The sequence below is a fragment of the Nerophis ophidion genome, linkage group LG27 (genome assembly GCF_033978795.1).
Source record: "Nerophis ophidion isolate RoL-2023_Sa linkage group LG27, RoL_Noph_v1.0, whole genome shotgun sequence".
Taxonomy (NCBI): Eukaryota; Metazoa; Chordata; class Actinopteri; order Syngnathiformes; family Syngnathidae; genus Nerophis; species Nerophis ophidion.
In genome coordinates, this window is record NC_084637.1 from 9,454,334 (window position 1) to 9,526,422 (window position 72,089).

At 40.1% G+C, this 72,089-nt stretch overlaps 3 protein-coding genes across 3 annotated transcripts; 1 reads left to right on the forward strand and 2 right to left on the reverse strand.

Annotated features, from left to right (window-relative positions):
• Window positions 1-2,359: 2,359 nt before the first annotated feature.
• On the reverse strand, window positions 2,360-12,820 carry LOC133544112 (cyclin-Y-like protein 1). Its single transcript, XM_061889176.1, has 10 exons — window positions 12,155-12,820; window positions 9,353-9,427; window positions 9,239-9,273; window positions 8,349-8,449; window positions 6,712-6,747; window positions 6,391-6,442; window positions 6,189-6,308; window positions 4,330-4,496; window positions 4,098-4,260; window positions 2,360-4,025 (listed from the first exon to the last, which is right to left on the reverse strand). The coding sequence occupies exons 1-10, from the start codon at window positions 12,309-12,311 to the stop codon at window positions 3,909-3,911; spliced, it is 1,023 nt and encodes a 340-aa protein (XP_061745160.1). The 5' UTR covers window positions 12,312-12,820; the 3' UTR covers window positions 2,360-3,908.
• A 1,634-nt stretch (window positions 12,821-14,454) lies between these two features.
• Window positions 14,455-20,919, forward strand: mettl21a (methyltransferase 21A, HSPA lysine). Its single transcript, XM_061889662.1, has 3 exons — window positions 14,455-14,717; window positions 14,800-14,911; window positions 18,105-20,919. The coding sequence occupies exons 1-3, from the start codon at window positions 14,571-14,573 to the stop codon at window positions 18,500-18,502; spliced, it is 657 nt and encodes a 218-aa protein (XP_061745646.1). The 5' UTR covers window positions 14,455-14,570; the 3' UTR covers window positions 18,503-20,919.
• On the reverse strand, window positions 18,537-40,259 carry LOC133544391 (cyclic AMP-responsive element-binding protein 1-like). The gene is made up of 8 exons (XM_061889661.1): window positions 40,079-40,259; window positions 35,565-35,652; window positions 35,343-35,489; window positions 35,170-35,270; window positions 25,932-26,071; window positions 25,663-25,845; window positions 25,426-25,579; window positions 18,537-20,054 (listed from the first exon to the last, which is right to left on the reverse strand). Exons 2-8 carry the CDS (start codon window positions 35,643-35,645, stop codon window positions 19,910-19,912), a joined length of 951 nt encoding a protein of 316 aa, XP_061745645.1. The 5' UTR covers window positions 35,646-35,652; window positions 40,079-40,259; the 3' UTR covers window positions 18,537-19,909.
• Between the last annotated feature and the right edge of the window lie 31,830 nt (window positions 40,260-72,089).

Genomic DNA, 72,089 nt, shown 5'->3' on the forward strand with positions numbered 1-72,089 from the left:
TATATATTTTGGTACTTAACACATGCTAACTGTTAATATGACAACTTTATTGTTTTATAAGAAGTTTGCATAGGATCAGATAGTTTCATGTCGGTACAGATTGACTGCTACAAGGTCAACTAAAAGGATTTACCCCAAGAAAGCATTACAAGTATGTTGTGTTCATTAAAAAAAAAAAAAAACAGTTTTCTCCGTGTCAGAGTAATGTTTAAGTTTATTAGCATTGCAGGTATGGCAGGCAAAATCAGCCACTGCTTGAAAAAGCGATCTCTCGAGGAGGAAAGTCAAGAGTCCAGGTGAAACAGAGCAGAGAAATTAACGTAACAGGCAGTTAAATTGTAATAATTCATGGCGGTGGCAACGTGGACATTTTTGGCCACAGAACAGGGGTAGGTAAGAAGTTATTTAGTTATTATTGGTTAGTGTGGGGCTTGCCCTCCTGGGGGTTCTTCAGACCCCCAAGCACCGACAGGAGAGCCTTTTTCAGGGTTGCAATATTGTTTTATTTTTCAATAAGTCTCTCAGTTGTTTTCCAGCAATTGTATTTCCAGCCCCAACCCAGTCTCTCCTCCTGGCTGCTGCTTATAACAGAGCGACAAGTGATTAGATAAAAAGGCCCAGGTGGGCCTTCTACGCACCTGTCGCTGCAGGCCTACAGGCCACGCCCCCTCCACAGTTAGCTTCAGAAAACAATGTTATTACAAAGAATAAGAGACCTATTATACTCTAGAAATGTTGGTCTTACTTAAAAATGCACGCGTTTAGTTGTGTTCAGTGTTAAAAAAAATATTATATGGCTCTTACGGAAATACATTTTAAAATATTTGGCTTTTCGGCTCTCTCAGCCAAAAAGGTTCCCGACCCCTGACATAGAACGTGAAGACTGTTTCAAAATCATCTATGAGTGTCTGAAGCAAAAGTGGCCCCACCAAACAAGCTATGAGCCCATCATTCTCTTATGCAAGCGCTTAGGGCCACAGGTGTCAAACTCAAGGCCCAGGGGGCAGATCCATCATTTTATCTGGCCCGCAAACGGCTGGAAATGATACGTCAATAAAGTACTCAATATTTTCTAACTAAATGTAATGGTTTTTTTTTTCATTTTGACAGAAAAAAATATACAGTATGTACTGCTTGAAATTGCATGCCTTTTAAACTTTAATAGTATCCATTATTGCAACAAATATCACAGTATATTATCATACTTTCCAAACGTTGTCTGAATGAAAATAAATACTTAAATAGCTGCTTGACTTAAGATTTTACAGCAATCTACCCATCAAATTAATAAAAATTACAATACATTTTACGGTGTTCTTTACAACATCCATCCATCCATCATCTTCCGCTTATCCGAGGTCGGGTCACGGGGGCAGCAGCCTAAGCAGGGAAGCCCAGACTTCCCTATCTCCAGCCACTTCGTCTAGCTCTTCCCAGGGGATCCCGAGGCGTTCCCAGGCCAGCCGGGAGACATAGTCTTCCCAACGTGTCCTGGGTCTTCCCCGTGGCCTCCTACTAGCTGGACGTGCCCTAAACACATCCCTAGGGAGGCGTTCGGGTGGCATCCTGACCAGATGCCCGAACCACCTCATCTGGCTCCTCTCGATGTGGAGGAGCAGCGGCTTTACTTTGAGTTCCTCCCGGATGGCAGAGCTTCTCACCCTATCTCTAAGGGAGAGCCCCGCCACCCGGCGGAGGAAACTCATTTTGGCCGCTTGTACCCGTGATCTTATCCTTTCGGTCATGACCCAAAGCTCATGACCATAGGTGAGGATGGGAACGTAGATCGACCGGTAAATTGAGAGCTTTGCCTTCCGGCTCAGCTCCTTCTTCACCACAACGGATCGATACAACGTCCGCATTACTGAAGACGCCGCACCGATCCGCCTGTCGATCTCACGATCCACTCTTCCCCCACTCGTGAACAAGACTCCTAGGTACTTGAACTCCTCCACTTGGGGCAGGGTCTCCTCCCCAACCCGGAGATGGCACTCCACCCTTTTCCGGGCGAGAACCATGGACTCGGACTTGGAGGTGCTGATTCTCATTCCGGTCGCTTTACAACATGTTACTGTATATTGAAAAAAAAAATTCTTTTTTTGCGTTAAAATTCTGGGGCATGGTCAGGATTGTACCACATCTGCCTCAATTTGAGCCAGGAAATACCCTGATATATTTCTGCTTTGTATTTTATTTACTTACACTTTAGTAAAAATAAGTGACCTATTATTGTCTGTTTATTTACAAGAAGTCAATGTAAAAATATACTGAACCACTCCTCTATACATCATCAGCCTGATCTGTATAAACTACCCAGAACTGTGAAATGCGATGGAAACACAAACCACACACTTCTAGAGAAACTTATAGTTTGAGGAACTAAAGGTTCCTGGACCTTAATGATTCTGAACTTTGATGGAAAAAGGCCTCATTTATGGCAACTTACCAGATACCAAAGAGGAAACCGTGAGTTTCTCTATACCATTTTTTCTTGAAAATGTCAATGCGAAAGTGTTTTTTTTAGGATGAATAGTAGGGATGTAACGGTACGTGTATTTGTATTGAACCGTTTCGATACGGGGGTTTCGGTTTGGCACGCGGGCGTACCGAACGAGTTTGTAAGCAAAAGTCTTCACAAGCTGCTCTGCTTTCTGCCTCTGTCTCAGCAGCAAGGATTGTACCACCCACGCAACCATCTGATTGGTTACATAAAAAGCCAATCAGCAGTGCGTATTCAGAGCGCATGTAGTCAATGCTTCAGCGTCGAGCAGATATTCGTTTAGCAGGGGAGCAGCGGACAGCGTACTCTCCCCAAATTATAATAAACACCTCCCAGTCACAACTATTACAAGCATCACTATGAGCCCGTTGACCTTCTAGAAACTTAAACTGCAGCTCAGCTCACTCGCAGTTCTGGCTTGAGGTGAAGGCTAGTTAGCTTTTAGCGTGACGTTAGCTCATTTTGCTGTGTGTGTGTGTGTGTGTTAGGGGCAGCAAAGCACTGTCTGTTATTTCATTGAACACCATGGTGTTCAGGGATTAATAGTCTCTCCTTTTGCTATTGTACAATTTTTTCAGCTATAGTTACATTAATCATTAGTAATGTAGCAGCCTAGTTTTGAATGGCAGGGTCCCTGCTATCACATGTTGATAAAAATATAACATTTACATAATAAAAGTCAACTACAGGCTTCCCAAATGCTGTGATAAATTAAGCATGAGGAGTTGACTTGAAACTGTTTAATGTTGCACTTTTTATATGTAGAAGAAAAGTTTTTTTCATTCTATTTAATCAAAGCAACAACTTGAGGCAGTTTAATGTGGATTAACATGGGCAGAATTATAATAGTGTTCCCAATGTTAAAAGGATTGTTTACAAATTTGGTGAATAAATAACCAAAAAATGTATATATTTTTGTTTTCTTACTGTACCCAAAATGAACCGAACCGTGACCTCTAAACCGAGGTACGTACCGAACCGAAATTTTTGTGTACCGTTACACCCCTAATAAATAGTGTATCTAAAACAGGAAGATGTTTTGTTTTTTGTGAGCTAATGACCTACACCACTGCTAATCTCTTCTAGTCACATCTGTGACATTTGTTTTTTGAACAAATCACAGTTTGACGCCTGGTTCTCCAATGTTCATTCATTTGATACATTTTACAGCCATTATTGCCTACACGGTAAGCAAGGCAGAGTTCACTTGTGTTCCAAACTAAGGAACACCATCACTGTTGCATCTGACAGTTTGTGAAGACTAAAAGAAAAGTCAGCAAATCATCAACTTATGTGGCTTCATGCTGGTTGCCTTCACCACTTTACCATAATTTTAAAACAATTCCTACTTTAAACGTCCATGATGGTGCTTCACTACCTTATGGGATCCAACACGGTTGCTGTACAATTAGGACAGTACTGCCTTTGAGATCTTAGTCCCAAATAAATTGTCTGCACTGAGAGACCTCTTCAAAGTGGATTTGTTCAGATACTTATACCGGTCCTCACAAAGCCTGGAGATCGCCTGAAGACAATATTGAAAGTCAATGTCACAACCTGAGCTATAAGGAAAGAGACATGAGTCCGATCTACTCACCTCTAGTTTTTGGGCCCTCTTGTTGCTTAGTGGCTCCAAGGGGAAGCCAAGGTTGTTGTCATCGGCGAGTGAACGCAGGTCAAAGTAATACTTGGCATAGACACTGGCCGGGACGTTGATGTTGAACTGGAGCAACTCGAGGAACTGTCGCTCCATATCGTTCCTGGAAAACCGAAAAGCTGCCATCAGAGATCGTGTCAGGCCTCGACAGATGAGTACAAGCAACACGTACATGTCATCCACAGCGATGTCTTTGAGGATCTGGCAGTAGTCCACATTCCATACTGCCTGGTCGTCCCACACCTTAGAAGCCAGCAGGATTGCACCTAGAACGATCCGTTTCCAGTTGCAAGGGCAAATGTCAATCTCTGCATAAGTTAGCAGCCGCTCCAAGTACACCTGCAAGAGAAGATGAATGTCTGAATGTGCTTTAAGTCAAACTTTGGCTGTCTCAAACAAAAAATGCACAGTGGTCGTACATCTCACAGTGAAACAAGAGCCAGGATGAAAGATAAAAAGCTATTTTCACACTGCAAATCAAATCTGATTTTTTGTGTCCATATGTGACAGGTATCCGATTTTTTCCATGTTAGTGTGAACAGTACAATTCAGGTTTTTTTTTTTCCAAATCCGACCCAGGCCTCTTTTGTGTGTGGTCATAAATCTGACTCCTCAACCGCTGAAGTCCTGCAAGTTCCACTGCAAACACCATAACAATAACCTAAGGTCAGTGTTCACTGATATTTGCTTCTTTGGCGCCACCACTCAGTATATTATGTTCAATTGCATAGTGTAAGTATTCAGGAATGTAAAGATTTATCCATTTCAGATTGTGTGGCGTAAGGGCCCCCAAACTACGGCCCGCGGGCCACATTGGGTCCACCAGCGTCCACAATCCAGTAGTCCTGGGCCAAGGGTTGGCAACCCGCGGCTCCGGAGCCACATGCGGCTCTTCGGCCACTCTGATGTGGCTCAGCTGCATAATCGCCGACCCCCCAAATTGTTACGGGCGGATTCCGGATTTCGGTGCCTCCCCCGGGTGATTTTCACTCTGACTACGATATTGAGGGCGTGCCGTGATGGCTTTAATTTTAACGTGCTCTACAACATGTCATCGCCCCCGCCTTTACGCAATGCTTTCTGCGTGCCGACCGTTCCATGTATTTCGCTGCTTCTATCGTCACATGTACGAGATTGCCAGGAATACTGGGTGATACAGGTTACACTGAAGGTTGTGATACAAACAACTTTAACACTCTTACTAATATGCGCCACACTGTGAACCCACACCAAACAAGAATGACAAACACATATCGGGAAAACATCCTCACAGTAACACATTATAAACGCAACATAACAATTTCCCCACAATCTCACGCATCCATGACTCTTCTTGGCTATATTATACACCCCCGTAAAACTTGAATGGTCTTCGTGAAGGTGTGAGACGGGCATCATCATTGGCAGTGTTCAAATTTAGGCTGAAACCCTTATTTAATTGCACATATGACAACTGAAAGTACTTTATCTACATTTTTTGATTGATTCTAATTTTAATTAAGTCTGATAGTTTTTATGATTGTATTGTCTGATTTTAAATTTGAAATATTTTCATTTTTGCTTCTTTTAATTAACTGTAAAAGACTTTGAATTGCCTTGTGTACAAATTGTGCTGTGTAAATAAACTTGAATATTCTCAAACAAAATTCTAATAATTGCCCATCATCAAAAATTATAACTGCACTACTAACGTGTGCATTTATACATTTTTTAAAACTCTCCCATTTTTCCGCCACACAGACCATTGCCCTCTTGCAGAAACCATGTTCATTTACTTTAAGTCCCAGGTTCCTTATACTATCCAGATTTGATTAACTTTATTAGTTACACTCCAACAATTCATGGAAACAACAGATTCGAAATTAAAGATTTTTTTCAAATTAATATAAATAATTGCTGCAGGCTTAATCGTAATATCGTAGCATTGCACAATATCAAGGCGGCATTAGGGGGTAATTTGGGGTCCATGGCCTGGAAAACGTTGACGACCAACTGCAATCCAGGTGTTTACGTGTAGCAAAAAACACTAACCAATGTCACAATGGCGCACTCTGCGGTGAGCTGAGCCGAGCCAAAAAGAGTGCGTATGAAGCGGTATATCAGCCTGTGCTCGGGGTCCACCACAGAGTAGTCATCTGCAACTTTGTCGCGCTAACGGAGAGATAAAAATGACATAGATCAGTCATGACCCAACGCAGAGGAACTATTAAAAATCTCAAGCATTTTAACTCACCGACAGTGGATGTTTCTTTTCATCAAATATTTCCAGTGAGCGATTTGAATCTCTGTAGCAGACAAGAATGTGTATCAATGTGATTATTTTTAACAGGTACAAATTTACCTAAACATTTAAACTTTACTACCTCTTCAGCAGAAATTTACTATTTCACTACATCTTGTGCGGAGCCTACTTCACATTAGTTTGCTTTCTGATTGACCAACAAATTACATCAACCAAAAATAAACATAACTGCAGTTAAATTTAACAAAACAAAACTTTTCTCGTGTATTGCCTTAAGCAGTGTCACTAAGCAAATAAGCAAAGTAGCCTTACCTGTTTTTTATGTGGTAATATATTGCCAAGGCAACACTGAAACAGAAAAAAAAAAACATTAGTTTTGGCATCCGTCCATTCATTGTCTACCGCTTGTCCCGTGAAGTACTGGAGCCTATCTCAGCTGCATTCGGGCGGAAGGCGCCGTACACCCTGGACAAGTCGCCACCTCATCGCAGGGCCAACACAGATAGACAACATTCGCACACCAGGGCCAATTTAGTGTTGCCAATCATCCTATCCCCAAGTGCTATGTATATATGTATATATATATATATATATATATATATATATAAAACAACAGACACTTCAATACAATCCCCTGAAGAGCAGAGGAACCTGTAAAAAAGGCTTGTAGGGATCAAATAGCCTCTGTGTCTTTTCCTGACCTAACGCATATATATATTCATATATATATATATATATATATTAGAGATGCACGGATAGGCAATTATATCATCCGCAACCGCATCACCAAGGTCGTCATCCACCCGAACCAACATTTTATCAGAACCTCATCCGCCCGCTGAAATACATCAGAGGTCGGCCACCTTTACCACTTACAGAGCTATTTAAACTCGTTTCACAGAGTAATGAAGACGATTGGAGCCGCTAACGTTCTCGCGAATATCCAATTGGCGTTCATCCTGATGACAAGAATATAGGCGTGCTGTGAAACAATTGCCTTTGACACCTTCAACAACATGTACAAACCGATTGTTAGCCTGGCAACATGTTGTGTGCAGCTTCCGCGATCACACATACGAGATTGAAAGGCATACTGGGTGACACAGAGTACACTGATGGTTGTGATATAAACAACTTTAACACTTGCTAATATGCACCACGCTGTGAAGCCACACCAAACAAGATTGACAAACACATTTCCAGAGAACATCCTCACAGTAACACAACATAAACGCAACACAACAAATACCCAGAATCATTTGTATCCGTGACATTTCCTGAATATATTTTACACCCCCGCGCCCCCAACCCCGCCCACCTTACCGACGCACGGGGTGTATAAAATAGTCAGGAAGTGTCATGGATACAAAGGAGTCTGGGTATTTGTTGTGTTGCGTTTATGTTGTGTTACTGGGAGGATGTTCTCCCGAAATGTGTTTTTCAATCTTGTTTGGTGTGGCTTCACAGCGTGGCGCATATTATTAATGGTGTTAAAATTGTTTATATCACAACCATTAGTGTACTCTGTGTCACCCAGTATGCCTTGCAGTCGTGTGCGTGTTGCCGGAGAAACCTCACACAACATGATGCTGGACTGACAATCAATTCGCACATGCTGTAGAAGGCGTCAAAGGCAATGGCTTCATAACACGCCCTAATGCTCATTAACTGGGTGACTGCCGGCAGTCATACTAGAGAATATTAGCGTCTCCTATTGTCTTCTTCGCTTTGTGACACGGGTCTTAAATGGCTCTTTGAACGGCAAAGGATACCGATCCCAGAACCATGTTTATCAAATATTTCCAGATGGTTCAACCGCCACCCGCCGGAATCTAATTAAAATCAATTTTTTCGTCAAGACAATTGGAACTCACATCTGGAGGGCCTCTTGAGTCTGTTGCTGAAATGTTGGTTAATTTAGGGATTACTGTATGTGCCAAGCAAAGTACCATTTGATGTTGTTCTTGAGGTTTGGCTGGCTGACTGTGCTGTCGTCCAGGAAGATTGTGGAGCAGGAGCTGTACTTCTTTGTCAGGAGGGCAGGGGATATCTGCCGGAAACGATAAGGTTTATGGTCAGGGATTACTGTAGTGATCGCACACTGTGAGATTTCTGTAGTACAGTGGTACCTCAAATTACGAGGTCAAAGCGTTCCACAATCGAGCTCGGAACTCGGAACACTTGTATCTCAAAATAGTTCTGCCCCTGCCTATTGAGATTAATTTAATTTGTGCTCCCAAAACATAAAAATGTTGACATGTAATATGCCTTTTTAAAACTTTTAGATGAACAATATAGTTTGAAAAACGCTCTCAATTTACCGGTCGATCTACGTTCCCATTCTCACCTACGGTCATGAGCTTTGGGTTATGACCGAAAGGACAAGATCACGGGTACAAGCGGCCGGAACAAGTTTCCTCCGCCGGGTGGCGGGGTTCTCCCTTAGAGATAGGGTGAGAAGCTCTGCCATCCGGGGGGAGCTCAAAGTAAAGCTGCTGCCCCCCCACATTGAGAGGAGCCAGATAAGGTGGTTCGGGCATCTGGTCAGGATGCCACCCGAACGCCTCCCTAGTAGGTGTTTAGGACACGTACGACTGGTAGGAGGCCTTGGGGAAGACCCAGGGCACGTTGGGAAGACTATGTCCACCGGCTGGCCTGGGAACGCCTCGGGCTTAGGCTGCTGCTCCGCGACTTGACCTCGGATAAGCGAAAGACGATGGATGGATGATGGAGCTATGTCAAGTAAAAAACAGAGCGACAGCTCGTATCTCAAAATACTCGTCAGTTAAGGTACCACTGTACAGTACTTGTACTGCATGCCAGGAATTGGCAGACTTACATGGTTCGTGTAGGCGCTTTTTCTTTTCTCTCGTACTAAATTGGAAGACGAAACATAACAATAAGGTGTGCTTCGAGTGAATGAAGGAAAACAAAAAAGCAGCAAAAGACTGACCGTCTGTTTGAGACTTGTTGAGGAAAAGGGTGCTGGCTTTGGCGTGGTCGGATGGGTTGGCTTCTTGGGCCAGTTCTGAAAAAGAGGAAAGTCATCTTTATTTATTTATTTTACAAACCCCGTTTCCATATGAGTTGGGAAATTGTGTTAGATGTAAATATAAACGGAATACAGTGATTTGCAAATCATTTTCAACCCATATTCAGTTGAATATGCTACAAAGACAACATATGATGTTCAAACTGATAACCATTTTTTCGTTTACAAATAATCATTAACTTTAGAATTCAATGCCAGCAACATGTGACAAAGAAGTTGGGAAAGGTGGCAATAAATACTGATAAAGTTGAGAAATGCTCATCAAACACTTATTTGGAACATCCCACAGGTGTGCAGGCTAATTGGAAATAGGTGGGTGCCATGATTGGGTATAAAAGCAGCTTCCATTAAATGCTAAGTAATGCACAAACAAGGATGAGGCGAGGGTCACCAATTTGTAAGCAAATTGTTGAACAGTTTTGGAACAACATTTCTCAATGAGCTATTGCAAGGAATTTAGGGAATTTACCATCTACGGTCCGTAAAATCATCAAAAGGTTCAAAGAATCTGGGGAAATCACTGCTCGTAAGCGATGATATTACGGACCTTTGATGCCTCAGGCGGTACTGCATCAAAAACTGACACCAGTGTGTAAAGGATATCACCACATAGGCTCAGGAACACTGCATAAAACCACTGTCAGTAACTACAGTTGGTCGCTACATCTGTAAGTGCAAGTTAAAACTCTGCTATGCAAAGCGAAACCCAGTTATCTACAACACCAAGCTGGCTTCGCTGGGCCCGAGCTCACCTAAGATGGACTGACACAAAGTGGAAAAGTGTTCTATGGTCTGACGAGTCCACATTTCAAATTATATTTGGAAACTGTGGTTGTGGTGTCCTCCGGAACAAAGAGGAAAATAACCATCCGGATTGTTATAGGCGCAAAGTTCAAAAGCCAGCATCTGTGATGGTATGGGGGTGTATTAGTGCCCAAGGCATGGGTAACTTACACATCTGTGAAGGCACCATTAATGCTGAAAGGTCCATACAGGTTTTGGAGCAACATATGTTGTCATTCAAGCAACGTTATCATGGACGCCCCTGCTTATTTCAGCAAGACAATGCCTAGCCACGTTTTACAACAGCGTGGTTTCGTAGTAAAAGAGTGCGGGTACTTTCCTGGCCCTCCTGAAGTCCAGACCTGTCTCCCATTGAAAATGTGTGGCGAATTATGAAGCGTAAAATATTACAGCTGAGACCCTGGACTGTTGAACGACTGAAGCTCTACTTTAGGGGTCTCAAACTCAATTTACCTGGGGGCTACTGAATGCAGACACTGGGTGAGACTGGGCCGCAAGAAAAGATTCCTTGAAAAAATCTAACATGCACTTTTTAATGAATTCACCTTATTTGAATAGCTTTCCCGCCCTTAACAACATACTTGCCAACTCTCGCGATTTTTCCGGGAAGCACCCAAATATCAGAGTACCTCGCGACAATCTCCCGGGGCAACCATTTTCCCGGTTTTCACCCTGATAACAATACTAAGGGCGTGTCACATATTGTATGAGGCTTCTACAGACCCACGGAAGTGACTGCCAGACATACTTGTTCAACAGCCATACAGGTCACACTGAGGGGTAGTCGTATAAGCAACTTTATCACTGTTACAAATATGTGCCACACTGTGAACCCACACCAAACAAGATTGACAAACACATTTTGGGAGAACCTCGCACACCGTAACACAACAGAACAATTACCCAGAATCCAATGCAGCCCTTACTCTTCCGGGCTACAATAGGGGGCGGAGTTGGCGGGGGGTGTACATAGTAGCCCGGAAGAGTTAGAGCCGCATGGGTTTCTGGGTATTTGTTCTGTTGTGTTTATGTTGTGTTACAGTGCGGATGTTCTCCCAAAATGTGTTTGTCAATTTTGTTTGGTGTGGGTTCACAGTGTGGCACATATTTGTAACAGTGTTAAAGTTGTTTATACGGCCACCCTCAGTGTGACCTGTGTGGCAGTTGATTAACTATGTCTTGCAGTCGCTCACTGCTTCTACAGAAGCCAAATACAACATGTGACTATGCTCGCAAGCTATTTGTACATATTGTAGAGGACGCGAAAGGCAATGCCTCCACGTCGCCCCCTTAATATTGTTGTTTGGGTAAATTTCGGGAGGATGATTACCCCTGGAGGGGCACTGAAAACTGTGTGTCTCCCGGAAAAATCGAGGGTATACAAGAATGACGCTGTAAAGCGCCATTTATATAAAACTCGCGGGCCGCACCAACATTAAATTTTCACATTAAGGTGGGGGCCACAAAATAACGTCTGGCGGGCCGCAATTGGCCCGCATGTTTGAGACCTCTGCTCTACATAAAACAAGAATGGGAAAGAATTCCACTTTCAGAGCTTCAACAATTAGTTTTCTCAGTTCCCAAATATTTATTGAGTGTTGTTTAAAGAAAAGGTGATGTAACACAGTGGTGAGCATGCCCTTTCCTAACTTCTTTGGTACGTGTTGCAGCCATGAAATTCCAAGTTAGTCATTATTTGCAATAAAAAAATAGAGTTTATGAGTTTGAACATCAAATATCTTGTCTTTGGAGTTCATACAACTGAATATGGGTTGCAAATGATTTGAGAATCATTGTATTCCCTTTATATTTACCACAATTTCCCAACTCATATGGAAATGGGGTTTGTATAACAATAAATGTTGTGTTGTTATGCAAATAATTGCACTCCTCTCTCACCATCAGGGAGCTCCCTGTCACTGATGTGCTGCAGGTACGTGCCAGTGTCCTCACTCACATCCTCTGCAGTGAAAGGACATTCCTCCAACTCCACGTCTCTCCTGCGGATCTTGGGACTCTCTCCCGGGGAAATGCAGCAGGACACAGAGCCTCCCATAGCTTACTCCTCCATACAACCCAAAACAAATCTAAAAGAGGCTGCAGGGTGTCTGCAACCTTGCAGGTTTCCAGTGGCCCACACTGTACTTAAGGTGCAGCCTGCATAATAGACAGCATTTTCCTTATTTTTTGCAAGAGGTCTGAAGGTTAGGGAACGATCCAACTATTGACCCTTTGCGTGTGCAAAATGTAGATAAAGCCAACACTCCGCGGAGATGAATAAAGAGTCCCTGTCTTCGCCCATGTTGGCTAGCTGCTGCCGGGCTAGCTTCCTCATCCCAGTCGCTGGAGCTAAAAAGTTTGCCCCAATTGGAAGACTCTGTAGCATGTAGGTTCACCGGTGACAACAAACAACCAAAAAACAACAACTCAGGTACACAGAAAAGAAGAGGTAGAGAAGAGAGTTGGACAGTTGATATAAAAACAACCATTAGCTGTCATCGTTTGGCATACTATGAGACAACTGAGTGCCTGACAAATCTTTGAAGCTACGTCATATCCGGTCAAATATTTTCAAAGTAATCTTTCTAATTGATTTGGTTATAGTTATTTTATGTATACTCGATAAGAGTACGCTGTTGTCATTCAACCAGCATAATTCACAATAAAAAAATAAATAAGTTCGGGTCACCAGGTCGCCTGTAAGGACCAGATGCTGGCCTGTTCTAAAAATAGCTCAAATAGCAGCACTTACCAGTGAGCTGCCTCTATTTTTTTTTTTTTACTAGCAAGCTGGTCTCGCTTTGCTGGACATTTTTAATTCTAGGAGAGACAAACTCAAATATATTTTGAAAATCCCCAAAAATATTTTAAAACTTGGTTTTCACTTGTTTTAATAAATTCATTAATGGTTTTTTACTTTGCATCTTATAACTTTCAGAAAGACAATTTTAGAGAAAAAATACAACCTTAAAAATGATTTTAGGATTTTTTTTTAACACATAACCCTTTTAAATTTCTTCCTCTTCTTTCCTGACAATTTATATCAATGTTCAAGTACATTTATTTTTCTTCTTGTAAAGAATAATAAATACATTTTAATTTAATTCTTCATTTTAGCTTCTGTTTCTTTGACGAAGAATATTTGTGAAATATTTATTCAAACTCATTATGATTAAAATTCCCCAAAAATTATTCTGGCAAATCTAGAAAATCTGTAGAATCAAATTTAAATCTTATTTCAAAGTCTTTTGAATGAATCTTAAAATTTTTGTTCTGGAAAATCTACAAGAAATAATGATTTGTCTTTGTTAGAAATATAGCTCGGTCCAATTTGTTATATATTCTAACAAAGTGCAGATTGGATTTTAACCTATTTAAAACATGTCATCAAAATTCTAAAAATAATCTTAATTAGGAAAAATTACAATTAATAAATTGTTTTTTACATTTTTTGAAAAATATTTGAATTAGCTAGTTTTTTCTCTTCTTTTTTTCGGTTGAATTTTGAATATTAGAGAGTCGAAATTGAAGATAAACTATGTTTTAAAATGTAATTTTCATTTTTTTTCCTCAAGTTTTCTCCTCTTTTAAACCGTTCAATAAAATGTTTTTTTCATCATTTATTCTCTACAAAAAACATTCCGCAGAAGGAAAAAAAAATGTACGACGGAATGACAGACAGAAATACCCATTTTTGTTGTTGATATTTATCTGTTTCCATATATATTTATTGTGAGAAATCATTAAGTTGATCAGTGTTTCCACAAAGCTAAATATCATTAATTACTAACAATAATATAGAGTTAAAGGTAAATTGAGCAAATGGGCTATTTCTAGCAATTTATTTAAGTGTGTATCAAACTGGTAACCCTTCGCATTAATCAGTACCCAAGAAGTAGCTCTTGGTTTCAAAAAGGTTGGTGATCCCTGGATTGGAAGACGCATTTGACATTTATTTTGAAAACCAAAACGGTTCCGCCCCCTGAACTTTGTCATTGGTCAACATAGCTGCCATTTAATTGGCTTGAATTCGTTGCCATATGTCCTCAATTGCAGACTTGCGGTATTTGTCATGAACACAATGCGGTTGTCAAAATAATGATGGACGATTTTTTGTTTTGTTTGAATTACGCACACGTCGTCCAACATTTAGCAGAGCAAGAAAAAAAAAAAAAAAGCGCAGCGCAGTACATAATTTCCACCAGCAGGGTGCAGCATTGCAAACAAAGCCAGGTTGCTTTCGGCGGAAGTACATAGTGTTAAGACTCGAAGAAAAAAAACTATTCTTTAATATTTGTATGTTTTAATTTATAACATGGCGCTGGTTCCTTATGTAGAGAACGCGTTACCTGCGCTTGCCAAACTTCAGAATTCATCCGCGCGTTTTCATTTCGCCAACCGTGACATTTGCCTGGCCCAAGACTGGAGGAAGCTTGGAGTTGCAGCAGTTGTATGGGACGCGGTGAGTCCCTCTGTATCGACCTTTAATCGTCGAAAAAGGCCGATATTCAACCTTGGTGTGTTTTTTTTTCTCCCCCCACCAGGCAGTTGTCATGTGTGTGTACTTAGAGCTGAGCCAGGTGGAGCTCCGGGGGAAGGTGGCCATTGAGCTGGGAGCTGGAACCGGACTGGTGGGCATCGTTGCAGCCTTGCTGGGTAAATATCACTGATGATCGGTCGACCGTATGGTTGAGAAATAGCGACGATACAGATATTGACACTAAAACCGTGGTGGGGTGTACAAAAAAACCGAGGTACTGCTGATCTTGTAAATTGTTTACAAACTCAAAAAAATAAGTCCTTGAACAAATACTGTTTTTAAAGTTAAAGGCCTACTGAAATGAGATTTTCTTATTTAAACTGGGATAGCAGGTCAATTCTATGTGTCGTACTTGATCATTTCGCGATATTGCCATATTTTTGCTGAAAGGATTTAGTAGAGAACATCGACGATAAAGTTCGCAACTTTTGGTTGCTAATAAAAAAGCCTTGCCTGTACCGGAAGTAGCAGACGATGTGCGCGTGATGTCACGGGTTGTAGAGCTCCTCACATTGTTTGTAATCATAGCCACCAGCAGCAAGAGCGATCCGGACCGAGAAAGCGACGATTTCCCCATTAATTTGAGTGAGGATGAAAGATTCGTGGATGAGGAAAGTTAGAGTGAAGCACTAGAAAAAAAAAAGGCGAGTGCAGTGGGAGCGATTCAGATGTTATTAGACACATTTACTAGGATAATTCTGGAAAAGCCCATATCTGCTTATTGTGCTAATAGTGTTTTAGTGAGATTATAAAATCATACCTGAAAGTCGGAGGGCTGCGGGAACCGCCAGTGTCTCTGAGAGAAGCCAATGGAGGAGCCAAGATGACAGCTGCTGCAGGAGGACGCTAACTCCACACAAGTCTCCGGTAAGAGCCGACTTAATATCACAATGTTCTCATCCAAAAACTTGCTGGTTGACATGTGGTAGAGAAACATGTTAGCTAAAGCTTCACAACAAACAAAGAAACATCGGCTGTGTTTCGGTTGCTAAAGGCAGCTGCAATCCACCAACAGCATTCTTCTTTATAGTCTCCATTATTAATTGAACAAATTGCAAAAGATTCAGCAACACAGATGTCCAAAATACTGTGCAATTATGCGATGAAAAGAGACGACTTTTTAGCCGTAAGTGGTGCTGGGCTAAAACATCCGCTCAACCAATAACGTCACAAACACGCGTCATCAGTCCGCGACGTTTTCAACAAGAAACTCTGCGGGGAATTTAAAATTGTAATTTAGTAAACTAAAAAGGCCGTAAGTACCACTGATAGTGTTCAGTGTGTAAAAACCCATCCATTTTCTACTGCTTGTCCCTTACAAACATTTACTAAAATTAAAAAGTTAAAGTGCCAATGATTGTCACATTCACACTAGGTATGGTGAAGTTATCATTATCATTTGACTTATCCCCTTGTTCCACCCCCTGGAAGGTGAGGGGAGCAGTGAGCAGCAGCAGGGGCCACGCTCAGGGAATCATTTTAGGGATTTAACCGCCGATTCCAACCTTTGTGTCTAAATTAATTTAAATATGTTGAAAAAAACCCCAGAAGTACCTTAATTTACAAGCTTGCGGTATTTTTCGGACCATAGGGCACACCAACTTAGCAAGTCTGTTTTCATATAAAGCGCATACAAGGTATGACATTATGATTTTCCCCCCCAAATTTAAAAATACCATCTTTAAGCCGCTTTCTGATCATCTTGTAACGATGTGCCATTTTGTGGGCGGTCTCATTTACGTGGCTTCACTTCGACAGCGTCTTCTCCCCGCCATTTTTAGCGCTTCCGTAGCAAGTCTACTTTCAGATATACATTACAACTGTACACTATTTCAGAAATGGCAACAGTGAGAATTGGAAAAAAAAAAGCTTATTGACTAGGGCACGGAATACAATGCCGGAAAAGTACAATTTTTGCAAATCCCAAATACACATCAGCATGTACCAACAGGTAAAACATTTTGTAATGGAATAATATTGCAAAAAAAAATGTCGGATAATGTCTCCTAATAGGTTCTATTTGGGTCCTTTACACACACCATATTAAAACAAGTATGTTGAAGCACAGTAAGTCTGACTATGGTAGGCGTAATGCGACAAGTTTCAAGCGGTGCGGCTTGGTAGTTTGCCAAAGTTTTATTAAGAAAAATGTTGGTAGATTTTGAGCACTGTGGATATTCTATATTTTCAATGAAACTAAATTTTTGTGTCGCTTGCTTACCAGTACTTGCTGGCGTCATTTATTGAACTGGCGTCAACCTGCAGTTCACGCGTGCCTCTTGAGTGACTGCCATCTGCTGGTCAAACTTATCTCTACCATGTACAAAATAATATTGCTTTTTAATTTCAAGTGCACCTTATAGTCTGTAAAAAAAATAGCATTTGGTGCTGTGATGGTACTCTTAACTCGAAACATTTGCATCCTAAATCAACGTGCCTTATGAAAAGAAAGATTAATTTATCAAAAACAATAGATTCAAATACACTACAAAATACTACAGTAGTTCTATTAAGTAATATAATAAAAATATAGAGGAATTCTATGGTATCTCCATCCAGCTGCTTCTCCCGTCAAACACACCATCACCAGTTTGTACATATTTTCGTCGACAAATGTCCGCCGTTTAGATATTATTTGAACAATTATTGGACTCATTCTGCCTCAGTATGGTACAAACTTGCAGTGCTATGCTCAAATTGCTTTGCCAAGTCATGTTTTTGATTATAATTAATTTATCAAAAACAATAGATTCAAATACACTACAAAATACTACAGTAGTTTTATTAAGTAATATAATAAAAATATATAGAGGAATTCTATGGTATCTCCATCCAGCTGCTTCTCCCGTCAAACACACCATCAGCAGTTTGTGCATATTTTCGTCGACAAATGTCCGCCGTTTAGATATTATTTGAACAATTATTGGACTCATTCTGCCTCAGTATGGTACAAACTAGCAGTGCTATGCTCAAATTGCTTCGCCAAGTCATGTTTTTGATTGTACCACCTGTTTCTTCTTCACAGCGCTGTCCGTCACACTCACTTTATTCCTTCATTGGAAAAACAAAGTTATGTCAGTTCTTATGCAAAGAATCAATGAAATATTCCAACACAGTGCTACTGTTCAAACTGTGTAATGTTACAGCGGCCAATTATATTATTTACCTGTTTAATTAAACCTGCCTTGTTTTTAGTCAATACTTAAGCCTACTACGCTAGTGTATTTTAATGTTGGTTTTTGTGGCGGTACTTGGAAAGCCAAGTTTTTTCTGAGGTGGCACTGGGTGAAAACATTCTGGTCTTCACAGGTGCCAAGGTGACAATCACCGACAGGAAGCCCGCCCTGGACTTCCTGTCTGCCAACGTAAAAGGCAACCTTCCTCCTGACCTCCAAGAGTCCGCGGTGGTCTCTGAGCTGTCTTGGGGGGACAACCTTGACCGCTACCCAGCAGAGGGATACGACCTGGTGCTCGGAGCCGACATAGTTTACCTGGAGGACACCTTTGTGCCACTGATGGAGACACTGCAGCACCTGTGCGCGGACACCACCGTCGTGCTGCTGGCATGCAAGATCCGCTACGAGCGAGATACCAACTTCTTGAGCATGCTGAGGCAACGCTTCACCGTCACGGAGGTCTACTACGACAAAGAAAGGGATATTCATATATATAAAGCCGGGAAACAAACATCCAGGAGCGGTTTGTGATTCCCTGGCTACATAACATGTTTTGAATTCAATATTAGCAGAAACACATTTATTACCAGCTGGTAAAATGTAACAGCTGTAACAATGTTTCATATAGCTTGGCGCTGACATACATTTTCTCACTGGAAATGAATAAAAAGCCACATAACATAAAAATAAGGACTTTACACAATACCTAAAAATACAATATGGCATCCCATCATCAAGTCTCCTTGCTTTGGCTGCACTTTACAATCCATTTGCAAAAATGCCACAATTGTGAAAAAGCAAAAGCATTCCCAAACATGTAATAATCAGCTGCTGCCTGAGACTTAGCTCGTAAATAACGTGAAATGTATCTGGATTGTTTCAGCAAGGAAAAGTGCACAATCACCTCATCTTATTAGAACGTTACAAACTTTGCGAAAAAGTCTTAAAAGTTGAAATACGTCACAACAGGCGGTCTGTCAGCGTGTATTTCTTCTATTGCATAACAAGTTGTAAGCAGGGCTCATTATTTTTGGTTTTAATTTGTAAAAATAAGGGCATCAGCAGTGATGGATTGGATTAAAAGCCACAATACAAAAGTTTTTTTATTCCTCACAATATACTTGGATCTCACACACGCTAGCCACTTTGTGGCTGTTCATTTTTCTCACGTTATTTCCTATCTCTTCACTCCTAGGGCCAAGACAGGACCTCGTTTATTGCGAATGTGTGTGCAGTTCCCGTTTTTCAGTTATTTTTATTTAATTTTTTTTAAATTGGTGATGACTAGAAAAACAAAACAAAAAATAATGGCCCTGCGGTAATAAGGTTGGAGACGCTGCGCCAGTTAAAAAAGATAGCTTGTGTTTTCTGTTGCGTTAAAGAAACCCAAATTTAAAAGGTTAACCATTTTGTTGATGCAGAGATAGTGAACAGGTGAAATGGCATTTGAGGAACACAAACACAGTTTAAAGATAAAAAGTTCCAGAATGCATTGTCGACACCCTGTGACGCAGCTTGTGTTAAAGCCAAGTTTGGATGACATGAAATCTCCAAGTGTGCCGTGCGCCTCGACGGCGGGGGTGAGAGGGGGGGTTTGGTCGGGTGGTAACTGTTTACTCGTTAGCTCCGTGACATCTTCATCCGCAGCTTTAAGTTCAAACCACAATCGGTGACAGAATGCTTCCCTTTGGGTCACGCCACCACATCATTCATGTGTGTGTTGATGCGTGCTCCTTGGAGGACAAATCTCCAAGTTGCCACGGGAACAGAACGCTAACTTAAGAGCGGGAGGTTGGTTTTTTTCCTAATGGGTCACATGATTACTTTCAGTTTTTTTTAAAAACAGAAAGCAAAACAAGTAGAAAAGGGAGACCAGCAACCATATGCATGGCTCTTTACGGAGTCTCTGTACATGGGGGCTGTTGGGCGATGAGTGCTTTACTCAGATTTGTGGCAGTACAAGTCTTTTAGGGCTTTAAGTTCCTCAATGAGGGTTTTGTTCTGGTTCTCCAGCACTGCCACACGGTTCTCCAAACACTTCACATACTCCTTCTTCTTCCTGCGACACTCACGGGCAGCCTCTCTGCGGGGGGAAAAAAAAAATGCCTATTAGGTTTTTAGAAGTTGGGGATTACAGTGGTACCCCAATTTAAGAATGTTTTGTGTCACCCCAGATCACACCTCACTCCTACTTACTTCTCCAAAGTGGGCTGGTTCAGGGTGGAGGACAGAGCTAAACAACTTGCACTGAGCCTAGTCTATAAAATCCGCTACACCTCCCTGATACCGAAGTACACGTCAAACTACTTCCATAACGTAAATGAACGCTATAACCACAACACCAGGGGGAGCTCCACAAACCACGTTAAACCCAGATTCCGATCGAACAAAGGTCTTAACTCTCCTTCTATGCCACATCAATATGGAATGCACTCCCAACGGGTGTAAAAGAAAGTGCATCTCTATCCTCCTTCAAAACCGCACTAAAAGAACAGCTCCGGGCAATTTCAACCCTTGACTAATACCATCCGGATTGTAAATAATCAAATGTATATACTTGTTCTTATGCTTTCTGAACTCACTATGTTCACTGCTCGCTGTAAATATCCTACCAAGTCAGACCTACACTGTTTGAATGTCCATTTCTCTGACGATGCAATTGCTGATGACTGAAGTGCTGATATCAACCAAATTTAACCCCCCCACCATATCCCACCCCCCGGATTGTAAATGATGTAAATAATTCAATGTATATACTCTGATGATTAACTTGTGTGATGACTGTATTATGCTGATAGTATATATTTGTACCATGAATTGCATTACGTGGACCCCGACTTAAACAAGTTGAAAAACTAATTCGGGTGTTACCATTTAGTGGTCAATTGTACGGAATATGTACTGTACTGTGCAATCTACTAATAAAAGTTTCAATCAATCAATCAAAACTAATTCTAATGCTTTAAATTGCAAGCAACATTTTGAGTTACAAGCATCCCCGCAATTAGTTGGTATAGCAAATGTCAAAGTGATGTCAAAGCATTAGCATATAGTTGGAAAGAGTCATATGTTTCTTTTCCAACCATGGGAAAGAAGAAAGTGAGTTTGAAGGGCAGTGCTAAGAAGAATTCATCCTTCCTTTTTATACTGGTTGTCTTCATTGAACTAAAAAAAATCATCAAAAACATGACTTGGCAAAGCAAAAGGAGTGTATCAATGCTATTCTCCACCATATTTAATACCATCCAAGGAAATTAAAATAATGTCTAAACGGACATTTATCCATGAAAACATGGAAAAGCAGCTGATAATGTGATTGACTGACATTGTGTGTACCACTAGATCAGGGGTGTCGAACTCATTTTAGCTCATGGGCCAGGTGGAGGAAAATCTGTGCCGGACTATTGAAATCATGGCATTAAAACTAAAAAATAAAGACAACTTCAGATTGTTTCCTTTTTCTTACTTTTGGCCATTAATAGAAAAAAAAGATTCTGAAACTAGTACAATAAAAATATAGAGAACAATCCCGTCAGCGGTAAAGTTTAGATCCATGAAGGAAAGAAGAAAGTGAATGAATGTTTATAACTGAATAAATGTACATATGCATAACAATTGGTGTTATTTTGTATTATTTTTTTTAAACGAATTAAGTAACATTTATGACAAACTTTTTCCAAAACACAATATAGAATGTGAGATATAACAGGATAATGCATATATGTATCATCTTTTTTCAAAAGGGTTACAAAAAATTAAAAAATTTAAAATTTCTAGTACTACACTGATGGGGTACGGTGCGTGCAAAACAGCAGCAGGTGGCCGTAGCCTGCGGGCCGGTTCTCATACTAATCAAATATCATCCATAGAGAATTAATCCGCAGGTTGGATCTGGCACGCGGTCCTTGACTTTGACACATAGGCACTAGATAGACCCCGAATCACTGCTGTACATGATTATTACATTTAATTAACTATAGGTACTTTACCAAAGAAGAAATAGAATTACGAATGGAATTACTCTTTAGTAAATGCAGGGTTTCCCTTTGATGTAACTGAATGTGGCGTGCCGCCACTGCATTTTTGCACACACCTTGAAAATAAGGTTGTTGTTTTTTTAATTGAAAAAAAAATTAAATTAGTAGCCCCAAACAGGAATCACAAAGTCCAAAGCTTTTCTTAACTTTTATTACCAATCTTATGGTTACAAACAACGGCACAATTCCAGACACAACAACACTTCCTAATTTTCCGCCAATCACCTATCAGGCACGGACAGTGTGTTTGCACTAATTGTGTTCACTCTGGTTTATAAAGAGATTGAATGTGCTTCATATATTCTGGTCCACAAACAGGATATTGTTGTTTTTTTTCAAGCTGAAGTCTGTCACTTTCAATTATTGATTTGTTCCCTTGTAGTTACTAGTAGTGTGTAATCGTACGTGTGTTTGTTGTCTGCTGTGTGTGATGTTGCATCTTTTTATTTGATATAAAAGGTAATTTTCCTGTTCAGTGCTGACTGTTGCTTGAATTAGTAAAAGGATATTTCCTGCATTGAACTTGCCGTGCTTCTGACGCTGACATGTTTACATAAAACAACAACAAAAGTAGTGTATAGCTAACAGTGTTGTAACTTACGTAAAAGTAATTAATTCCATAATTAACGCCATTGTTACAAAAACATTGATCATCATCCATGCCTGGTGTAAATGATTCCACCAAGGAAGATGCTTTTAGCGAGGTAATCTTGTTCGCCTCATAAGACAGTTGCCTATCCCGCACCTGACTGGGGGCTTCAATTTCAGATGCTGGAAAAAGTTTGTTGTGCTGTTGCCTTTTTTAAGTAAACTTTGCTGCATGCAGTCATTTGTTTCATGCCTGCTGCCGCAAATCCAAAGTACAGTATTGGACAATACATTTCTTTTGGAACAAATGTCTCGCTCTGGTTAGCATTAGCTATGCTTTGCTAGGTGTGCCGCAAAGGAAGTAAGGGGGGCGGTGGAAGCTACAGAAGCTCCAGGGGGCAAAAAGTATGCCGGAGCAAGAAGAGGACAAACATTTTTTTTTTTAATCATCTGCAACAAAAAACTCAAATGTGTCAATAAAATCGATATATCGCCCATAAAATTTGCTTTATAAAATACCCCAATATTTGGATACAAATGCAATTTTGTAGTCAGACTGTCATACGGGAATGTTTTTTAAAAAAGTTTTACTAAACTGCAAGTTGTTGACTTGCTCAAAACTTGGTGAGAGTAAGTATAGAAAAAATAAGTGCACATTTGGAAAGTCTTTGCAATAATATAGCAATCAAGATTCAGGTGCTAATAGATAATGTAGTAAAAACACTCAAACACCATAGTGCGCCATTTGTTAGTTAAAGCAGTTGTTTAAACAAACAAGCTTATTTATCCTTTTTAGATGACAGTGTTGATCACTTGTTTGGTAAAATGCAATCCCAGCTCATTGTGATAAGCAAAATAAATTCACATTCACCCAGTAGTTGCAACATGATGCTCTTACTGGTGTAGTGCAGTTTGCTTATCCTTGTTGTTACTGTGCCTCTCCAAAGTATTGTACGACAGATAATCTGTGGTGATATAAATAACATCTTCTTGAAGGACTTGATGTTAAACGGCCTACATGTGGTCACTGTCCATTTCGGAAAATCATTTTTTAATTTATCTGTTCTCCTGTTTATTGTTGATATAGCATACTTGCTAGTGGCATTCTCGAGAATCTGTTTTGCTTTAAGACGGTATTTTAAACTTAAATTTGTGGCGATGACAAAGTTTGTCGCTGCAATATCATCAATCAATCAATATCAGTATTTTCTTAAAGTACCAGTAGAGGGGAAAAACAGGTTTACTTTTTAAGCTTATTTATTATGTCCATTCAACCATATCCAATTGTATTTAAAATGCGCAAAGTACGTGAAAATACTTTCTAAATATCACAAAAGGCCACAGAGTCAGTTAGCCATTTTGAATATTCCACACCGCACGTCTTCAAAAATTTCCGTAGATTGACATCACTGGAGCAACACTTCTGCTCTCCAACCATAGTATCAGATCAACCATACTGGAAGTATGCATAAATTAGAGAGAGGTGTGCCGTTTATCATTCAAAATATACATATCGTGAGCTGAAAATTAACCAAATGTTATCGGTGTCGTTATAAGCGCTAACTTTGCTCATTTTATCTCTCGTGTGCGACCTGATCACAGACGCGTAACAGTACGCACATCTTCTGGATTAAGTCTTACCCCAGATGTGATTATTCCTTAATTATTTATGATAAAAAATTTTTTTTTTTAAATAAATCACATGTAACATTGACAGCACTAGCTAATATTAATTACCGGTAATAACACATATAGCTGGACTGGACTGTTAACACGGACCACCAGTACAAGAAAGGACAGAACAGGCTGTACTTCCTCAGGAGATTGCACTCCTTCAACATTTGTAGAAAACTCCTGTGGATGTACTACCAGTCTGTGGTTGCCAGTGTTCTGTTCTACATGGTAGTGTGCTGGGGGGGCAGTACATCTAAGGACAGCTCCAGACTTGAGAAACTGATCAGGCGGGCCGGTTCTACAATCAGAATGAAACTGGACTCACTGGTGACGGTGGCAGAGAAGAGGACTGTTGACAAACTAGTGAGCATCCTGGATGATGCCAGTCACCCTCTGCATAGCGTTATCAGTAGCCAGAGGAGCCTGTTCAGTGCTAGACGGCTGCATCCCAAGTGCAGGACTAATAGACTCAAAAACTCTTTTGTCCCACGCGCTATTAGACTGTACAACTCATCTCTGGGGTGGAAGTACAAGGATGACAGGGGATGCAAAACAATAACAGTGCAATACGTTTTCATAACATGGTCACTACTGCCTACTTTGTCTTGTTATATTATTGTTTTACTTTTATATTTTTATTCCCATTGTTGCTTTTTATTATTCATTCTTATTGTAATATTTTTGTATTTTGTTTCCATTTAAACCCACATTATTATTTTTTTTTTAAAATTGATCTCAACTCTGTACACTGCTGCTGGAATTTTAATTTTCCTGAAGGAATCAATAAAGTACTAACTAACTAACTAACCAACTAACTAACTAACTAACTATCTATCTGTTTTTATATGTATGTAAAAATATATTTCGCTTTTTTAAAGAAAATCATTTTATTTTCAAATTATACAATGTCATTGGCAATCTAGGGGAAACCCTGATGTAAATTCTGATGTATTTCTTTTCATGCAATATTTCTAATCTAATTATTTTTTAAATTTTAGTTTTTAAGGCATGTTGCTTGTTAAAATTGTGATGTTGATGGGGCAAGCACCAATTATATAGATTTCAATGCGTTTCAATAAATGTTGATTAGAGGTACAAGTGTTTTTAATTTAAGAGCTAGTACTGTATTGTGATGTTTGAAGGGAATATCTTTACCTGTTTTTCATGAGGCGCACTTCCCTTTTACGCGTGACTTCCTCGGTGCCTGTCCCGGTGCCCAATGCAGGCGAGGTTGCCATGACAACCCCTGAGGTGATGGCGCTGGTTGGCGTTGTGCGGATCTGATAGGCCTGGACATCTCCAGAGGCCGCTGAATGGAGGGGGAAACTTTTTAATTGAGGAGAAAAAATTCCAAGCAACTGTGCTAACTTCCAACGTACATGCTCCCCTTACCTTGTACAACCACCTGGTTGCTAGGTAACAAGATCTGCTGGCCATCACTGGTCTGGGCGTACTGCAGGATGGTGGCGCCAGGTTGCGCTCCGGCAGCGTTGGCCATGGTGAGCGTTTGCAGGCCCTGAATGCCATCTGTGCCGTTATTGGCCAACTGAATCGCACCTCCTTGGGTGATGGCGACTGCAGGAGGGAGATTATAATGGGAAGTATGCTTTACGATCTCTCGAAATCCACATTGCAATAACGGCAGTGGGCGCCATTCGTACTGTACTGGCCGCTGCTGGTCTGGTAGATTGGCGTAGGCATGGTGACTGTGGTGATGGCCGGGGCTGTGTCGTCTTCCGATTTTTCTTCTTCGATACACGGAACGGCTGGAGCGTCAGACGATAAGTCGTTTAGGATTTTCCTGCAATGAAAAGCGCACAAAAATTAGCTACAAAAACAAAAGATCAATTTGAAAAAGTGATGCATCTCGGTTTTTGTTGATCATCCCTTCCAAAAGGTCTGACGAAGATCCAAATTGTATGACGACCTTTCATAGAGAATAATTATTTACATGCAGAATCCATATAACAACATTTAATGTCACTTTTACCTTTTTTAAATGGCAATGAGCAGAGATGGAGGAGAGCCATGCAGATGCCATTTTCATAATTTAATATGAGTTCTTGAATTTAACCCTGAAGGGAAACAAGGCTGACTTTTTTTTTTGTCCTTTCCGTACATTTTAGCTGTGATTGCCATTTGTTGGGATATAACGGTATAAGAAATGTACATCACTGTTATTGTGACCAAAATTACCACGGTTTTCATTATCAGCACGATAGTGTTGAATGTATTCAAAAAGTACTTACAGCATATACACACACACTGAAATCTTTTAAACAAGTTTTGTTTTTAAATGTGAATCCGTCTTGTTTTTTTGTCTTTTTTCTCTGTGTTTTACAATGTTTATGAATATTCCTCTTGCATAGTTTGCTTTTAGTACCTTTTAGTTGTTTTTGTGTTGTGCTTATTTAGATTTTACCATATTGATTGGTTTGTTTAGCTGCGTTTTATATATTGAAGGTTCTGTACTTATTGTGATTTGTGTTATCATTATTATTACTATTATTTTTTTGTAAATCTTTTGGCTTTGTTTTTATTTTGTACAACACATTGTGGCAGTGGTGGCTGTTTTAAATTGTACAATAAAATAAATAAACCCAGACTTATTTCTGATCACATCTAAACTCGCTAGCTGCTTCTATTGGAAATGTGGCTGTATCACCTTGAGTTTTCAAAGTGTTGTAATCATTCACTGTTTTAGGATATTTAAAACAGCAATACTAAACGTCAGAAATGTTATCAAAATTGTTACATCTCTATTCCAGTACACATATTTCTTTTTATGTCAAATTTTTAAATGTTAATGTCCATTTTTTTACAGGTGTACGATACACTGGCAGTTATTTCACAGTACCCCAAAGCTGATAAGGATATAAAAGCCCTTTATTTTTCAAACTGCAAAAAAAAATGTTGTACTTGTTTTGCTCAAATCTCTCAATTGACTTGTTAAATGTTAAAAACGTTACCGGAAAATGTTTGATATTTTTGTTCAGAACTTAAATTTATTCAGCAAAAAAATAATAATCTAAAATGTTCTACACTCTTTAAAAACCTGAAAGGGCTGTTTGCAACCTTTACACAGCTCCCCGGACTACGCTCACTTTCCAATGTATTTTAAGCCTTATATCCCACCCACTTGCGCCTTTTATGACATAATGACGCACACTACAAGAAACGTGCATGCTCATTAGCTTTGTTTGTTGTTAGCTAATGACAACAATTTGGATAGCCAATGAAAGGTATTGTTTCTTTTTTTTATTGTAACACAACAAATGGTTCCTTCTCCTGGACTGCTATAGTGACAAGCTGGCCAAACACCAAATTCCTCAGGTCGACGTTTGTATTCAGTATAATTAGTATTTGTGAAAAATATAGACATTTGAAAATACATACATAATCTGTTATACGTACATAATCTGTTCAATCACTAACAGTAACATAAGCTAGACCAAATCTATTATTTCTTGGTTTTCAAACATTGTAACTGTGAGCCAGTTGCAAACAGCCTCCTTAAGCACTTTTTAAATTCTATGTCCCCAGATGGGTTAATAATGTTCCTCACCTTCTTTATCAAAGTGCTGGCACATGCAACTTTCTTTGGACTCTGGTGTCTCATTTTGCAGTTTTACTCAATTATATATATAAAAAAAACAAAAAAACAACAACATGTGGTATTCTTTGTTCGGGCACTCGATTTGGCATAACGGACTAGTTTGTTTAATGTAATGTTTGGCTGTATAACCGAGACCGTAAACAACAACCAACGCAGATATATTTGGCGATGGATGAATCATTTGAAAAGTAGTGCGAACGAAAAACAAAAACTGAAGTACTACTGCACTTCCAAAGTCTTCAAAGGATTCAAAGATTTCAAACATTCTTTATTGTCAAGTGTTTCATGCATGCAAGAGACGTACGTATCATTAACAACCAGTGTTGCCAACTCAGTGACTTTCTCACCAAATCTGCTGACTTTTTAACTCCTCTCAGCTACATTTCTTTCTCAAAAGCGCCTAGCGACAAATCTAATTACTTTTTCCGGGCGTTTTTAGAGACATGAAAGCATATATCACTCTGCAGTGAATGTCTTCATTGAGTTGACAGCCGCCGCTTGGTTTACAGAGCATGATGTAAAATAAACAAATGAACATTTTCTTGACCGTCTTGTCATGCTAAAATAAATCACTGTTCATGTTAATGAGCAAGTCAATAGATCCGGTTTGTTCGTGAATAAAACCCTCTTTTCTTTAGATCAGATTTGATACTTTAGCAAAGTGATTCTCAAATTCTAGTACGTGTCCCATTTCTGGTACACAGGCTCCTTCTAAAGAAGAATCACTTACGGTAAATATTGCAATGATGTGACTCAAGCAGTTATCCAAAGGTTTATCAATATTTAATGGCAGTCGTAACCATCTGACTACTGTTGGTCGTAGTCGACGCCAAAGTAAACTATACACAAACAGAACCTTCATTTGCATCACTCAAAACACGTAGGAACTGAATGTTCTCCACGTTCTCTGCTTATGTCTGCCCTTTCCCAGCCTATCAACACACAACAATGGCAATAACTACATTTACGCACAGCCTGTTTTGATTCATTTTCAAGTACAAGTGGAGTATATGTTTTACTTATCATTCAAGTACAGAACAATTTTATTTGACTTTTAAGGACATTTTCATTTAATCTTGAAAAAACGTATTTTTATATTTATTTCAGTACCAAGGTTTCTCTAGAGCAGGGGTCGGGAACCTTTTTGGCTGAGAGAGAGCCATGAAAGCCAAATATTTTAAAATGTATTTCCGTGAAAGCCATATAATATTTTTTAACACTGAATACAACTAAATGCATGCATTTTTAAGTAAGACCAACATTTTTAGAGTATAATAAATGTATATTTATTTCTAATAACATTGTTATTCTAATGCTTACCAAAAATAAATAAAATACTCCTTACCATTAATGTGACTTCTTCAACAGATGCGGTAGAAAACGGAAGGATGGATTAAAATGTTTTATATATTGAACGTTATTTTTCACACTGTGATTACCAGCGGATTTACTCATTACTTATCGTGTTAAGCAACGCCAGCTAAGATTTATCTGAGAGCCAGATGCAGTCCTCAAAAGAGCCACATCTGGCTCGAGAGCCATAGGTTCCCTACCCCTTCTCTAGAGGATGTGATTTTAACTTAATGAAAAATACTGAAAATAAGCTGATTGAACATGCAAACATTTGCAAAAATAGCACCATTTAAAGATGTTTTAATGTTTAAAGAACTGAAAAATGATTAACAGAGTTTATATAAATACATATGAACCACAATGTCTGTTTCAGTCGCTATGTCATTTAGTCACTAAAGTAATTACAACTTGTGTTCACATCCACACGAACCACATGGTTTAGCCTAGTCTATACAGTATTTACAACCTTACTAGTGTTCACTTCACAGCCACAGACGGTTCATCTAGTTATTTACATTATTTATATAATACTTTGCTGCGATGAGGTGGCGACTTGTCCAGGGTGTACCCCGCCTACCACCCGAATGCAGCTGAGATAGGCTTATTTACATATTATTTTGGTTCATTCACACATTATTTTGGCATTTTTGCTTTGATGGCTCTGACATGAGCCTTCCTGGCAAATTTCTGAGCAGCTTGCATTTTCCTTTATGTTTCTGCTTTAGTGGATTCTGCCTTGGATTATGTTGCAAATTTCTGTCTTTTCGACTCCCTCGCCATTTCTAACGGCTCCAAATGCAAACATCAGAAAGAGTTCAATGTTTAAATGTATCCCTTTCAATGTTTTGAAAAATAAAAATAAAAAATAAAACATGGAATAATAAATGAACATCATACTAGGAATGGAAATGATACATGTGTTTAAAATGGATGACAGATTTAAACATTTTAGAAAAACACATGTCATGGAATGATATTTAGAAAAAATGCCAATAAGCCCTTTAGATGCATTAAAAGTATTTTAACATATTGAATAGATTGTATTTCACACTCTCAAAGTTGTTTAAAATGGGTACAGTGGATAGATAGTAAGTTAAATATAAAGTAAACAAAAGGAACTATTTACTCATTTACTTTGGGAAGGTCAGCGAATACGAGTTGTGGTCTGTTGTGAGAATTGCCTTGTTTCAAACAATTTAGTGTTAATCTGCGGCCTCTTTCCAGTGTTTATTCTTTTTCCCATTTTGGGCTTTTGGAGTTTCCCCTTAACTATATGTGGGTTCAGCTTAGAAGATGTTGTGGTTTGTGCAGCCCTTTGAGGCACTTTTGATTAAGGTCTTTCTATATAAACTTTGTTTGATAAAATATATGAGTTTGTCCCCTGGCCCCTTGTATTGGAAAAGTTGGGCACAGGGCTGTACAGTGCAAGCATTTGCGACTATAAATAGGCCGTGCCAGCATTGGAAAAAAAAAAAAGTAGTACATACGCAAATATAGATATACTCTTTAATAAGTGTATTGCTCCTAAAATAAATCCATCCAAATTTGATTAAACTAGAGTAAATTTTTTCGCCCATCTGTATGATGTTTGAAATAAACTTAAACCATAACCAAATGGACAAGTTATCGGTGCGGAAGTGTAACTGATGTGTTCCTCTTCTTCTTCCTCCATGCACAGGGGGGGTCAGGGTTTTAGCAATACCAGGGCTGTGTGTGAACTCCAAAACACGAAAAAACCACATCTTAGTTGGAGGAACTGGTCAGTACAAGACAATGTTTTTTTCACCACCTTAAAACTTGACACAAACTGAACTGCGTGCTAGTAAATACAACTGAAGTGCCAAACTTGCCATCAAAACAATACCCAATTTGTTGACAAGAATATACAGCCACGGAAGCAGATTCAATCTATTTATTAAGCAGAGGTAGTAACACAAACCAGTGAACGACTCCAAAAGAGCTGCCGTCAAAGCAACAAACTGCCGATTGCTAGCCTGCGGAACTATCAAAAACAGCTCAAGCCATGCCTGTGAGACTCAGATTGAGCATGGACTCACTGATTCAGCATGGACTCGGCAACAGGCACTGCCTTTAAAAAAGACATGCAGACGCATACACAAACTTATCTCAACTGCATTATGCCAGATACTGTAAACTTTTTTAAAGTAACGCATTAATTACTTCATCAAGTAATTAATTACAATTATTAAATAGTAATTGTTTGTAATTCAATTACAATTTTGGTAAAGTACACAGTAACTATAATGAATTACTCTTTTACAGTAATTTTCAGAACATAGCATGTCACACAGCAGTTGGCAGGTTGGTGTTCCTGGCAAAAATACTTGTGTGTATGTCCTATAATGTTTACCTATAAAACATCACTGTTGAAGGTCAATGGTTCCATGCTGCTGCTGACGTTTAAACATGTCCTCTTAAACCAGGGCACTTTATTTCACATTTTATTCTTTTGTGTTTTTGTTAGCTGAAGAAATGGGCATGACTACATACATTTATTTAAAGAAGATTGGAAATTACATTGGACTTTTCTTATATTCATTAAAGGAGTTTTCTTTTTTCTTACATCAAAGCCCCTCTTAAATTGGGATCCTATTATGCAAAACCTATTATTTTGTTATGTCAACAGGTATTTCTATTTATGGATTAGTTTATGGGTCAAATTATATTGGGATAGGAGTTTTGATCCATATTGCTCGGCCCTACACTCATGTTAGCGACAGTGCGAGCACAGTTAAGGGATGTTCTCAGTGTTTGATTGAGCGTTATAGTAGCACGTGTCTGTAGCGACTTCTAGGACAGCCAGTAGCTTGCAACCTTGTAGCTTCTATACTTTGAAAGCTGAAGAAATGGGCATGGCTACATTTTTTTTTTTTTAAAGATTGGAAATTACATTTGACTTTTCTTAAATTCATTTAAGGCATTTTCTTTTTTCTTACATCAAAGCACCTCTTAAGTTGGGATCCTATTATGCACAACCTATTTATTTAGTTATGTCAACAGGTATTTCTATTTATGGGTTAGTTTATGGGCCAAACTGTATTGGGATAGAAGTTTTGATCTATATTGCCCAGCCCTACACTCATGTTAGCGACAGTGCGAGCACAGTTTAGGGATGTTCTGTTTGATTGTGCATTATAGTAGCACATGTGCCTGCAGAGTATAAATAATGACATTTTAATAAATAAGACATTTCATATTGCTCCCAATTTTTTACTGTGCTACCATTTTTTTCTCATTTAAAAGCACTGGTGCTACTAGTGAAAAAGATAAACGTACGTGGGGCACCGCAGTGAAAAAGGTTAAAAATCCCTGGTCAAGCGACTTCTAAGACAGCCAGTAGCTTGTATCCTTGAAGCTGCTATTCTTTGAAAGCTGAAGAAATGGGCATGGCTACATATTTTTTTAAAGAATATTGGGAATTACATTTGACTTTTCTTAAATAAATTTAAGGCATTTTCTTTTTTCTTACATCAAAGCACCTCTTGAATTGGGATCCTATTATGCACAACCCATTTATTTAGTTATGTCAACAGGTATTTCTATCTATGGGTTAGTTTGTGGGCCAAATTATATTGGGATAGGAGTTTTGAACCATATTGCCCAGCCCTACACTCATGTTAGCGACAGTGCGAGCACAGTTTAGGGATGTTCTCGATGTTTGATTGAGTGTTATAGTAGCACATGTGTATGTAGAGTGTAAATTATTTAATTGTAATAATTAAGACATTTCACAATGCTCCCAATTTTTTTCTGTGCTATTTTTATTCATTTAATAGCACTGGTGCTACTAGTGAAAAAGATAAGCGTACGTGGGGCACCGCGGTGAACATTTTAAAAAATCCTTCTTCTAGCGACTTCTAGGACAGCCAGTAGCTTGTATCTTCTATCCTTTGTAAGCTGAAGAAATGGGCAAGGCTACATATTTTGGTTTAAAGAAGATTGGAAATTACATTTGACTTTTCTTATAACAATTTAAGGCGTTTTCTTTTTTCTTACATCAAAGCACCTCTTAAAGGCCTACTGAAACCCACTACCGGCCACGCAGTCTGATAGTTTATATATCAATGATGAAATATTAACATTGCAACACATGCCAATACGGCCGGTTTAGATAGATAGATAGATAGATAGATAGTACTTTATTGATTCCTTCAGGAGAGTTCCTTTAGGAAAATTAAAATTCCAGCAGCAGTGTACAGAGTTGAGATCAATTTAAATAAAAGTAAAAAGTAAATAATGGGGGTTTAAATGGAAACAAAATAGAGAAATATTACAATAAGAATAAAAACTAAAAAGCAACAATGGGAATAACAATATAACAGTAAAATAAGAATATAGTAAGACAAAGTAGGCAGTAGTGACCATGTTATGAAAACGTATTGCACTGTTATTGTTTTGCATCCCCTGTCACCCTAGTACCCTCCGCTCCCCGCCCCCCGCCCCAGAGAGGAGTTGTACAGTAAAATGGCGTGTGGGACAAAGGAGTTTTTGAGTCTATTAGTCCTGCACTTTAGTTTAGTTTAGTTTACTAAATTACAATTTTAAATTTCCCGCGAAGTTTCCTGTTGAAAACGTTGCGGAATGATGATGCGTATGACGCGTGTTTGTGACGTTATTGGTTGGAGGGGACGTATTAGCGCAGCACCACTTACGGCTAAAAGTCATCTCTTTTCATCGTGCAATTACACAGTATTTTGGACATCTGTGTAGCGGAATCTTTTGCAATTTGTTCAATTAATAATGGAGAAGTCAAAGTAGAAAGATGGAGGTGAGACGCTTTAGCCTTTAGCTACACAAACACACAGTGTTTCCTTGTTTAAAATTCCCGGAGGTGAAGCTTTACTATGGATCAGAGCGGTCAAGCGAACATGGTTCCCGACCACTTGTCAACCGGCAGGTTTTGGTGAGAAAATTGTGGTAAAAAGTCGCCTCTTACCGGAGACCAGCGGCGCATGTGCCGTCCATGCAGCTGCCGTGACTTCCCTCAGAGACTGGCGTCAACACACCCGTGGACACACAACTCCGACTATCAGGTACTATTTAACTCACTAAAACACTAGCAACACAATAGAAAGATAAGGGATTTCCCAGAATTATCCTAGTAAATATGTCTAAAAACATCTGAATCGCTCCCAATGCAATCGCCTTTTTTTTTTTTTTTAGTCCTATCAATATCTTCATCCACAAATCTTTCATCCTCGCTCAAATTAATGGGGAGATTGTCGTTTTCTCGGTCCAAATAGCTCTTACTGCTGGAGGCTCACATTATAAACAGTGTTAGGAGCCCTCACACCGGTGACGTCATCGTCTGCTACTTCCGGTAAAGGCAAGGCTTTTCTATCAGCGACCAAAAGTTGCAAACTTTATCGTGGATGTTCTCTACTAAATCCTTTCAGCAAAAATATGGCAACATCGCGAAATGATCAAGTATGACACAGAATGGACCTGCTATCCCCGTTTAAATAAAATCTCATTTCAGTAGGCTTTTAAGTTGGGATCCTGTTATGCAAAACCTACTTATTTAGTGACGTCAACAGGTATTTCTATTTACGGGACAAACTATATTGGGATAGGAATTTTGATCCATATTGCCCAGCCCTACACTCATGTTAGCGACAGTGCGAGCACAGTTTAGGGATATTCTTTGTGTTTGATTGAGCGTTATAGTAGCACATGTGTATGTAGAGTGTAAATAATGAAATTGCAATAATTAAGACATTTCATATTGTTCATATTCTTCTGTGCTACTATTTTTGTTCATTTAATAGCACTGGTGCTACTAGTGAAAAAGATAAGCGTTCGTGGTGCACCGCGGTGAAAAAGGTTAAAAATCCCTGGTCTAGCGACTTCTAGGACAGCCAGTAGCTACTATTCTTGTCGAGGAGTTGGCAACACTGATAACAACAGACCTGTATGATGGTCGTCTGGACAGGATCTCTCTCCTCTTCTGAGAATCTGTGACGCTGTCGACAGACTCCTGGGAGTCCTCGCTCTCACCGACTGTTGTGATCTTTGCATGGAATACAAGTTGAATTTACTTGTATTCCAGGAACATAACGTGGCACGTGTGTCCGGTGCACACCTGAACCGCTTGGACCTGAGGGGGTTGGATGACCGAGGGTTGGGCTGCTTGGATCACTCCGTGCACTTGAACCGTCTGGCCGTTGGGCAGCTGCACCAGGGCTACTGTGGGACTGCTGGATGACACTTGACCTGCTGCTATGGTGGCCTGCAAACAATATAACCCCCATTTATGCATGTCCTAAACATTAGGAAATGTTCACCCATCATGGCCGTGCTTTACCTGGGCCAAGGTAATCTCCGACTCCTGCTTCACACCAGTTTCACCACTTTGCTGTGTATCAGCACAAGCTTCCATTGTCATTTAAATTCTGCACAATGAAAGCAAGTGAACGCATATGCATGATAATAATTCATTTGTGAGTCAATGTCAAAGAGGAGATGCTTCATCTCGGCAACTTTTTGGCCGTGGCTTTCCTTAACACGCATGCTCGTAGTTCAGGGGTCGGCAACCTAAAATGTTGAAAGAGCCATATTGGTCCAAAAATACAAAAACAAATCTGTCTGGAGTCGCCAAAAATTAAAAGCCATATTACATACAGATAGTGTGTCATAAGATATAAATTGAATTAGGAAGATTTAAAGGAAGCCAAATTAGCTCAAATATAGCTACAAATTAGGCATAATGATGCAATATGTACATATAGCTAGCCTAAATAGCATGTTAGCATCGATTAGCTTGCAGTCATCCATCCATCCATTTTCTATCGCTTATTCCTTTTGGGGTCGCTGGTGCCTATCTCAGCTACAATCGGGCGGAAGACGGGTTACACCCTAGACAAGTCTCCAATCATCGCAGGGCCAACACAGATAGACAACATTCACACTCACATTCACACACTAGGCCCAATTTAGTGTTGCCAATCAACCTATCCCCAGGTGCATGTCTTTGGAAGTGGGAGGAAGCCGGAGTACCCGTATTGAACCCACGCATTCACGGGGAGGACATGCAAACTCCACACAGAAAGATCCCGAGCGCGGGGTTGAACCCTGACTACTCAGGACCTTCGTATTCTGAGGCAGACGCACTAACCCATGTCTGATTAGCACTCCACACAACTCAATAACATCGTTAAAACGTTAAAAGTTTGGTGGACAAAATGAGACAGAAAAAGAAGGGGCATAAAACACGTCTTGGAAAGTCGGAGAAAGTTATACATGTAAACAAACCACGGTGCGTTCAAGGACCGCCAAAATTAGTGGGACAAAACGGCGCTCGCCAAATACTCGAATCTGTGAAGCATGTTTAAAAACCGATTCGACTACGAATCGCGATTCTCAAATTGAGCGATTCAGAATCGATTCTCAGTTTTTTTAAATCTATTTTTTTGGAGGATTTTTATTTTTTAATCAATCCAACAAAACAATACACAGCAATACCATAACAATGCAATCCAATTCCAAAACCAAACCTGACCCAGCAACACTCAGAACTGCAATAAACTGAGCAATTGAGAGGAGACACAAACATGACACAGAACAAACCAAAAGTAGTGAAACAAAAATATTATCAAAAACAGTATCAATATTAGTTATAATTTCAGCATAGCAGTGATTAAAAATCCCTTATTGACAAGATCATTAGGCATTTATAAAAATAAAAAAATAAAAGAAGAACAATAGTGTCACAGTGGCTTACACTTGCATCGCATCTCATGAGCTTGACAACACACTGTGTCCAATGTTTTCACAAATAAGTCGTATTTTTGGTTATTTTAATAGTTAAAACAAATTTACATTATTGCAATCAGTTGATAATAAAAGCTTTTTTGAGAAAATCTACTACTCTGCTAGCATGTCAGCAGACTGGGGTAGATCCTGCTGAAGTCCTATGTATTGAATAAATATAGAATCGTTTTGAATTGGAAAAATATCGTTTTTGAATCGAGAATCGCGTTGATTCGAAAAAAATCGATATATAATCGAATCGCAACCCCAAGAATCGATATTGAATCGAATCGTGGGACACCCAAAGATTTGCAGCCCTAGTAAATAGTCAATCAATCAATTATTATTTATATAGCCCTAAATCACTAGTGTCTCAAAGGGCTGCACAAACCACAACACAAACCACAACGACATCCTCGGTAGAGCCCACATAACGACAAGGAAAACTTAAACCCAGTGGGATGTCGGTGAAAATAATGACTATGAGAAACCTTGGAGAGGACCCGGGTCCTCTAGGGGAACCGAAAGCAATGGATCTCGAGCGGGTCTAACATGATACTGTGAAAGTTCAATCCATAGTGGATCCAACACAACCGTGAGAGTCCAGTCCAAAGTCCGAAGTGGATCCAACACGGCAGAGAGTCCCATCCACACTGGAGCCAACAGGAAACCATCCCAAATAGTGTGCTTTATGACAATTAGGGAGGTTTGTGTCATGTTTGTCCTCCTACAGATACCATAATAAAGAAAAACATTTTGTTTTTGTAATTTTTCCCCCTTTTTCCATTTTTCATACATTTTTGAAAAAGCTCCAGACTGCCACTAGGGCGTCGCTAGAGAGCCGGGGGTTGCCGAACCCTGTTGTAGTTAAATGTTTCAACAAAAGTGTAAATTATTAACCATGCACGTTGGGCTGCATTTGCATTAAAAAAAAAAAACATTCCTTAAGTCATGCTCGCAGGATGTCGTTAGCCACTGTAGCTAACATCGGCTAGCATGCTAACAGGCTAATAGCAATGCGTTAAAATAAAACCGCATCTAAAAGCGTTGAAATTAACTCCCCTGGCGTTCTCACTCATGTAACAATTGTGATATATTCCGATTAAAAAGTACAGTATTTGATTAATATAGCATGGCTTAATTTGCCGTTTCATCTGAAGTTGCGGGCTTTTTTGGCATTTGCAAGGGAAAATGTCTCTAAGCGTGGTTGCTTTGAAGTTTATATCCTCAATTTTTATTTCCAACAATATGCATATGGCTTCAAATGTAGACGCCGAACTGCTCCCGTGACTTCACAATGTAAGGCTATTAAAGGAAAAACATTTTTTTTGTGTATTTTTCCCCCTTATCTTTTTCCATTTTTCATACATTTTTGAAAAAGCTCCAGACTGCCACTAGGGCGGCGCTAAAGAGCCGCCTGCGGCTCTAGAGCCGCGAATTGCCGACCCCTGTTGTATTTAAATGTTTCATCCATCCATCCATTTCCTACCGCTTATTCCCTTTCGGGGTCGCGGGGGGCACTGGCGCCTATCTCAGCTACAATCGGGCGGAAGGCGGGGTACACCCTGGACAAGTCGCCACCTCATCGCAGGGCCAACACAGATAGACAGACAACATTCACACTCACATTCACACACTAGGGCCAATTTAGTGTTGCCAATCAACCTATCCCCAGGTGCATGTCTTTAGAAGTGGGAGGAAGCCGTAGTACCCGGAGGGAACCCACGCATTCACGGGGAGAACATGCAAACTCCACACAGAAAGATCCCGAGCCTGGATTTGAACCCAGGACTAATCAGGACCTTCGTATTGTGAGGCAGACGCACTAACCCCTCTGCCACCGTGAAGCCCCAGCAAAAGTGTAAATAATTAACCATGCACGTTGGGCTGCATTTGCATAAAAAAACAACATTCCTTAAATCATGCTCGCAGAACGTCGTTAGCCACTGTGGCTAACATCGGCTAGCATGCTAACAGGCTAATAGCAATGCGTTAAAATTTAAACGGCATATAAAAGGGTTTAAATTAATCCCCCTGGCGTCCTCACTCATGTAACAATTGTGATACATTCCGATTAAAAAGGACAGCATTTGATTAATATAGCATGGCTTAATTTGCCGTTTCATCTGCAGTTGCGGGCTTTTTTGGCATTTGCGAGGGAAAATGTCTTTAAGTGTGGTTGCTTTGAAGTTTATCTCTCCATTTTTATTTCCAACAATGTGCATATGGCTTCAAATGTAGACGCCAAACTGCTCCCGTGACTTCACAATGTAAGGCTATTAAAAGGAAAAACATTTTTTTTTTTGTATTTTTCCCCCTTATCTTTTTCCATTTTCATACATTTTTGAAAAAGCTCCAGACTGCCACTAGGGCGGCGCTAAAGAGCCGCCCGCGGCTCTAGAGCCGCGAATTGCCGACCCCTGCTGTATTTAAATGTTTCAGCAAAAGTGTAAATAATTAACCATGCACGTTGGGCTGCATTTGCATAAAAAAACAACATTCCTTAAGTCATGCTCGCAGGACGTCGTTAGCCACTGTGGCTAACATCGGCTAGCATGCTAACAGGCTAATAGCAATGCGTTAAAATTTAAACGGCATATAAAAGGGTTTAAATAAATCCCCCTGGCGTTCTCACTCATGTAACAATTGTGATATATTCCGATTAAAAAGTCCAGTATTTGATTAATATAGCATGGCTTAATTTGCCGTTTCATCTGAAGTTGCGGGCTTTTTTGGCATTTGCGAGGGAAAATGTCTGAAAGTGTGGCCGCTTTGAAGTTTATATCCTCCATTTTTTATTTCCAACAATGTGCATATGGCTTTAAATGTAGACGCCGAACTGCTTCTGTGACTTCACAAGGTAATGCTATTAAAGGAAAAAAATGCAACCCAGTCTCGTCTAGGTCTCCGTTTTAGTTGCGAGCATTGCAGCACGGACTCGTTTTAGAGAGCCTCTGCAATGCCGCCGCCATGATTTTCTTTGTTGGCGTTGTGCGGATAAAAGCCGCGAATAACAGTTGCGAGTAGCCATCTAACTGTCTAGCAAAGATCGGAAGCGTATCCTCTTACCAACACAGACTCGCTTCGTCACTCCCGGGTCTACGGAGCTCCACTTTTATTCAGACCGACACGTAAGAGACCGCGTCAGGCTACACCTCCGTCGCGTCACCGAGAACAACAACACGGAGAGGAGGACGACGACAGCCGAGCCTCGGCTCATTTGCTAGCGAACGACTGCACATCCGGAAATGGTCGAAGATTACCGAGAGGCCCCGAAAAGTGGCGAAGACAGCCGACAGCTTCTTCTTCTTCGTGAGTCGCATCCAGGAGCCGCGACTGTTGCATTACCGTCACCGTGTGTTCCGACAGGGCTACCGCAGACTCAACACGACACTTACGAAATGAACATTTTTGTTTTAAAATTTAACACAAATACAAATAATAACCAGTCAACAGACAAGAAAATACATACTGAAACAGACGTTTCTCAAAAAAAAAAAAAAAAAAAAAATAGCAGTTTTTACTTTTAGCAACTTCCGGTTCCGCTGTCGGAATATATAAACAGGAAAAATCCATAGTTGTTTTTTTTTTTAACTTTTGTTTATAAATTTCAACATTTACAAACAGGCGAGAAACAATAATCAAAATACGTACAAACCTGTACAAAAACAGTACAAAATAAAACAGCGCCTGAAGGGTTGTAAATTCAAAGTAACAAATAGAATATATATATATATATATGTATATATATATATATATATATATATATGGGGCTGGGAACATCTCTGCGCTGCTGTGTTGGATCCGCTTTGGACTGGACTCTTGCGCCTGTGTTGGATCCACTATGGACTGGACTCTCACTATTATGTTAGATCTACTATGGACTGGACTTTCACACCATTATGTTAAATCCACTACGGACTGGACTCTCACTATTATGTTAGATCCACTATGGACTGGACTCTCACAATATCTCACACTATCATATTAGCTCCACTATGGATGGATTTCACACTATTATGTTAGATCCACTATGGACGGAACTCTCACTATTATGTTGGATCCACTATGGACTGGACTCACACTATTATGTTAGCTCCACTATGGATGGATTTCACACTATTATGTTAGATCCACTATGGACGGAACTCTCACTATTATGTTAGATCCACTATGGACTGGACTCTCACTATTATGTTAGATCCACTATGGACTGGACTCTCACAATATTATGTTAGATCCACTATGGACTGGACTGTCACAATATTATGTTAGATCCACTACGAACTGAACTTTCACAGTATCATGTTAGACCCGCTCGACATCCCTTGCTTTCGGTCCCGAAAGAGAGGGATGTGTACTATGGCTATGAGTTGTTGTTGTTTTTTTCCTTTTTCTCAGTCTGGACCCCCTCTCCATGGTCCAGGCTTAGACCGTTTTTTTTTTAAATTATATTTTATTTTATTTTAAACTTATATTTTTTTTCTCCCATTGCCCCCACTTGTTTACCTGTATCTCACCTTTTTTGTAAGGGGCGCCAGTCAGTGGCGGCGGCGATGACCAAGAAGAATGCGTAGTTGGAATATAATGACAACACTTTATGTACATATTTATATACATATTTATATAATATTTACATATTTATATACACGGTGGCAGAGGGGTTAGTGCGTCTGCCTCACAATACGAAGGTCCTGCAGTCCTGGGTTCAAATCCAGGCTCGGGATCTTTCTGTGTGGAGTTTGCATGTTCTCCCCGTGAATGCGTGGGTTCCCTCCGGGTACTCCGGCTTCCTCCCACTTCCAAAGACATCCACCTGGGGATAAGTTGATTGGCAACACTAAATTGGCCCTAGTGTGTGAATGTGAGTGTGAATGTTGTCTGTCTATCTGTGTTAGCCCTGCGATGAGGTGGCGACTTGTCCAGGGTGTACCCCGCCTTCCGCCCGATTGTAGCTGAGATAGGCGCCAGCGCCCCCCGTGACTCCGAAAGGGAATAAGCGGTAGAAAATGGATGGATGGATATAATATGTAACTAACAGCTCCATTCACAGACAGAGTCCCATTGCTTTTATGAGCGGCCGAGCGAGTCAAAAGCTGAAAAAAAAAAAAAAAAAATCATTTTTTTAATTTTTATTTTATTTTATTTGTGGCGGCCGTAATTCTTTCATGGCGGGCCGCCACAAATAAATGAATGTGTGGGAAACCCTGCACACGCCGATGTGTTTGCTCCTAGGTTTTTAATGTGCTCAGCACCTGTTAAAATACATTATTTAAAGCAGTTTCTACCCTCATTATACCGCCCACTTGTGGTAGAAATACAAAAAAAAAAAAAAAAGCAATATATGCATTAACTCCAGGTTGCATGGACTGATGGCATAAGGATGCTGCTTAATGCCCCGCTGGAGTGGTGCCAGTCAGATGTTTGTCAATGGTGCTGTGCCAACCTGTGCTGCAGTCCCCAGTCACCTCATTATACACACTCTGACCAACCCTGATCAGAGCTCAGTTAGGCACCTTTCCAGTTTTTGGAAACACTGGCACCTTTGCTTGTGCAGCATTACTGAAGACGAACATTTTCTGCATCCTGTTATTTAATTTTTTTATTGTGTTGTTTTATTGATGTCCGTGGTTTTAGTCTATTATGAGCCATGGTTGTGTCCAAAATAAAGTCTGATGATGTAAAACATTACAGCCACCAAGGGTCGGATACTGAGAAGTCAAAGTATGCGGGAAACCATTTGGATATAGTTTTGTTTTGTAAAAAAAACCTAACCATGACACATATTATAAATGAAAAAAATGTGTCAGCTTTGGGTCATAATTGACAATTTGACAAAACCTGTTATTATTGGTTATTACTGTAGTATCAACATTTCGGTGTTTTTTTTGTTTTTATTTATTACAGTACATGTTTCCTTTTTTTTTCAAAATGTTTACTGAGAATAGGATTGATACCTTAATTAGGGAAAAAAAAACATTGCTATATAAAGGGTGTTCAGTGGTGTTGTCAATACAAGAAACAGTAAATAGCCTTTCAATCTTATTTTGATTGTATGATTAATATTATGACAATTAATTGTCTAATTATTATTCTCTTTTTATCATTTATATAAAAAAAGTAAATTATTACAAAAGCAGTAAAGTTGGCACAATGTGTAATTCGTAAATAAAAAGAGAATACAATTATTAGACTGCAAAGACAAGATATTTAATATTTGAACTGAAAAACTGAAAAAATTATTAACTTAGAATTTAATGGCAGCAAAACATTGCAAAAAAGTTGGCAAAGGGGATTTTTTACCACTGTATTACATGGCCTTTCCTTTTAACAACACTCAGTAAACGTTTGGGAACTGAGGAGACCAATTTTCCAAGGTTTTTCAGGTGGAATTCTTTCCCATTCTTGCTTGATGTACAGCTTAAGTTGTTCAACAGTCCGGGGTCTCCGTTGTGGTATTTTAGCCTTCAAATCAGCCACACATTTTTAATGGGAGACATGTCTGACAGGCAGGCCAGTCTAGTACCCGCACTCTTTCACTATGAAGCCACGCTGTTGTAACACATGGCTTGGCATTGTCTTGCTGAAATAAGCAGGGACGTCCATGATACTGTTTTTTTGGATGGCAACATATGTTGCTCCAAAACCTGTATGTACCATTTAGCATTAATAATGCCTTCACAGATGTGTAAGTTACCCATGCCTTGGGCACTAATACACCCACATACCATCACAGATGCTGGCTTTTGAACTTTGTGCCAATAAAAATCCAGATGGTTCTTTTTCTCTTTGTTCCGGAGGTCAAGACGTCCACAGTTTCCAAAAAGTATTTGAAATGTGGACTCGTCAGACCACAGAACTATTTTCCACTTCGCATCAGTCCATCTAAGATGAGCTCGGGCACAGCTAAACCGGCGGCATTTCTGGGTGTTGTTGATAAATGGCTTTCGCTTTGCATAGTAGAGTTTTAACTTGCACTTACAGATGTAGCGACAAACTGTAGTTACTGACAACGGTTTTATGAAGTGTTCCTGAGCCCATGTGGTGATATCCTTTACACACTGATGTCGCCTGAGTAAGCGAAGGTCCTTAATATCATCGCTTACATGCAGTGATTTCTCTAGATTCTCTGAACCTTTTGACGATATTATGGACTGTAGATGGTGAAATCCCTAAATTCCTTGCAATAGCTCGTTGATGAATTTTGTTCTTAAAATGTTTGAAAATTTGCTCACGCATTTGTTCACAAAATGGTGACCCTCGCCCCATCCTTGTTTGTTAATGACTAAGCATTTCATGGAAGCTGCTTTTATACCCAATCATGGCACCCACATGTTCCTAATTAGCCTGTTCACCAAAATAATTTTTTGATGAGCATTCCTCCACTTTCTCAGTCTTTTTTGCCACTTGTGCCAGCTTTTTTAAAACATTTTGCAGGCATCAATTTCAGAATTAGCTAATATTTGCAAAAAATAACAAAGTTTTCCAGTTCGAACGTTAAATATCTTATCTTTGCAGTCCATTCAATTGAATATAGGTTGCAAAGGATTAGAAAATCATTGTATTCAAACTTCACTGGTTTTGGGTTTTGTGTTAACAATATATATTAACATTAACAATGTATATAGGTTATTTTCGGTCCAAGAGATCACTGTAACGTACATATTTTATATCAAGAGTCATTATGCTACCCTTTATAAAAGTTGATTGATTAAATGTGACAAATCCTTAAACCTGTCCAGATAAACATGCATGGTGCAATATCATTAATTATCATGAAAGATTATAAGTCTTCAATTGTCCAGTAATAAATAGATAAATATTATAGCTTTTTTTCCCCGCTTGATGGTACACATGCAGTTATTTATCTACATGTTCCCCTTCGCCAAAGTCACTTACCCGTGACCCTAATGAGGACAGGAACCGAACGGATGGATGTAATTACAGTGTCGGTTAGATGAGATTTAGTGCCTCAAAGGGTACACAAGACGTGGCAAGAGAGAGGCGCCTCATTTGTTTGAACATGAAAAGTAGCATCGGTAAAAGCAATCGTAAAATGAGTAATGAGTGAATGATCTTGTTACAGACAACCCTAAGGCTATCTATTTGTCTATGTTTTCTTTGCAGGAAGCTTATGCTGTAACTGTTTTTTTTTTAATGTGCTTTCGTTTTTTCATTATTGCGTATGACTGCAAAATAAGCTTCCATGTGGCCAAAGAAAGTCGCGAATGCAAGCACTTTTATAAGAATGGTGAGGGCCACTTTTGAACCAAAGATGCTCATCGCCGTCTACACCAACAAATGTCTCCGAAAAAGATTACATTTTAATTTATCTACAGTTCTTTTGTCTTCAATGTGTATTTTGCTGGAAGAATTATTCTTAAAATTAGTTTTATGTTGGTATTCCCACGTGTCTGGAAAGGATGAATGGATTTTCATTATTTCTTAGGAGGAAAAATTGCTTGGAATTTTTGTAAGATTAGGTTTTGTCCGATTTTTGGAACATATTAACAAGGTGCCTCTATACAACACACTGTGGACCTGTCAGACTACTTTGATCTAGTTTAACTTTGTTAAACTGACCACATGTCCTCTTTTGAGGGGCTGTCCGGGTGGAGTTTCTTAAATGCCTCTAATGTCCGGCAGTTTGAGAAAGGGTTGCGTGTATTTTTAATGTACGTTCAAGGTTAAGAAGGGGTTGTAAACAAAACAAATTGTGAAGGTGTGCGTACGCAGCATGATTCGTGAGGGAAGGACAGAGACAGAGAGAGCGAGAGGGTTATGATAAACGCGCGTGCATCGCCAGGCTCTGCTTTTTATTGATAGATTTATCAGATTCAATTTTTTTTACTATCTATAGCAAAAGTGTGCCCCTTTGACCATTTGCGGTCCACAGCTAATGTTTTCAAGGCCCACGGCACATTCTAAAAATAGTATTAAAATAAACATGTCAGAGTTATTTGTTGTCGAACCCTAAAATGCAGAGATGTAGGCAGGCATTGGATATGAAGACATTATTTAATATAAATAATACAACAAGAACAAACAAAAAGCACACATGTAGGCGGAATAACAAACTAAGGGAGCTAGCACTGGAAGCTAAAAAACAAAAGGAAACTTTAGCATGGAAGCTAGAGGATAGCAAACAGAAAAACTGGGAATAACTAATGGCTAACAAGAACAGCTTACCGCTACGACGACCAGGACAAAATGTAGCATGACAGGTAATAGCTGAAGAGAATCACAGACACGACAAGAGCAACATATGGCAACGACAAGTCCGAATGACAATACAATGATCCAGCAACTGACACAAGACAAAGCAGGTACAAATAGGAGCAGGCTGATTGGCAACAGGTGTGGCCAGGTGCCAATCAGCCGCAGCTGAGGAGGAACACAGCACTCAGGGAACAAGACAGGAAGCTGACAAAATAAGAGCACTAGACAGGAACTAAAGACAGGAGATACTAAACACAGAGGAAACAGACAAATGCAGAGGAAAAAACTAAAACCGACAAACTGTCAGGGGAAAGCCTGACATAACCTTTAAATAGACCCCCTTTTTAGACCAGTTGAGCTGCCGTTTCTTTTTTTCCGTCTGCCCCCCTCTCTCTTGTGGCGGGTACTGGGTGTCCAGAGTCGGGACCCAGGGGTGGACCGCTCACCTGTGCATCGGTTGGGGACATCTCTGCGCTACTGACCCGTCTCCGCTCGGAATGGTCTCCTGCTGGCCCCACCGTGGACTGGACTCTCACTATTATGTTAGATCCACTATGGACTGGACTCTCACTATTATGTTAGACCCACTATGGACTGGACTCTCACTATTATGTTAGATCCACTATGGACTGGACTCTCACTATTATGTTAGACCCACTCGACGTCCATTGCATCCGGGCTCCCCTAGAGGGGCGGTGGTCACCCACATCTGCGGTCCTCTCCAAGGTTTCTCATAGTCATCCACATCGACGTCCCACTGGGTTGCGAGTTTTTCCTTGCCCTTTTGTGGGCTCTGGACCGAGGGTGTTGTTGCGGCTTGTGCAGCCCTTTGAGGCACTTGTGATTTACGGCTATATAAATAAACATTGATTGATTGGATTTTATTGACGATAAATGGAAAAAAAAATGAAGCATTTTTGTCTATTTAGTTTTCTCTTGATGATCAATCCCACGCTGTAGACCAGGGGTGTCCAAACTTTTTCCACAGGGGCCGCACACGGAAAAATTTAAGCATGCGGGGGCCATTTGGATATTTTTTTATTTTCAAACCATAACAAAATATATGGATTTTTTTTTTTTAATCCTTAGGGGCTCCTGGGGAGCATAGAGGGTTTTAGTCACTAAAATGTTAAAAATAAGTCAAATTATTATAATTTTTTTATTTATTTAATGCTTACAGTAAATCTTGATTGATATAAAGTAAAACAAATACGGTTTTATGCCTTTTCTGTCAAAGACAACTTTGTTTTTTATATTAAAACTGAAATATGCAGTATATAGATTGATAGATAGATAGATAGATAGATAGATAGACGGATGATTCCTTCAGGAGAGTTTCTTTTATTTAGGATTTAAAGCCCTCAAAGATCAATAATGCAGGACACCATTGATTTTAATTATTTAATATTTTTGAGTAATCACAGTGAAAAGTTAAATAAAATCATACTAAATATATTTGCGATCCGAAAGGTTCCCCACTCGTTAAGTGATGCATTTTTTACTATTGTTTTTACTTTTAACACTTAAATTTCAAGATCCATTTTAAAGTGACATTTCTTAAGTAATAAATCATTATAACATAGATTATTTTGTCCTTTTTTTAAAATTTTGAGCAAAGGAAAAAAAAGAAAATAAAGACAAAAGGAAAAAAAAAAACCTGCCTGCATGGCAGCTTTGTGTCAAAATTGCCACTTTTTCTCATTAGATTTCACCTCATTCCACTTTTTTTTGTAATGTTTTTATTTTTGCAATACTATCAATTTTGCAAATTTTGCAGAATGTGTGGCGGGCCGGTAAACGATTATCTGCGGTCCGCAAATGGTCCCCGGGCCGCACTTTGGACACACACACACACACACACACACACACACACACACACACACACACACACACACACACACACACACACTGTATAAAAAAAACTTGAAAGAAAAAGGCAGACATATAAAGCAGTGGTCCCCAACCACTGGGCCGCAGAAGAATGTTTTTATTCATTTTTATTTAAAAAAAAAAAAAAAAAGTATTTATTTATTACATTTTTTGATTAAAGCAACATAAAAAACACAATATACACTTACAATCAGTGCACCAACCCCAAAAACCTCCCTTTTTCATGACAAAAACGTCCCTTTTTTATGACAAAGAAAAAAAAAAAAAAAAGGATTCCCCCAACCCCCACCCCCACCCGGGCCGCGGGACAAATTATTAAGCGTTGACTGGTCTGCGGATAAAAAAAGGTTTGGGACCACTGATGTAAAGTACATAAATGTGCCCTATGGCTCCACCTTCTGCCCTCTGATCTCCAGGGTTGTGTAGTTTCTAGGCAGCACCACTAGATGTCACTGTCCTACAGCAGCTCAGTTCTTTGGTTTTAGTGACGTTTGGTGCCCAGGAGCTCTCATCTGTGAAAGTCACTAGTGAGTCGACCTCACATCATTGATAAATTGTTATTGATATTTGTTCATTGAATTGTGGTATAAAAGGTGTGTTGTCTGTGTGAGTGTATTTTTTTTTTTAATAAAGGAAATCTCTGATAATTTTAGTATTGTCTGATTTATAAATCCAAATGTATTCATATAGCACAAAGTGTGTTGCAGGCACACAAATACATACTTGCGGAAACCTGGGCCACACAGCACTACTGATAATAATAAAATGTGGCATGGCACTGAGAATTTAGGAAAAACGGCAACGTTGCGGCTTCCACATTGGGGAGCAACATTAACGTAATCCAAAGAAAATATGAAAAATAAACAATACCTTATAATGAATAATAATAAAACATTTTATTTATAAGGCGCCTTTTTGGGCATACAAAATCAAAACAATAAAATCAAATTGGACAAAAAAAATAATAACATTAACAAAGATAGAGAAGGAAAGATGATTACAATGTATAAGCAGTCCGGAATAGAATAAACAAAAACAATAGTTCGAGTAATTGTAACAGTGGAAACAATAGAAAACAACAACATGAAAAATGAAGAACCGAAGAGTTTGAAACGTGTTACGTAAAAAGCCTGATTAAAAATGTGTGTGTGTGTGTGTGTATGATGGACATATGTGTATTTTGGGTATATGCATTTGTGTATGTATGTGATTGTGTGTGTATGTGTATGTGTATGTATGTATGTATGTGTGCATGTGTGTATATGTATATATATATGTATATGTATGTATATATATGTGTATGCATATATATATTTATATATATATTGTATGTATGTGTGTGTACATATGTATATATGCAAGTGTGTGTGAATTTAAATGTATTATATATAGATAATATATAGCATCTACGCAGCAACCACTGAACTGAATTATATTATATATATTATTGTATTATATATTGTAAATATATATTGTATATGTATAGGGGTGGGACCTTATATGTTTACTTCTTCCCACTCCCTTTTGAGCCAATCTTGACATCTACAAAACATTAGTCACATGTAATGTTTTCAATGTAGGTGTATAAATAATGTATATATATATTTCTTTAGTATTTTATGTCATTCTCTTGTTTTGTTTGCATGGCTCAAAATAAACCATTCATTCATTCATTCATTCAAAAATGCAAAATCGTCAGATAATAACGTTCAAGCAATTGGGTGTGAGCTTGCATGCAGTTTTTTTAACAGTGGACAACTTGTGACGTCGCAAATCGATAAATGTACTTAGAGTATATCGCCAAAAGTATTTGGCCACCCATGCAAATGATCAGAATCAGGTGTCCTAATCACTTGGCCCGGCCACAGGTGTATGAAATCAAGCGCTTGGGCTTTGAGACTGTTTCTTGCTAAAATAAGCAGGGGCATCCATGATCGATTGATTGATTGATACTTTTATTAGTAGATTGCACAGTTCAGTACATATTCCGTACAATTGACCACTAAATGGTAACACCTGAATAAGTTTTTCAGGTGTTTTCAGGTCCACGTTACAAATATATACTATCAGCATAATACAGTCATCACACAGGTTAATCATCATAGTATATACATTGAATTATTTACATTATTTACAATCCGGGGGGTGGGATGAGGAGCTTTGGTTGATATCAGTACTTCAGTCATCAACAATTGCATCAACAAAAAAATGGACATTGAAACAGTGTAGGTCTCACTTAGTAGGATATGTACAGCCAGCAGAGAACATAGTGAGTTCAGATAGCATAAGAACAAGTATATACATTAGAAGTACATTTTATTATTTATATTAGGTTACTTATAATCCGGGGATATGGGATGTGAATGGAGGAGGGTATTAGTAAAGGGTTGAAGTTGCCTGGAGGTGTTGTTTTAGAGCGGTTTTGATGGCAACATTTGTTGCTCCAAAACCTGTATGTACCTTTCAGCATTAATGGTGCCTTCACAGATGTGTAAGTTACCCATGACTTGGGCACTGATACACCCTCATGCCATCACAGATGCTGACTTTTGAACTTTGTGCCTATAACAAACCGGATGGTTCTTGTCCTGGTTGTTCCGGAGAACACAATGTCCGTAGTTTCCAAAAAGTATTTGAAATATGGACTCGCCAGACCACAGAACACTTTTCCACTTTGTATCAGTCCATCTTAGATGATCTCGGGCCCAGCAAAGCCACCAGCGTTTCTGGGTGTTGTTGATAAATGGCTTACACTTTGCATAGTAGAGTTTTAATTTGTATTTAGCGACAAACTGTAGTTACTGACAGTGGTTTTCTGAAGTGTTTCTGAGCCCATGGGGTGATATAATTTCCACACTGATGTCACTTGTTGATGCAGTACCGCCTGAGGGATCGAAGGTCCGTATAATCATCGATTAAGTGCAATGATTTCTCCAGAGTCTCTGAAGCTTTTGATGATATTACGGTCTGTATATGGTGAGATCCCTAAATTATTTGCAATAGCTCGTCGAGAAATGTTGTTCTTAAACTGTTGGACAATTTGCTCATGAATTTGTTCACAAAGTGGTGACCCTCGCCCCATCCTATGCCGCCCCAGTCTTTGGGGCGGCATAGCTCGGTTGGTAGAGTGGCCGTGCCAGCAACTTGAGGGTTGCAGGTTCGATTCCCGCTTCTGCCATCCTAGTCACTGCCGTTGTGTCCTTGGGCAAGACACTTTACCCACCTGCTCCCAGTGCCACCCACACTGGTTTAAAATGTAACTTAGATATTGGGTTCACTATGTAAAGCGCTTTGAGTCACTAGAGAAAAGCGCTATATAAATATAATTCACTTCACTTCACTTGTTTGTGAATGACTGAGCATTTCATGGAAGCTGCTTTTATACCCAATCATGGCACCCACCTGTTCCCAATTAGCCTGTACATACCTGTGGGATGTTCCAAAAAAGTGTATGATGAACATTCCTCCACTTTTTCAGTCTTTTTTTGCCACCTGTGACAGCTTTTTTGAAACATGTTGCAGGCATCAAATTCCCCAAAAACTCATAGTTGCAAAAAATAACAGAGTTTTCCAGTTTGAACGTTTAGATATCTTGTCTTTGCAGTCTATTCAATTGAATATAAGTTGAACATGATTTCCCAATTAGCCTGTACACCTGTGGGATGTTCCAAATAAGTGTTTGATGAGCATTCCTCAACTTTCTCAGTCTTTTTGCCACTTGTTCCAACTTTTTTGAAACATTGCAGACATCAAAATTCCTAATGAGCTTATAGTTGCAAAAAATAACAAAGTTTAAAGGCCTACTGAAATTAGATTTTCTTATTCAAACGGGGATAGCAGGTCCATTCTATGTGTCATACTTGATCATTTCGCGATATTGCCACATTTTTGCTGAAAGGATTTAGTAGAGAACATCCACGATAAAGTTCGCAACTTTTGGTCGCTAATAAAAAAGCCTTGCCTTTACCGGAAGTAGCAGACGATGTGCGCGTGACGTCACGGGTTGTGGAGCTCCTCACATCCTCACATTGTTTACAATCATGGCCACCTGCAGCAAAAGCTATTCGGACCGAGAAAGCGACAATTTCCCCATTAATTTGAGCGAGTATGAAAGATTTATGGATGAGGAAATTTAGAGTGAAGGACTAGGAAAAAAAAAAAAAAGGCGATTGCAGTGGGAGCGATACGGACGTTATTAGACACATTTACTAGGATAATTCTGGAAAATCCCTTATCTGCCTATTGTGTTGCTAGTGTTTTAGTGAGATTAAATAGTACTTGAAAGTCAGAGGGGTGTGGCAACGGGTGTGTTGACACCAGAGTCTCTGAGGGAAGTCACGGCAGCTGCAGCAGGACGGAAGCTCTGCTGATGTCTCCGGTAAGAGGCGACTTATTACCACAATTTTCTCACCGAAAACCGCCGGTTGACATGTAGTCGGGATCCATGTTCGCTTGACCGCTCTGATCCATAGTAAAGCTTTATCTTCAGGAATTTTAAACAAGGAAACACAGTGTGTTTTTGTGGCTACAGGCTAAAACATGGGTGTCAAACTCTGGCCCGCCGTGTAATTTAATTTGGCCCTTGAGGCAATATCAAATTGACATTACAGCTGGCCCGCCGTTATTACACAGCAGCGGTGCTGCTGTAACACCTCAATTTCTCACCCTTGCCGATCCTCCCGAAGTTCAGTGACCCTCCCGAAAATCTCCCAGGGCAAGCATTCTCCCGATTTTTACCCGGACAACAATATTGAGGGCTTTTAGCATTCCCTACAACCTGTCGTCACCTCCTCTTTTCCTCCATACAAACAGCGTGCAGGCCCACTCGCATAATACATGCGGCTATTACACACACATAAGTGAATGCAAGGCATACTTGGTCAACAGCCATACAGGTCACACTGAGAGTGGCCGTATAAACAACTTTAAGACTGTTACAAATATGTGCCACACTGTGAACTCACACCAAACAAGAATGACAAACACATTTCGGGAGAAAATCTGCACTGTAACATGACATAAACACAACAGAACAAATACCCAGAACCCCTTGCATCACTAACTGTTTCGGGACGCTACAATATATTTTGATATTTTCCTCAGAGGGCTGCAAATAGAAAAGAGGCATTACATTTTTAAATTTTATATGATATGTCATTGATATTTTTTTATTATTTTTATTATTATTATTTGAAACTTGATTTTGCATGTCACTATAAAGTTATATAAGCCTTGCTTGTTCAATATTCAATGCAAAACTTGTTTGGGTCCCTATTAAAAGGTTAATTTTTTCAAACTTTGTTCAGTTTTAAATTTTGGCCCACTCTGTATTTGAGTTTGACACCCCTGGGCTAAAAGCTTTCCACCTCCATCTTATTAATTGAACAAATTGCAAAAGATTCAACAACACAGATGTCCAGAATACTGTGTAATTATGCTGATTAAAGCAGACTACTTATAGCTTGGAACGGGCTGGAGAATAATGTCCGCTACAACCGTCAAACGCATGCGTCATGACGTTTTCAACACGACTCTTGGCGGGAAATTTAAAATTGCAATTTAGTGAACTAAACTAAAAAGGCCGTATTGGCATGTGTTGCAATGTTAATATTTCATCATTGATATATAAACTATCAGACTGCGTGGTCGGTAGTAGTGGGTTTCAGTAGGCCTTTAAATATCTTGTCTTTGCAATCTATTCAATTGAATAAAGGGTGAAAATGATTTGCAAATCATTGTATTGTGTTTTTATTTAGGATTTACACAACGTGCCGACTTCACCGGTTTTGGGTTTTGTAATAATATAAACACAATAACATAGTAAAACCCCTTAAAACCCAAAACAAGTATTTCCTGATTGTACCAGCAAACAACTTATAAGACAGGGGTCGGGAACCTTTTTGGCTGAGAGAGCCGAAAAGCCAAATATTTTAAAATGTATTTCCGTAAGAGCCATCCATCCATCCATCCATCATCTTCTGCTTATCCGAGGTCGGGTCGCGGGGGCAACAGCCTAAGCAGGGAAACCCAGACTTCCCTCTCCCCAGCCACTTCGTCTAGCTCTTCCCGGGGGATCCCGAGGCGTTCCCAGGCCAGCCGGGAGACATAGTCTTCCCAACGTGTCCTGGGTCTTCCCCGTGGTCTCCTACCGGTTGGACGTGCCCTAAACACCTCCCTAGGGAGGCGTTCGGGTGGCATCCTGACCAGATGCCCGAACCACCTCATCTGGCTCCTCTCGATGTGAAGGAGCAGCGGCTTTACTTTGAGTTCCTCCCGGATGGCAGAGCTTCTCACCCTATCTCTAAGGGAGAGCCCCGCCACACGGCGGAGGAAACTCATTTCGGCCGCTTGTACCCGTGATCTTATCCTTTCGGTCATGACCCAAAGCTCATGACCATAGGTGAGGATGGGAACGTAGATCGACCGGTAAATTGAGAGCTTTGCCTTCCGGCTCAGCTCCTTCTTCACCACAACGGATCGGTACAGCGTCCGCATTACTGAAGACGCCGCACCGATCCGCCTGTCGATCTCACGATCCACTCTTCCCTCACTCGTGAACAAGACTCCTAGGTACTTGAACTCCTCCATTTGGGGCAGGGTCTCCTCCCCAACCCGGAGATGGCATTCCACCCTTTTCCGTAAGAGCCATATAATATTTTTTTTAACACTGAACACAACTGAACACATGCATTTTTAAGTAAGACCAACATTTCTAGAGTATAATAGGTCTCTTATTCTTTGTAATAACATTGTTTTCTGAAGCTAACTGTGGAGGGGGCGTGGCCTGCAGGCCTGCAGCGACAGGTGCGTAGATGGCTCACCTGGGCCTTGTTATCTAATCACCTGTCGCTCTGTTGTAAGCAGCAGCCAGGAGGAGAGATGGGGTTGGGGCTGGAAATACAATTGCTGGAAAACAAGTGAGAGACTTATTGAAAAATAAAACAATATTGCAACCCTGAAAAAGGCTCTCATGTCGGTGCTTGGGGGGTCTGAAGAACCCCCAGGAGGGCAAGCCCCACACTAACCAATAATAACTAAATAACTTCTTACCATTAACGCAACTTCTTGAACGGATGGATGGATTAAAAATGCATGAGAATGTTTTATATTTTGAACATTATTTTTAACACTGTGATGACAAGTGAAATTATTCATTACTTATCGTTTTAAGCAACATCAGCTCAGATTTATCCGAGAGCCAGATGCAGTCATCAAAAGAGCCACATCTGGCTCCCGAGCCATAGGTTCCCTACCCCTGTTATAAGACATAAAAACTCTTCACACATCTTGGTCCAAACTCAACTTTGTTTTGTGTTAAACGCAGTTATGGCCTGAGGATAAAAAAAACTATGTTTTTACTTCTGTTTGATTTGATTTTGGGTTGCCTGTATCTTGTTTAAAGAGGGTGTGATGGCTCCCAAGATGGGAATGCGCCGTGCTTTAATGGAGCACTCTGATTGAACAGTTCATCCAGCAGGGAGTGGAGAAAGCAGCCGACAATTTTCTGGGCGGTGGTGATGACCCTCTGGAGCGCCCTCTTCTCGGCCGCTGTGCAGCTGTCGCACACACACACACACACACACACACACACACACACACACACACACACACACACACACACACGCCATAGATCAGCCCGACAGAGACGTGTGGCCGATGAGGCAGAGCACATCACATAAATGTGTCCATTGATCTGCAGTATGAATACATTTTCTGTATGATTGTAGCTATCTTAAAAATGTTCTTAAGTAAAAAAAAATGCTAAATTAGCACATTTCCTTGATCAAATACTTGGCAGAAACTTGAGATGAGGCTGCAAGAGCCGAGCCTACCCTTGATTGCACAATATCTAATTAACTGGGTTGGATGTTATGTGGCTCTTTGTTTTAGCCTGTTGCTATTACTACGTTTGCAGAAACATCTACTGTACACTAAAGTAGTGGTCCCCAACCACTGGGCCGTGGCCCGATTGGTACCGGGCCGCAGAATAATTTTTTATTCTTTTTTATTAATGTTTTTTTTTTAATTATTAAATCAACATAAAAACACAATATACACTTACAATTAGTGCACCAACCACAAAAACCTCCCTTTTTCATGACAAAGAAGAAAAAAAGAAAAAAAGAACCCCTGTCTATGTTTTAGTTTTTTCCTCTGAATTTGTCTGTTTCCTCTGTGTTTAGTATTTCCTGTCCTTAGTTCCTGTCAATTGCTCTTATTTTGTCAGCTTCCTGTCTTGTTCCCTGAGTGCTGTGTTTCCCGTCAGCTACGGCTGATTGGCACCTGGCCACACCCGTTGCCAATCAGCCCGCTCCTATTTGTACCAGCTTTGTCTTGTGTGTGTCAGTTGCTGGATCATTGTATTGTCGTTGCCTCATGTCACTCTTGTGTCTTTGCTACCCGTCGTGTCTGGCATCATTTCAGCTATTACCTGTCGTGCTACATCTTGCCCTGGTCGTCGTAGCGGTAAGCTGTTTTTGTTAGCCATTAGCTATTTTCCAGTTTTTCTGTTTGTTATCCTCTAGCTTCCATGCTAATGTTCCTTTTTGTTTTTCTAGCTCCCAGTGCTAGCTCTCTTAGTTTGTTATTCCGCCCACGTGCGTGTTTTTTGTTTGTTCTTGTGTAGTTTTAATTATAAATGAATAAATGATAAATGGGTTGTACTTGTATAGCGCTTTTCTACCTTCAAGGTATTCAAAGCGCTTTGACACTACTTCAGCATTTACCCATTCACACACTGATGGAGGGAGCTGCCATGCAAGGCGCCAACCAGCACCCATCAGGAGCAAAGGTGAAGTGTCTTGCTCAGGACACAACGGACGTGACGAGGTTGGTACTAGGTGGGAATTGAACCAGGGACGCTCGAGTTGCGCACGGCCACTCTCCCCACTGCGCCACGCTATGCCGAAATCAGGTTTTCATATACCATGCCTGCGTCCATCTCTGCATCTTGGGGTTCATCACCAAATAACTCTGACAGTGATATTTTTCAATAAGTCTCTCAGTTGCTTTCCAGCAACTGTCTTTTTCTCTTTTGTCCTCGCTCGTGCTTTGGCTCCAGCTCCAACCCTGTCTCTCCTCCTGGCTGCTGCTTACAACAGAGGGACAGGTGATTAAATAACAAGGCCCAGGTGGGCCATCTACGCACCTGTCGCTGATTTCGAGGCTGATCCTGGCAACACCCCACTTCGCTGCAGGCCCGCAGCCCACGCCCCCTCCACAGTCGGCTTCATAATAACAATGTTATTACAAAGAATAAGAGACCTATTATACTCTAGAAATGTTGGTCTTACTTAAAAATTCACACGTTTGGTTGTGTTCAGTGTTAAAAAATATATTATATGGCTCTTACGTAAATACATTTTAAAATATTTGGCTTCTTGGCTCTCTCTGCCAAAAAGGTTCCTGACCCCTGCTCTAGTGTAAACTCATACAATGAAAATATCCCCCCCAAACCCCCCTCTGTCAACAGCCATCATTACACTGAGATTAATATCCGACCCAGGCACCCCTAATAAAAAACAGGTTGTTATGATCCGCTGCTCGGATCATATTATGATTAGATTTTTGAGTCTTTTGTGTTTTCTGTTGGTTTTGGACTCCTTCGGTTCCTGTTTGTGCACCTCTACGTTGGTTACCGTAGTGACTTATCATTTTCACCTGTTTTGTGATTACTATCATTATTTAAGCATGCCTTCTCCCGTCAGTCCGTCTGGCTTCCTAGTTTGTTTTCATACAACAAGTAACAACTTCTGTTTTCCTGCTCGCTACCTGCTAGCTTCCACGCTAGGCCTTTTTGTTTTTGCTAGCTTCCATGCTAAGCTCCTTTTTTTTCTAGCTCTCACGCTAGCCCCCTTAGCTTTTTGCCTTCCGTGCTATGAGCACGCTTTTGTTTGTTTCCCGCCGGATTTATTGCCGAAATAAATCATTTCCTACCTTCACGCTGTGTCCGAGGCTTGTCTGCATTCCTGGGAGAACAAAACCCGGACTACGATGCGACCAGGTCGTTACAAAGGAACACTTTTCTTCTTGTCATGTGTGGCGTCCTTCAATTTTAAAGTCGGTTAGTACGAAAAAAAAAGTCTAAACGTTTGTGCGCTGCTTAAATACATGACCAGTCGGCATAACTGCGAGTGCGATGGCTATCAATCACTCGGTTGGCCTTGTGTCTTGAATTCATCAGTACCGACCCTGACCTAACCTGTGTGACACAAAAGGTTGTGCGTCCAGTCTGTAGCAAAGAGGATTGAGTAGGAGGCTGGACGACAACAATCAAAAGTCAACCGGCAGACAGTTGACCTAGACAACCCAACCCTGACTTCAGCGTAACACCATTCCTGTACTTCAATAGGTATTTCAGTCCCGGAACCATCCATCACATTATCGAGTAAAACGTAACATCACATTCAAACCCGTTGAACGATTTACAAGGGAATTTCGGAGTTGTTCCGTTGACATCGGACTGGGTCGAGTCGCAAACCTCCTAAGCCGTGGTTCCAGCTCATTAGAAGCCGTTTCCGCTCGAATGACACAATCTGTTCCGGGACCCCATCACCCATAGACTCATACTTCACAACCTGAGTGCTTTCCAGCTTCCATAATTCCACCTTCAGGATTGGGCAACACACTTGGGGAATGATCCGTAACTAATGATGCAAAAACATCACAATTTTGTTGCTCACTCTAACGATAATACGATAGGGCAATTATGTGATCATTGCAGTAGTTTACTGAAGGAAAATCATTTCCGTGAAAGTGAGGAATGAACACTTTTAAAAACACATTACCGTATTTCTGGGATTTTAAGTCGCTCCGGAGTATAAATCGCACCAACCGAAAATGCATGAAAATGAAGGAATAAAAACAATTTTTTGGACTATAAATCGCAGATTTTTTTCCATAGTTTCATATACTCCGTAGCGACTTATGTGTGAAATTATTAACACATTACCGTAAAATATCAAATAATATTATTTATGTCATTCGCAGAAGAGACGTAGAAAATGTCGGAAATCTTCACATACATGTCAACCAATAAGAATTCGACGGGGGAGGGTCATGGCAGAAGTGCATTGTGGGTAACGGGATGCTAACTGCAATATGCTGTATGCTACTGCCGTAGCTATTAAAATGGATAATTTCATCGTTGGCGGTCACTTATAAAAACTTAGAAGGGCTGAACAAAAATGGCACCGAAAAGAAAATCATGTACTGCAGATTACACAATATCAAACAATATTATTTATCTCATTCGCGGAAGAGACGAAGAAAATGTCAGCAATCGTCACACACACGTCAACCAATACGAATTCGGCGGGTTAGGGTCATAGCAGAAGTAAATTGTGGGTAATAGGATGCTAACCGCAATATGCTATATGCTACTGCCATAGCTATTAAAACGGATCATTTCATCGTTGGCGGTAACTTATAAAAACTTAGAAGGGCTGAACAAAAATGGAACCGAAAAGAAAATCATGTACTGCAGATTACACAATATCAAACAATATTATTTATCTCATTCGCGGAAGAGACGAAGAAAATGTCAGCAATCGTCACACACACGTCAACCAATAAGAATTCGGCGGGGGAGGGTCATGGCAGAAGTGCATTGTGGGTAATGGGATGCTAACTGCTATATGCTACTGCCGTAGCTATTAAAATGGATAATTTCATCGTTGGCGGTCACTTATAAAAACTTAGAAGGGCTGAACACCGAAAAGAAAATCATGTACTGCAGATTACGCAATATCAAACAATATTATTTATCTCATTCGCGGAAGAGACAAAGAAAATGTCGGAAATCGTCACATACATGTCAACCAATAAGAATTAACGGGGGAGGGTCATGGCAGAAGTGCATTGTGGGTAATGGGATGCTAACTGCTATATGCTACTGCCGTAGCTATTAAAACGGATCATTTCATCGTTGGCGGTAACTTATAAAAACTTAGAAGGGCTGCACAAAAATGGGACCGAAAAGAAAATCATGTACTGCAGATTACACAATATCAAACAATATTACTCATCTCATTCGCGGAAGAGACGTAGAAAATGTCGGAAATCGTCACACACACGTCAACCAAAAAGAATTCGGCAGGTTAGGGTCATGGCAGAAGTGCATTGTGGGTAATGGGATGCTAACTGCAATATGCTGTATGCTACTGCCGTAGCTATTAAAATGGATCATTTCATCGTTGGCGGTAACTTATAAAAATTGAGAAGGGCTGAACTAAAATGGCAAAGAAAAGGAAATCAAGTACTGCAGATTACAAGCTGGACGTAGTGAAATATGCAGCAGAAAAGGACAAGAGGAAGCGGCGCATACCTTTGGATTTGGCAGAGTTGTTTAGAAGCGACATCGAGGAAGAAGATTTTACCGGATTTATTGATTAGGAGTGACAGATTGTTTGGTAAACTTATATCCTTTTTTATATGTTATTGTTATTTGAATGACTCTTACCATAATATGTTATGTTAACATAGCAGGCACCTTCTCAGTTGGTTTCTTATGCCTCATATAATGTACACTTATTCAGACTGTTGTTCACTATTCTTTATTTATTTTAAATTGCCTTTCAAATGTCTATTCTTGGTGTTGGATCTTATCAGATAAATTTCCCTCGAAAATGCGACTTATACTCAAGTGCGACGTATATATGTTTTTGTCCTTCTTTATTATGCATTTTCGCCCGGTGCGACGTATACTCCGGAGCGATTTATAATCCGAAAAACACGGTAAGTCGCATTTTGACTTGTTCAGTGTGTACCCCGCCTGCCGCCCTATTGTAGTTGAGACAGGTTCAAGCGCCCACCGGGGTTTTCCAAGTAAGTTTTGTTTATTCATGCCACAGTTAGTGAGTTTTTGTTTCTTGTTCATAGTTCTGTCTTTCGCCTCGTGTGCCATTTTGTTTTCACCTATTTTAATGGTGAATAATTATATATATGTTCCTACCTTCACGTCTGGTTCTGAATCGTCCGTTTGCATCCTGGGAGAACAAGCTGGGTCCCCCCTTGTCTTGATAAAAACCTCCTTTTAATGACATTTACATTAGGTTAAAAAGTCACCAGGGCAGCACGGTGGAAGAGGGATTAGTGCGTCTGCCTCACAATATGGAGGTCCTGGGTTCGCTCCTGAGCTCGGGATCTTTCTGTGTGGAGTTTGCATGTTCTCCCCGTGACTGCGTGGGTTCCCTCCGAGTACTCCGGCTGGGTATAGGTTGATTGGCAACACTAAATTGGCCCTAGGGTGTGAATGTGAGTTTGAATGTTGTCCGTCTATCTGTGTTAGCCCTGCGATGAGGTGGCGACTTGTCCAGGGTGTACGACACCTTCCGCCCGATTGTAGCTGAGATAGGCTCCAGCGCCTCGTGTCCCTTTTTGTTTGTACCTATTTTAATGATGAATAATTAGATGTGTTCCTACCTTCACGCCTGGTCCTGAATAGTCCGTTTGCATCCCGGGAGAACAAACCCCGCAGAAAGCTGGGTCCCCCCTTGCCTCGATAAAAACCTCCTTTTAATGACATTTACATCAGGTTAAAAAGTCACCAGGGCAGCACGGTGGAAGAGGGATTAGTGCGTCTGCCTCACAATATGGAGGTCCTGGGTTCAAATCCAGGCTTGGGATCTTTCTGTGTGGAGTTTGCATGTTCTCCCCGTAACTGCGTGGGTTCCCTCCGAGTACTCAGGCTTTCTCCCACCTCCAAAGACATGCACCCTGGGTGTAGGTTGATTGGCAACACTAAATTGGCCCTAGTGTGTGAATGTGAGTGTGAATGTTGTCCGTCTATCTGTGTTAGCCCTGCGATGAGGTGGCGACTTGTCCAGGGTGTACGACGCCTTCCGCCCGATTGTAGCTGAGATAGGCTCCAGCGCCTCGTGTCCCTTTTTGTTTGTACCTATTTTAATGATGAATAATTAGATGTGTTCCTACCTTCACGCCTGGTTCGGAATAGTCTGTTTGCATCCTGGGAGAACAAACCCCGCAGCAAGCTGGGTCCCCCCTTGTCTTGATAAAAAACTCCTTTTAATGACATTTACATCAGGTTAAAAAGTCACCAGGGCAGCACGGTGGAAGAGGGATTAGTGCGTCTGCCTCACAATATGGAGGTCCTGGGTTTGCTCCTGAGCTCGGGATCTTTCTGTGTGGAGTTTGCATGTTCTCCCCGTGACTGCGTGGGTTCTCTCCGAGTATTCCGGCTTCCTCCCACCTCCAAAGACATGCACCCTGGGTATAGGTTGATTGGCAACACTAAATTGGCCCTAGTGTGTGAATGTGAGTGTGAATGTTGTCCGTCTATCTGTGTTGGCCCTGCGATGAGGTGGGGACTTGTCCAGGGTGTACGACGCCTTCCGCCCGATTGTAGCTGAGATAGGCTCCAGCGCCTCGTGTCCCTTTTTGTTTGTACCTATTTTAATGATGAATAATTAGATGTGTTCCTACCTTCACGCCTGGTTCGGAATAGTCCGTTTGCATCCTGGGAGAACAAACCCCACAGCAAGCTGCGTCCCGCCTTGTCTTGATAAAAAACTCCTTTTAATGACATTTACATCAGGTTAAAAAGTCACCAGGGCAGCACGGTGGAAGAGGGATTAGTGCGTCTGCCTCACAGTATGGAGGTCCTGGGTTCAAATCCAGGCTCGGGATCTTTCTGTGTGGAGTTTGCATGTTCTCCCCGTGAATGCGTGGGTTCCCTCCAAGTACTCCGGCTTCCTCCCACCTCCAAAGACATGCACCCTGGGTATAGGTTGATTGGCAACACTAAATTGGCCCTAGTGTGTGAATGTGAGTGTGAATGTTGTCCGTCTATCTGTGTTAGCCCTGCGATGAGGTGGCGACTTGTCCAGGGTGTACGACGCATTCCGCCCTATTGTAGCTGAGATAGGCTCCAGCGGCTCGTGTCCCTTTTTGTTTGTACCTATTTTAATGACGAATAATTAGATAGGTTCCTACCTTCACGCCTGGTTCGGAATAGTCCGTTTGCATCCTGGGAGAACAAGACCTCCTTTAATTGATATTTACATTGGTTAAAAAGTCACCACTGGTTTTATTACTGGACATTGAACATTAATATCTGATGTTGGTGTGTCAATGCTGCTAATGACGTGACGAATGATGACGCATACCACTTTCTTGGTGGAAGTCTGAGCTCGGTTTTCATGCATGTGGGCAGCAATGTCTCTTTCCACACACACGGTGGCATCACAAGTCCACATTTCCTGTCCAAGTCAGCAGTGACCTGCAATGTTTTTGTCCCTGCTTCTCTCATCCCAGCCTGCACTGCCAGGGAAATAGGTGAGCTGACTATCTATTTTTTATTTATTTTTTTTACATTTTAATGAGAGTCCGGTGGATTTGTGCCATGTGGTGGTTATTATGTACTATTTACAACTCTTGCATTTGCAATACACTTGCCTCTCCCAGGTCATCAACCCGAGCCGTAAAATGCACTCATTAAGTCTGTCATTCGGCGTGCGAGGACTGTCGCAGCAAAATGGTTTCTAAGCTGCGGCAGCTGGTCAAAATCCTGCTGGGAAAATGAGACTTCAGACCAATTTATGGCCATCATCATATCTTGCGAGGTCACCGCGGCAGCCCTTCAGCACGCACCCACAGATGTGAAACATACGTACGGAATGATTGACTATCCCGGCGGTGCAACCACTTCTGACCGTCCTTTGTAATAAAATTGTGCATGAATAGGATATGCCCCACGTCGCATTGACACTATTCTTCAATTTTGCATTCAAAGTGAGCCGCATAAATAACACCGACATGTGTAAGGAATATTTGTCACAAAGCAACCTTTACATCTCTTCCTGCACGTGTCCGACTTGATTAGGCATTGATTTCTGTTAATCAAGACCACCGGCGAAGGAAGCTGTGGCGTGCCCCCCGAATTCCCGCATCTCTTATCGGAAATGCCGGTGCGAGTATGCGAATTATTTGCAAAATGCCCGTGCAATTTGGTCGATAAAAAAGTGTTCATTTTCTATTCCCTCAGCTGGAGAGCAAAACAAATGTGTGAATGTTGTCCGTCTATCTGTATTAACCCTGGGATGAGGTGGCGACTTGTCCAGGGTGTACGCCGCCTTCCGCCCGATTGTACAAACCCCGTTTCCGTATGAGTTGGGAAATTGTGTTAGAAGGTAAATATAAACGGAATGCAATAATTTGCAAATCATTTTCAACCCATATTCAGTTGAATATGCTACAAAGACAACATATTTGATGTTCAAACTGATAAACATTTTTTTTTTGCAAATAATCATTAACTTTAGAATTTGATGCCAGCAACATGTGACAAAGAAGTTGGGAAAGGTGGCAATAAATACTGATAAAGTTGAAGAATGCTCATCAAACACTTATATGTAACATCCCACAGGTGTGCAGGCTAATTGGGAACAGGTGGGTGCCATGATTGGGTGTAAAAACAACTTCCCAAAAAATGCTCAGTCTTTCACAAGAAAGGATGGGGCGAGGTACACCCCTTTGTCCACAACTGCGTGAGCAAATAGTCAAACAGTTTAAGAAAAATGTTTCTCAAAGTGCAATTGCAAAAAATTTAGGGATTTTAACATCTATGGTTCAGAGAATCTGAAGAAATCACTCCAAGTAAGCGGCATGCGGCACTGTATCAAAAACCGACATCAATCTCTAAAGAATATCACCACATGGGCTCAGGAACACTTCAGAAAACCACTGTCACTAAATTCAGTTTGTCGCCATATCTGTAAGTGCAAGTTAAGGCTCTACTATGCAAAGCGAAAGCCATTCATCAACAACATCCAGAAACGCTGCCGGCTTCTCTGGGCCAGAGATCATCTAAGATGGACTGATGCAAAGTGGAAAAGTGTTCTGTGGTCTGACGAGTCAACATTTCAAATTGTTTTTGGAAATATTCGACATCGTGTCATTCATACTAGAGGGGAAGCGAACCATCCAGACTGTTATCGACGCAAAGTTGAAAAGCCGGCATCTGTGATGGTATGGGGGTGCATTAGTGCCCAAGGCATGGGTAACTTACACATCTGTGAAGGCACCATTAATGTTGAAAGGTACATACAGGTTTTGGAACAACATATGCTGCCATCTAAGCGCCGTTTTTTTCATGGACGCTCCTGCTTATTTCAGCAAGACAATGCCAAGCAAAATTCAGCACGTGTTACAACAGCGTGGCTTCGTAAAAAAAGAGTGCGGGTACTTTCCTGGCCCGCCTATAGTCCAGACCTGTCTTCCATCGAAAATGTGTGGCGCATTATGAAACGTAAAATGCGACAGCAGAGACCCCGGACTGTTGAACGACTGAAGCTCTACATAAAACAAGAATGGGAAAAAACTCCACTTTCAAAGCTTCAACAATTAGTTTCCTCAGTTCCCAAACGTTTATTGAGTGTTGTTGAAAGAAAAGGTGATGTAACACAGTGGTGAACATGCCCTTTCCCAACTACTTTGGCACGTGTTGCAGCCATGAAATTCTAAGTTAATTATTATTTGCGGAAAAAAAAAATACAATTTATGAGTTTGAACATCAAATATCTTGTCCTTGTAGTGTATTCAATAGAATATGGGCTGGAAAGGATTTGCAAATCATTGTATTCTGTTTATATTTACATCTAACACAATTTCCCAACTCATATGGAAACTTTGTTTGTATATATATATATATATATATAATAAATTATTGTACATACTGCATCCTGGTGTCTGTTGCCGTCATCTCCCCTCTGCAAAGTATAACAGAATCAGTGATGAGGGGAAAAAAAAAAGCAAAAGTGCTAATGGGTTTTTGAAATTATTGTGCCGCGTGTGCACTTAAACATTAAATGTTATTGTAAACGTGCCCGTTACTACATGACATTTATACTTACATCATGTACATAAAACCCTAATGGAGATGTTTGGATGTTTATTTTTATTTTTATGGGCTTTACAGGCAGAATTGAATGGCTCCCATAGGCTCCATTGTAAGCAGACTTTTGATTAAATGTATTTATTATTTAGAATGCATAAAAAAAATGACTTTCATAATGGTTGTGAACGATGGGCAAAAATTCCCCAAAAAAGTGCAGTTCCCTTTTAAGTTGCAATGAAATATTTGAGTTTCCTGCATCACATTGGCGTTGCAAATGTCCCATGTGAACACGTAAGACCTGACCGAAACATCTGAGGCCTCATGGAAGCACAAAAACCTTTTTTCCACAACAAAGTTAAAATGTATCAAGAATGAATTGAATGTCGAAATGAGCTTTGCCTCAAGCCACGTATTCTTTGGCAACACAGAGGTGGTCATTCGGGCTTTGCCAACATTTGATTTGAACAATTTAAGAGCCGCAGGGACACACAATTAATATTATCGCCGATGCATCAATTGCTTCATATTTATATTAATATTTGTGAGTTTGCCAATTAATTCATTAAGGCAATCATTTTGCCACCTCATGCTGTCACAATGTGTTCCTTGGCCACCTTGGCCAGTCAGGTGTAGGTTGCAGCTGCCGCTGATTGGAACCAAAAATGTTGGAGGAATGACACGACTTTGTGTCACCTGGCTGCTACTGCAAGTAGTTCTCCTGTGTTGTAATAATAAATTGAGTAATCAGACAAGAGTCAACGTCTTGTGTATCCTTTTTGATGTGCTGGCAAGTTGAAATGTAAAAAAAAGCAAACCAAAAACTACATAATTTTCACACGGAACTCCAGGAGTTGGCAACCCAAAACATTGAAAGAGCCATATTGGACCAAAAGGGAAAAAAAATCTGTTTGGAGCCGCAAAAAATTAAAAGCCATATATAGGTCAAATTATGAAGGCAACACATGACGTAAGTGTCTATATTAGCTATAATAGCCTACTATCAAAATGACTGTCGCCGACTGAAACAAATCTTCGTTGACAGAAATGTTGAAATGTAACATTTATTTTACACATTTTTACAACATTAGAAAACATTGGTAAAATAGAGGCTACTCAGGTGAGATGACTCCTGGAAATTACATTTTAAATTAAAGAAGGAAATCATCCAAAAATATGACATGGCGAAGAAATTTGAGTGTAACATGGATAGTCTGCACCTTAGTAAAGCAGTATGAGTCTTATGAATTGATTAACGTGGACCCCGACTTAAACAAGTTGAAAAACTTATTCGGGTGTTACCATTTAGTGGCCAATTGTACGGAATATGTACTGAACTGTGCAATCTACTAATAAAAGTATCAATCAATCAATCAATAATGCCAGTCAAGAATGTTACAATGTTGAAATGTAACATTTATTTTACACATTTTTACAACATTAGAAAACATTGGTAAAATAGAGGCTACTCAGGTGAGATGACTCCTGGAAATTACATTTTAAATTAAAGAAGGAAATCATCCAAAAATATGACAGGGCGAAGAAATTTGAGTGTAACATTGATAGTCTGCACCTTAGTAAAGCAGTATGAGTCTTATGAATTGATTAACGTGGACCCCGACTTAAACAAGTTGAAAAACTTATTCGGGTGTTACCATTTAGTGGTCAATTGTACGGAATATGTACTGAACTGTGCAATCTACTAATAAAAGTATCAATCAATCAATCAATTATGCCAGTCAAGAATGTGAAAATAATATCGAAATGGAGGACATTTAGCTGTTAAATTATGGGGTAGCTGCTGATGGTGTGTTTGACAGAGAAGCAGCCGGAGGGAGATATCGTAGCAGTTCACTCTTCAAAGTAAAGGATGTACATTATAATTACATTACGTGATAACAATAATTTTTATTTTGAATGTGAAGGACAGTGATGAGAATAAGAGATTATTGATATTTATTTAAAATAAAGTAGGAAATCATCCCCCCCAAAAAATGTTGTGGCGAAGAAATTTGAGTGTCTGCACCTTAAAAAAACAGCAGTATGTGTCTTACGCTAGCCAAGAATGTTAAAATGATATGGATAATATGGATGAAATGGACAACATTAAGCCATTAAAATATGGAAAAGCTGCTGATGGTGTGTTTGACGGAGAAGCAGCTGGAGGGAGATATCGTAGCAGTCCACTCTTCAAAGTAAATGATGTACATTATAATTACATTACGTGATAAAAACAATTTTTATTTTGAATGTGAAGGACAGTGATGAGAATAAGAGATTATTGATATTTATTTAAAATAAAGTAGGAAATCATCCCCCCCAAAAAATGTCGTGGCGAAGAAATTTGAGTGTCTGCACCTTAAAAAAAAGCAGTATGTGTCTTACGCTAGCCAAGAATGTTAAAATGATATGGAGAATATGGATGAAATGGACAACATTAAGCCATTAAAATATGGAAAAGCTGCTGATGGTGTGTTTGACGGAGAAGCAGCTGGAGGGAGATATCGTAGAAGTCCACTCTTCAAAGTAAATGATGTACATTATACTTACATTACGTAATAAAAACAATTTTCATTTTGAATGTGAAGGACAGTGATGAGAATAAGAGATTATTGATATTTATTTAAAATAAAGTAGGAAATCATCCCCAAAAAAATGTTGTGGCGAAGAAATTTGAGTGTCTGCACCTTAAAAAAAAGCAGTTTGTGTCTTACGCTAGCCAAGAATGTTAAAATGAAATGGAGAACATGGATCATATGGATGAAATGGACAACATTAAGCCATTAAAATATGGAAAAGCTGCTGATGGTGTGTTTGACAGAGAAGCAGCTGGAGGGAGATATCGTAGAAGTCCACTCTTCAAAGTAAATGATGTACATTATAATTACATTACGTGATAAAAACAATTTTCATTTTGAATGTGAAGGACAGTGATGACAATAAGAGATTATTGATATTTATTTAAAATAAAGTAGGAAATCATCCCCCAAAAAAATGTCGTGGCGAAGAAATTCGAGTGTCTGCACTTTAAAAAAAAGCAGTATGTGTCTTACGCTAGCCAAGAATGTTAAAATGATATGGAGAACATTGGTAATATGGATGAAATGGAGAACATTAAGCCATTAAAATATGGAAAAGCTGCTGATGGTGTGTTTGACGGAGAAGCAGCTGGGGGGAGATATCGTAGCAGTTCACTCTTCAAGGTAAATGATGTACATTATAATTACATTACGTGATAAAAACAATTTTCATTTTGAATGTGAAGGACAGTGATGAGAATAAGAGATTATTGATATTTATGTAAATAAAGTAGGAAATCATCTCCCCAAAAAAATGCCGTGGCGAAGAAATTTGAGTGTCTGCACCTTAAAAAAAAGCAGTATGTGTCTTACGCTAGCCAAGAATGTTAAAATGATATGGATAATATGGATGAAATGGACAACATTAAGCCATTAAAATATGGAAAAGCTGCTGATGGTGTGTTTGACGGAGAAGCAGCTGGGGGGAGATATCGTAGCAGTTCAATCTTGATGTACATTTTTATTACATTATGTCATAAAAACATTGTTTAGTTGGAAATCCACTTAACTCTTAATAGATTAAGCCCCAGGTCTTTTTTGCTATCATTAACTTATAGCTAGAGATTGATATAGTTTTGTATAAAAAGAATTAGAATGAAAAAAAATTAATGTGAAGGACAGTGATGAGAATAACAGATTATTGATATTTATTTAAAATAAAGTAGGAAATCATCCCCCCAAAAAATGTTGTGGCGAAGAAATTTGAGTGTCCATCCATCCATCCATTTTCTACCGCTTATTCCCTTTTTTGGGGTCGCGGGGGGCGCTGGCGCCTATCTCAGCTACAATCGGGCGGAAGGCGGGGTACACCCTGGACAAGTCGCCACCTCTGCACCTTAAAAAAAAGAAGTATGTGTCTTACGCTAGCCAAGAATGTTAAAATAATACGGAGAATATGGATAATATGGATGAAATCGACAACATTTGTCAGAGTTATTTGTTGTCGAACCCCAAGATGCAGAGAAGGAAGCAGGCATTGAATGTGAAAACATGATTTAATTAAATACTAAGACAAAAACAAAACCAAAAGGGTAAAAACACAAAGCGCGCACGAGGCAGTTAATCAAACAAAAGGAGCTAGCCTGGGAGCTAGAAAATAACAAACAGGAACTTAGCGTGGAAGCTAGCGGGTAGTGAACAGGCAAACAGAAGTCGTACTTGTATAATGAAAAATAAAACGGAAGCAGGGAACAAAAAACAGTAAGCTACAAACATCAGCTGAATATAGCTTACCGCTACGCTGCAAAGAGACAAGGTACGACACGACAGGAGCGATAGCAGATCACAAGAGCGACTAGATATGACATCGACAAGACAATACAATGATCCAGCACTGACTGGAGGAACAAAGCAGGTAAAATAGGAGCTGGCCGATTGACATCAGGCGCAGCTGGGTAAAAACAGGACACAGGGAGACAAACAGGAAGCTGAAACAAAATAAGAGCACTAGACAGGAACTAAGGACAGGAAATACTAAACACACAGCGGAGAAACTAAAACACTAACAAACTGTCAGTGGCAACTCTGACAACATTAAGACATTAAAATATGGAAAAGCTGCTGATGGTGTGTTTGACGGAGAAGCAGGTGGAGGGAGGTACCGTACTGTAGACGTACAATCTTCAAGGTAAGTAATGTACATTATTATCACATTACGTCATAAAACCAATTTTTAGTAGGAAATCCACTTAACTCTTAATAGATGAGGCCCCAGGTCTTCCTCGCGAGCAATAACTCTTAGCGAGAGATTGATAAAACTTTGTTTAAAAATCACTGGAATGAAAAAAGTGAATGTGAAGGACAGTGATGAGAATAAGAGATAGTTTATATATCAATGATGAAATATTAACATTGCAACACATGCCAATACGGCCTTTTTAGTTTACTAAATTACAATTTTAAATTTACCGCGGAGTTTCTTGTTGAAAACGTCGCGGAATGATGACGCGTGTTTGTGAAGTAACCGGTTGTAGCGGCTAAAAGTCGTCTCTTTTCATCGCATGATTACACAGTAATTTGGACATCTGTGTTGCTGAATCTTTTGCAATTTGTTCAATCAATAATGGAGACGTCAAAGAAGAAAGATGTAGGTGGGAAGCGGTGTATTGCAGCTGCCTTTAGCACCGAAACACAGCCGGTGTTTCTTTTTTGTGAAGCTTTAACACAGAGTGGTCAAGTTAACATGTTTCTCTACGTCAACCAGCAAGGTTTTGGATGGGAAAATTGTGATATTAGGTTAGGGTTGGGGTTAGGAAAAGGGTTGGGTAAGGGTTGGGGTTAGGGTTATTTTTATATTTATATTATAGCTCAGTTGGTAGAGTGGCCGTGCCAGCAACTTTAGGGTTGCAGGTTCGATTCCCGCTTCTGTCATCCTAGTTACTGCCGTTGTGTCCTTGGGCAAGCCACTTTACCCACCTGCTCCCAGTGCCACCCACACTGCTTTAAATGTAACTTAGACATTGGGTTTCACTATGTAAAGTGCTTTGAGTCACTAGAGAAAAGCGCTATAAAAGAAAAATTAAAAAAAATTCACAAAATTCATATTAAGTCAGCTCTTACCGGAGACTTCAGTGGATTTTGCGACTTCCTCCTGCAGCTGTCAAAAAGGCAGCTGTGATCTTGGCTCCTCCATTGGCTTCTCTGAGAGACACTGGCATTCACCGCAGCCATCCGACTTTCAGGTATGTGTTAAGGTTTCAAAAAAATTGAATCCAATTGCGGATCAGTAAAAAGTATTTTTAATAACAAAAAATCACTGGAGAAAATAATTTAAGAGTAACAAAAGTCAGCCCCAGGAAGACGGGGTCAAAAAGTCTGTTCAGCATCTGAGGAAATACAAAAACAGGGTTCCAAAAAGGTTTCAGGGCAAAGGTCAGAATGATAAAGTTCATGTTAAAATGTACCTTAGGCAACGAACGAACTGGCACTGGCTGGGTGGAGATCAAGGGTTTAAGTCAGGTCGTTGATTAGGTGCAGGTGGGCTTGGATGGCTGGCAGCACACCTGCAACTGACGACCAGGGAGAGACTTGCAGACAAGAG

What these genes read in the sequence shown, in the direction of transcription:
- LOC133544391 (XM_061889661.1), bottom strand. Translation starts at nt 35,645, where the DNA reads ATGACAATGGAAGCTTGTGCTGATACACAGCAAAGTGGTGAAACTGGT. An exon ending in CGGAGATTACCTTGGCCCAG is followed by an intron (nt 35,490 to 35,564) that starts GTAAAGCACGGC and finishes TATTGTTTGCAG; the next exon opens with GCCACCATAGCAGCAGGTCA. An exon ending in GTGCGCCTCATGAAAAACAG is followed by an intron (nt 20,055 to 25,425) that starts GTAAAGATATTC and finishes TTCCCCCCGCAG; the next exon opens with AGAGGCTGCCCGTGAGTGTC.
- LOC133544112 (XM_061889176.1), bottom strand. Translation starts at nt 12,311, where the DNA reads ATGGGAGGCTCTGTGTCCTGCTGCATTTCCCCGGGAGAGAGTCCCAAG. An exon ending in AAAGCGCCTACACGAACCAT is followed by an intron (nt 8,450 to 9,238) that starts GTAAGTCTGCCA and finishes CGTTTCCGGCAG; the next exon opens with ATATCCCCTGCCCTCCTGAC. An exon ending in CTCAAGAACAACATCAAATG is followed by an intron (nt 6,748 to 8,348) that starts GTACTTTGCTTG and finishes TTTCTGTTTCAG; the next exon opens with TGTTGCCTTGGCAATATATT.
- mettl21a (XM_061889662.1), top strand. Translation starts at nt 14,571, where the DNA reads ATGGCGCTGGTTCCTTATGTAGAGAACGCGTTACCTGCGCTTGCCAAA. An exon ending in CAGCAGTTGTATGGGACGCG is followed by an intron (nt 14,718 to 14,799) that starts GTGAGTCCCTCT and finishes TCCCCCCACCAG; the next exon opens with GCAGTTGTCATGTGTGTGTA. An exon ending in CATCGTTGCAGCCTTGCTGG is followed by an intron (nt 14,912 to 18,104) that starts GTAAATATCACT and finishes TGGTCTTCACAG; the next exon opens with GTGCCAAGGTGACAATCACC.